The sequence below is a fragment of the Mytilus edulis genome, chromosome 10 (assembly GCF_963676685.1).
Source record: "Mytilus edulis chromosome 10, xbMytEdul2.2, whole genome shotgun sequence".
Taxonomy (NCBI): domain Eukaryota; kingdom Metazoa; phylum Mollusca; class Bivalvia; order Mytilida; family Mytilidae; genus Mytilus; species Mytilus edulis.
Genome location: NC_092353.1, coordinates 76,378,587 through 76,450,675, shown reverse-complemented (window position 1 = coordinate 76,450,675; position 72,089 = coordinate 76,378,587). Strand labels below are relative to the sequence as shown.

Genomic DNA, 72,089 nt, shown 5'->3' with positions numbered 1-72,089 from the left:
TACTTTAAATGGAAAGAAAAGTTACAAATAACATATCATATTAGTTTAAAAGGGTCTTAGGCCAAGTAAGACTGGAAAAAATTTAGGGTCAATTTAGGCCTTGCCACATATTTACATTAAAAAGTGCATGTTGAGGCTATAAGAAATAAAAATTTGTGTCTTTTTTATCATTTCTATACTCATGTGACATGATACAACAAATCTGAACACAAAAAGACTCTTGCAATTAACTTTTCTTACAAGCAGTATGGGCTGAAACAAAGATTTTTGCCTTTTTAGGGAAAAACTTGCATGCAATTTATTCTCAACAGGCTTATATTTAAACCACTTGCTATCCTACAGAAGAAAAGAAATATATTATGTGAAATGAAACAGGTACAATAGACATTGTAAAGTGCATTTGATACAAATTTAGTGAGGTCTCTAATATGGACATCAAATTTTATATACCAAGTTCCCCACTATTGACTGCATCCGAACAAGGCGTTAGACAAGGGTCATTTATACAACACATTTTGCACATTTTATCTGAGATAAATTTCTTTTCTGTAGATTCAGAGTTCATAAATAAGTAAAAGAAGCAGATAAAGGCATAGAAACACAAATATTGACACATTAAAACCTGTCAGATAGAAAGTCAGGATGCCATTTATGCATCAATATTGAAAAAGTTATAAAATGCCTATTTTGACAATAAAATGCCAAAATTGGTCGTTTTTGCAGAAATTCTATAAAATAAAAGTTTAAATCCTTTAGTTTCATGCTATTTGACAAGTTGACACCATCAAATCATTAAGGGAAGTTGCCAGAGTACAAATTCTATATTTACAGATTTCACCTCTTAGGTCCGAGAACACAATTAATTCGTAGTGCATTTCTTTTAGAACATAAATGAAAATAAAAAAAATCCCACCTGCGCTTTCTCAAAGAAACTTTTACAGTGTGTTGTACTACTTTTGGGACAAATTATATCAAATTTATAGAAAACTTCATCGCCTCTAACTCAAAATATGGACAATTTTATGTTTAGGGCGTCTTGAAATCTTTTGACAGCTTCCGAAGTGCTCATTTTCAACCTTTTTCAGCTGGACCAAATCACTACTTTCCTTTAAAATTCTGGACCCAAATTTTTTTACAGTGTAATTTCATCCCCCTCCTTGCAATTTGAGGCATTGAACATGGAGAAATAAATTTGGAAGGGGTATAAAAATTAATGGCAAGTAACCAACCCTCAACACTAGGGACTATATTTCTGGACAACGAAAATCAAGGGACGACAATGGTGATCTCGGACCTAATAGGGTAGAAAGAGTTGACAAATCTTACAAAAACTTGGTATGAACAAAGTTTAATGTATTATAACACTGCTTACAAAGTTTCATGTCAATAGGATGTATATTGTAGACATTAAATTAAGTTCTATACTCATCTTTGCGTGTAAAATTTTGACGTTAAAATTGAAAAATTTCAACTATCAACATTTGGGGCTTTGAAAATTAAAATATTGCAAAAAAATACTTTTTAAATGCCTTAATATATAACTTATCATGTACTAAAAGCAATAGAGTACTCATTTGATTTATCAGACTTGGCATAATTATTCAAAAGTCAAATTTATATGAGCCTGCCCCTAAAAATTTAGGTTTTTCAATGAAGGGGAGCCTTACATGAAGATGTAATATTTTCCAGCAATTTTAAATTTGTGAAGCTTTTTGGTTATAAATAATCCTTACATATGTATTTAAAGTACTTTAAATGGAAAGAAAAGTTACAAATAACATATCATATTAGTTTAAAAGGGTCTTAGGCCAAGTAAGACTGGAAAAAATTTAGGGTCAATTTAGGCCTTGCCACATATTTACATTAAAAAGTGCATGTTGAGGCTATAAGAAATAAAAATTTGTGTCTTTTTTATCATTTCTATACTCATGTGACATGATACAACAAATCTGAACACAAAAAGACTCTTGCAATTAACTTTTCTTACAAGCAGTATGGGCTGAAACAAAGATTTTTGCCTTTTTAGGGAAAAACTTGCATGCAATTTATTCTCAACAGGCTTATATTTAAACCACTTGCTATCCTACAGAAGAAAAGAAATATATTATGTGAAATGAAACAGGTACAATAGACATTGTAAAGTGCATTTGATACAAATTTAGTGAGGTCTCTAATATGGACATCAAATTTTATATACCAAGTTCCCCACTATTGACTGCATCCGAACAAGGCGTTAGACAAGGGTCATTTATACAACACATTTTGCACATTTTATCTGAGATAAATTTCTTTTCTGTAGATTCAGAGTTCATAAATAAGTAAAAGAAGCAGATAAAGGCATAGAAACACAAATATTGACACATTAAAACCTGTCAGATAGAAAGTCAGGATGCCATTTATGCATCAATATTGAAAAAGTTATAAAATGCCTATTTTGACAATAAAATGCCAAAATTGGTCGTTTTTGCAGAAATTCTATAAAATAAAAGTTTAAATCCTTTAGTTTCATGCTATTTGACAAGTTGACACCATCAAATCATTAAGGGAAGTTGCCAGAGTACAAATTCTATATTTACAGATTTCACCTCTTAGGTCCGAGAACACAATTAATTCGTAGTGCATTTCTTTTAGAACATAAATGAAAATAAAAAAAATCCCACCTGCGCTTTCTCAAAGAAACTTTTACAGTGTGTTGTACTACTTTTGGGACAAATTATATCAAATTTATAGAAAACTTCATCGCCTCTAACTCAAAATATGGACAATTTTATGTTTAGGGCGTCTTGAAATCTTTTGACAGCTTCCGAAGTGCTCATTTTCAACCTTTTTCAGCTGGACCAAATCACTACTTTCCTTTAAAATTCTGGACCCAAATTTTTTTACAGTGTAATTTCATCCCCCTCCTTGCAATTTGAGGCATTGAACATGGAGAAATAAATTTGGAAGGGGTATAAAAATTAATGGCAAGTAACCAACCCTCAACACTAGGGACTATATTTGTGGACAACGAAAATCAAGGGACGACAATGGTGATCTCGGACCTAATAGGGTAGAAAGAGTTGACAAATCTTACAAAAACTTGGTATGAACAAAGTTTAATGTATTATAACACTGCTTACAAAGTTTCATGTCAATAGGATGTATATTGTAGACATTAAATTAAGTTCTATACTCATCTTTGCGTGTAAAATTTTGACGTTAAAATTGAAAAATTTCAACTATCAACATTTGGGGCTTTGAAAATTAAAATATTGCAAAAAAATACTTTTTAAATGCCTTAATATATAACTTATCATGTACTAAAAGCAATAGAGTACTCATTTGATTTATCAGACTTGGCATAATTATTCAAAAGTCAAATTTATATGAGCCTGCCCCTAAAAATTTAGGTTTTTCAATGAAGGGGAGCCTTACATGAAGATGTAATATTTTCCAGCAATTTTAAATTTGTGAAGCTTTTTGGTTATAAATAATCCTTACATATGTATTTAAAGTACTTTAAATGGAAAGAAAAGTTACAAATAACATATCATATTAGTTTAAAAGGGTCTTAGGCCAAGTAAGACTGGAAAAAATTTAGGGTCAATTTAGGCCTTGCCACATATTTACATTAAAAAGTGCATGTTGAGGCTATAAGAAATAAAAATTTGTGTCTTTTTTATCATTTCTATACTCATGTGACATGATACAACAAATCTGAACACAAAAAGACTCTTGCAATTAACTTTTCTTACAAGCAGTATGGGCTGAAACAAAGATTTTTGCCTTTTTAGGGAAAAACTTGCATGCAATTTATTCTCAACAGGCTTATATTTAAACCACTTGCTATCCTACAGAAGAAAAGAAATATATTATGTGAAATGAAACAGGTACAATAGACATTGTAAAGTGCATTTGATACAAATTTAGTGAGGTCTCTAATATGGACATCAAATTTTATATACCAAGTTCCCCACTATTGACTGCATCCGAACAAGGCGTTAGACAAGGGTCATTTATACAACACATTTTGCACATTTTATCTGAGATAAATTTCTTTTCTGTAGATTCAGAGTTCATAAATAAGTAAAAGAAGCAGATAAAGGCATAGAAACACAAATATTGACACATTAAAACCTGTCAGATAGAAAGTCAGGATGCCATTTATGCATCAATATTGAAAAAGTTATAAAATGCCTATTTTGACAATAAAATGCCAAAATTGGTCGTTTTTGCAGAAATTCTATAAAATAAAAGTTTAAATCCTTTAGTTTCATGCTATTTGACAAGTTGACACCATCAAATCATTAAGGGAAGTTGCCAGAGTACAAATTCTATATTTACAGATTTCACCTCTTAGGTCCGAGAACACAATTAATTCGTAGTGCATTTCTTTTAGAACATAAATGAAAATAAAAAAAATCCCACCTGCGCTTTCTCAAAGAAACTTTTACAGTGTGTTGTACTACTTTTGGGACAAATTATATCAAATTTATAGAAAACTTCATCGCCTCTAACTCAAAATATGGACAATTTTATGTTTAGGGCGTCTTGAAATCTTTTGACAGCTTCCGAAGTGCTCATTTTCAACCTTTTTCAGCTGGACCAAATCACTACTTTCCTTTAAAATTCTGGACCCAAATTTTTTTACAGTGTAATTTCATCCCCCTCCTTGCAATTTGAGGCATTGAACATGGAGAAATAAATTTGGAAGGGGTATAAAAATTAATGGCAAGTAACCAACCCTCAACACTAGGGACTATATTTCTGGACAACGAAAATCAAGGGACGACAATGGTGATCGGACCCAATGGGTATTCAACGCAGCAAGAAAATCTCGCACCGGAGGTCACGGTGTGTACCTGTACAGTGAAAATGGACGTCATACTAATCTCCGAAACTAAAATTAAAAAAAAACTTCAAAGCAAGAGGCTCCAGACTTGGGACACTGTCCGGCGCAAACATGTGGTGGGGTCAAACATGTTCATTGAGATCTCAAACCTCTCCCTGAGGGCCCTCATGGGGTTTTTGATTATGTGATTACTTGGCCGTTTTTTTAATGATTATTTGATTATTAAGCCAAATATTTCATGATTATTTGATTACCTAGGACTGTATTTTTAGTTTATGATTATTTGATTATTAAAGATAAGCAAATATTTAATGATTATGTGATTATATTGGCAAAAAAATGGTGATTATGTGATTACTAGGACCCCCCCCCCCCCCCATGAGGGGCCTCCTCCCTATACCTCTAGCCAATATATAATACATAAACACACAGCAATACGCACAGTTTAACTCTGTTTTAAAGAAGTCCGAGTCCGATGTCAGAATAAATAACAACATTAAACTCTTTAAATAAGCGACTTTTCCCGATTTGTCACTCCACTAAACATATAACAATAGGTAGGTTTTACATTTATGTATCGTTCAAAGAGAGGTAACTGTAGTCTTATATACTACATTTGAACACTTTTAAGAATACAATTTTCAGCTCTGGCCTAAGGGCAGAGGACTTCCTGATAGGGGACGAAACCCCTTTAAACTAATGCATTATTATGAGAAAAAAACTCACAATTTCTGTCATTAAAAATTCATGAATAGCAACATTCTTGGTGGGTTGGAGAACAAAACTTTGCTTCATTTGAGATTATTTCAGCTTCCCAGTTGTGACGTTTCCATTTCTATGTAGCAACACTTCAGTAGAGCATGCATATGGAGTAGATAGCTCCCTGTTGATACGATATTTCAGAACTTGTATTTCCAATCATGATTTCCTTGAATGAGGTCGCTCCTTACGAGGCTGTAATAAAGTTTCAAGTGATGAGGTTGAAAGCATCCCTTTGAAAATTCTAAGATTGCTATTACGAGTTGGTTGATTATTTCACAGTTTGTTTTCAACTGATGAGTTTGAATCCCTTTTTGTATTTTTCGCCTATCTTTTCAATGATTTGGATTTTATTATGTCGATATCATTGTGTTAATTTGAAATCTATAATGGTCGTTTGTTTTACAGAAAACGAGTTACTTTAAAAATACGTTTAAAAGGAGATTTGAAACAATTCCCGTTTGAATGGTTTTACACTAGTCATTTTTGGGCCCTTTATAGCTTGCTGTTCGGTGTGAGCCAATTAAAACTTTATTACGTGTAGGCATTACATTTGTTAATGTTATGCACTTCTTTTACGCTTGCTTTGAAGATATTAAAAGTACTATAGTGTTATCCTAATCCATGATAAAAAGGGTATTTATAATGACCTGAAATAATTATATTTCTTAAAAATACATTTTGTATAAAAAAAAAAGAAGATGTGGTATGATTGCCATTGAGACAACTCTCCGCAAGAGACTAACTGAACCAAAAATAAACAACTTATCGTCATCGTACGGCCTTCAACAATGAGCATAGCCCATACAACATAGGCTATAAAAGGCCCCGAAATGAACAATGTTTAAACAATTCAAACGGGAAATTAAACTACCAACCTAACATCATTTGAGCTGCCCTGATATCACATTACTACAACCCACAACTAATCATTGTTACATAACATTTATTGGAGTTCAACTGGTTTCGAATAAATTCATAAATTATTTAAAAACAGGATGCGTTGATAATGGCCAATATAAAGAAAGGATAGTATTCAAAGAACGTGTCATTTATTTATTAGGTACAAAATCAATAATGTATATTTTAAGTAAACTCTTGAAGTAATATTATCAATGGTACTTCACTTACAATGCATTACATGCCGAGTATTACATGCTGAGTATGTTGTTATTGTATAAACATACTATTTTGAAAGTTTTATGAATTACAATTTCTTTAATAAAGATTTCAATCTTTTAAGGTTAATGTACTTTGTAATTTGTCGTTAAATTGTCAATATATATGATACATAAATTATTATCGTACAAGTGTTATAGCACCGGGAAACATTAAAATAATTTAATCTATATTTTTACTTCTATCTCTACCACCGATCTTGAATTCTTTCAATATATGTGGGATTTTTTAATAGCTCAATCATATAGTTCTCCAAGCTTTGCATAAAACTATCATTACATTGGCAGTCATGAATCACTCTTAAATAAAAATCACCATTAAAAGCGAAGAAAATACGTACGCTATTTATGTTGTACCGAGCATTACAATATTTAGAAATTTTTCATATTAAATTCAATATTATCCCCAAAATAAGAAGATGGATACATGATTTTAGTTAAGACAAAAATACAAAAATAGTTGAGTCAGTTATGACATGCTTTGAGTTCAATTGTTGTTGGTTTTATTAACAACTTTGGATATATACATGTAAATTATAGCCTTTTTGATTTTTCGCACAGTTGTATACTAGAGAAAATACCTCTAAACATCCGACTCTGCTTTTGAATCATTATAGTGCATTGGACTGAATACGAATCTAAATTAGCAAAAAAAAATTATGTTCATATATCATACTTGAAAATAAGACTGAAACTTTTATTAAATTCTAGCGGTCACTTTTATTATATGCGCATAGATCTCATAAAAATTTCTGTAACAATACCACCACACTTTTAAAAAAAAGTCATAATAATCTTTTTACCATCCGTTTGATAGTTATATATGCACCCATCTTTATATTTTTTCTTTATTGTGTTATTATGAGTCAGCAGATTTCTAAATCAAGATGGAGAATGTTTTGATAGACGATTGTATTCCGTAATGAGTTCCTGTTCTTCGACTGTCTTCCGGTTCCGGCGTATTGATTTTGTCGCTTCTAGTTGTTCTCCTACCCAATGAATATTGTCCATGGAAGACACACTATGAGAAGGAGAAGAACTGTCACTATTCTGACTGTGTTTTCGGGATAAGCCTCGTTTTCGTGGAGTACTTGGAGAGGTAGGAGGTAATGTGGTCAAACTACGAGTCATGCCACCAGAGAGTTTATCTTTCATTACCTTTTTAGCCATATTCATTGGTTTGTTATTTAACTGACCAGTTTTTGTATTTATATGTAAGTCTTCAAATTCTTTCGATACTCTTCTTCCTCTGTTTCTGGCATATCTCATTCCTGTAGAATCAAGAAAACAATATAGTTAACGTTGAAAGGTTAGATTTACTGGACCAAAAGTAGTATTTTTCTTGTTGATTTTGAGTGTAGTATTTTATTTTAATTCAGTCTTTTGTGCTTTAGCTGGAGTTCATTGTTTGACCGTCTTTAGATTTTCTGTATTTTTTTTTGTGTGTAAAGTTGATAGTCTTGTCGTTGTTTTTCGGGTTTTGATTTGCCATGGCAGTGAACGTTTGTTTTCGGCTGACGAGTTTGAATATTCATTTTGTATCTTTCGCCTCTCTTTTGACAACCTGGTTTCTGTCCATTATACAGAAATTGTATCTTTTAAACCCATGTCTTCAAGTTTCATTGTAAATGGTACAGAAGAAACAAATTGTGTTGGAAAAGTGATACAGGGTAATACGTGATTTTATGAAAAAAGGAATACTAGCTAGTTTTGAATGGTCATTTTTATAGTCAATGTGCATCAGAATGAAATTTGCAAGTCAACAACAAATTCTGTAACTGTACGTATATGTGCTTTAAAACAAAATCGTTACTTTCTTGCAAGATTCGGCTGTTCTGTATAGGTTTTTTGTGTTGTACTTTTATTTAAAGTAAAGTGGGGAATGGTTAACCCATTAATTATACTAGATTCCACAAAACATCCACCGATATATATGTGCTCTTAAAGATTACCTTCTTCTTCAAAGCTTCTGCCATTCTTCCTAGGAGTCTTTGGACTACCTAAAGGTCTAATTGTGATTGGATAAGGTTCTGTAGGTATCCTGATTTCATGAACATGTGGTTCTTCTGGTACACTATGACTGTGTTCCCTGTCTGAGAAAATTAATGCGTGATGATAACGGTACAACAATAATATTAATATTCGTCAGAGGGAAATTTCTGAATGGAAGGATAATCGTTTAATCAGTTCTTAATGAACACCATTCAACTACAATCTTATCATCGATTCCATACTGACATCATTTTTTAATCTGTAATGCAGAAACTCAAAGCAGCAGCGACTCAATATGTTTACAAATTGACATTCATTATGTTGTTTTATGTAATAGTGGTAAATTTAAACTTTTTGTACTTTTATCGGTTCGAAAATGGTTAATATTTGGAGACGGTACACCAGGCAATGTTTCCACGAAATTTCTAGAGATGTTGCATATATGTATACATGTGTACATGTACATTAAAACATCGCGATTCATATTTTATTTAACGAACAAAACAATACACTTTGTAGAATTATGAACTAACACAAATGTATGTTACTATAATAATTCTGACATGTAAATCTTATATGTATTTAGTAGCATGACTTTTTGTATATTTGCTTAAGCTACTTATAAGCTTTTAAAACGTGTTAATGTTTAAACTTACAAAACTAATGTGTACACTTAATATTTAATGAGGCAGTCATAGTTTGCTCAAATGCTTCCAAAATCAGAAACCATTCGACTTGTTGACTTTTTATAATTTGCATAAGCTTCTTTGTTTGTTTTCCTGTATGAGAAGCTTAAAGTTTGAATTCTTTGTTAAGAAACAAACTTTGAGTATCCTTTTCAAAACAATATACACATATACAATATAGGTTAACTACTATGTGTTTTCTATTTTATTTTATTGTTCTCTTGTCTCTTTTCTTTTCATTGAAAGTTAATGCGTGTATAAACTTTTGAATTTCTTGATTTTCTTGTGTATAAAATATCAAATAAACTAGAACACACCCGCGAGTATTTAGAGCGTGGTTGAAAGTATGTAAACTGTTGTAGGATGAATTTTTGTAAAATATTTTATGTGTGGAGAATTTTAGAAAATGTATCAAACTGAGTCATTATAGGCACTTGGAGACAGGACAATTATTTTAAGCCCTCTCCCTTTTTTCCAAAATCCGTTATTTTTATTGCTTTCTGTTTTTCATGATTTTCGAGTTTCTGTATACTATGAACATACATAAAATACATAAAGTGTATTTGGTTCCAAGTTTCTTCTCCACGGCGATCACTGCTATATTATATACAGAGTTTCTATATATTATAGGATTATAATCATAGTATACATGCAGAATAACGAGCGAAAATAATTGTCCTGTACCCGAATAATTATGCATTATGTTTAAGAGGGGAACTGTAAAGGGGGACGAAAGAACGCGAATCAAAATTGCCATTTCACAATTAAAAAATTTCTTGTACGTTGATCTTTTTATCGATTTTACGAAACACGATGAATAACGAACCTTTTTAATTGCTGCACGTGAAATAAAAATGAACAAAACACTTTGCACGAAAATAACCCTTCATCCCTTATTTTTTTTTAAAGTTTAAAATCGGAAGTCTTGGCCGGTTATGACTTAAAAGTCAGTCTGATGACAGAAACAATATCCGGACGCCTTTTTCTTCATTTTTCTCCCAAAATAACCCAAACTGAATAATTATAAAGATGGATGACAAATGCGACTTTGCATGGTACATATAGAACACAGAGGCATGATGATTAATTTGTTGTGGAAGGGAGAGAAGCGACACACAAAATGAGGTCTTCTCGTTTAATAGTATAGATACAAAGATGCAAACCTCCAATACACAGAACACTAAAACACCATACAAATAGGAATAACTAAATCAGGCGTTTTATAAAATATAAACCAAGTGAAAAAAACAGGTTCCTTTAAAAAAAACAGTCTTAATGGCTGAGGGCAGGGGACCCTTAGTTAGTTTTACTTGTATATATATATATAGAGATATGTGTGTGTTCAACTCAGTTAGTTTATTGTTGTTGTTACTTTTGTTTATGTCACAAGTATAATGTTACTTAAATATGACAAATAAAGATATTATTATAAAAAATACATTTGATTCAGTAAAACCGAAACACCGACATGTGACTAAAAATCCCAAAATTAAAACAAAACAGGGGATTAGAAGAAGTCATTCAATATTACTATATAAATGAACCGACGAATGTACAGCAAGGGGAAGACCAAGTTATATCTCGTGATGTTAACTATAAATACAATCCAGTCAAAACCGTATTATCAATTATCTAATAACATTAATTTTCCTCTTCAAATAAGGAAGAAATACTTCAACATGAATAGACAATAATCACGAAACATTTTAAGTTGATAAAAACTAATCATTATCAGCTTTCTAAAATCCATGTTCAATGATTATTACCCTGTAAATCTTAGTGTTACTAAATTAGGACACGTTTAAATTGATTCATGACAATTTATTGTTTATAGTATTTACAAATGAAAATGGCATTGTCCTGTTTCATTGATTAGGGAAGTTCACATTTTTTGTGACAATGCAGCAATTGTGAATTGAATTAAAGTATACATATTTGTTTTTATCAAATTTAAGAATTATATGTTACGGCGATGGATTCAGAACTTTCAAAAAGGGGTCAATCCATTTGTTAAGTCACAAATAAGAAAAATGTTCTACAACACACATTATCCACACTTTAACTGTAAATTTAAAGAGAGGCCTATCACCTTGTCCTTTCAAATAAATTTTCCCCTTTGTTTTTAGTGATGATAAATAATTTCACCTGCACGGCTTTCATTCACATATAGTTTCCAATCTAGTCAATTCTAATATAAAATTTAAAAAATCTAACTTCATGTGTTACTTTTACAGATAAATAAGGTCAGAATATGTACATTAACTAGACGTTTTTCTTTCCTGAAGACATACCTATTATAATATTATAATATTGTCGAGTTTTCATTATGTTTGATCATGTTTGTTTTGTATTTGCCATAACCTAAATTGGTTTTTGTCTGTTTTGCAAATAAAGAATTATTATATTATTTGTTTGTTTCAAAAGATTAATTGAAGTTAATTTTTGTTTAAAAAAAACCAACATCAGGAACATGTGTTCTACATAAGTGTGTTTTTAATTTGTTGGATTGATAAACTCGGTCGAAAATTGCATCTTTTCTCGACATACCATCTTTAAAATGTTTAAAAAAAAAAAGATAAATTTACAGACGTAGTAACGTTTTTCTCCATGTGTTTTGATTAATTATATCGGAAATTCTCAGAAAGATACAGTCTAATTACTTTGGTTTAGTCGGCCCTGAATCTAAAACATTCCAGCTGATGTAATGAAACAGCGCTAGCACAGCCTTATTGAATTCAAAGTTCTTAATTAGGCATCAGTAACGGTTTAGGGTTATTTTCGTGCGTAATCTTTGCAATTCCGTTTTTTGTGCAAATTTGTAAAAAAGCAACGTGTACATTTATCTTTTGTTTTGATTTTCAAACTGCGCGGAAAATTCTTTACAGTATCTTCACATTCTCCTTGCATTCTCCTTCTCTCTCTCTTCTGACAAGTTTCTTTTAGAGGAAATTTATCTATTGTTTAAAACTTGTACCTCAAAATCTGTATACTAAGGATCGAAGAATCAATTATACTTGTAAAAGATTAGGATACAATGAACGTTTGTGTCTTTAAAAGAAGATTGTAATCGTCTTGAAATTGATACTTCACTGCATGAATATATCTCGTGTCATTTGTTAAGTACGGATCCCATTAAAAGATAAATAAAAGATAAAATATAATCGAAAAGGCAAAGAGGGTCAGAAAGGATGGTCAATCAATTCGTTTATACAATTTATCTACTACTGTCTTTTTCTTTACAAATAATTTGTAATATACACTTTTAAATTAAAGTCTCTACAAAGTTCTATGTAAAGGGCGGACGAAAGATACATGCAGAGGGACAGTCAAACTCGTAAATCGAAAATAAACTGACAACGCCATGGCTAAAAATGACAAAGACAAACAGACAAACAATAGTACACATGACACAACATAGAAAACTAAAGAATAAGCAAAATGTATATTATAAGTGTGTGCTCAATTTATTACGAAACAAATATGACAAGTCAAAAACCTAGCCCCAGTTTATTCTTTGATAGCAGACATTCCAATTAGGTAGTCAATAGTTAAAAAGGAAATGATTATTTGCATTTACTACATTACACTCATTTAGCATTGCAACACTATACAAAATCAATTTTAGTTCCACAACAAATGACCCAAATTAAACGTCACTTAATTTCACTTACAGTTTAACTAATATTTGTTTTCCGCCAATTAAATTTAAAACTGTATCCGAAAATTTTCATTAAATGTTAATACTTTTGATTTCGAAACTGAAAAATAACCCTCAAAAGTATAAGTGCCAATTAGAATTGATTTTGAGAAATTTATTAGATTATTTTTATTTACACATGTCATATTAGTAAACATATTTTGATAAAATTTATGAGTATGCAAGAGATAAAACCCCTTGATTTCATTTCTGAAATGTGTAATTTTGACTGCATTTGATTGTCCATAGTGATATAAGATAATTTATCTAAAGATATGATTGAAACATTTTTTCGTCAAGTGAGAATCTCCATAGCCTCCTTCAAAAATGAAAATCTTTGAAAGCAATAATTGTATTGATAAAAACTTTTCTATTAGAATCTATGGACAAGGAAACTTTGTTGTGAATTTGTCATCTGTATTTGTTTAATCTTGAACAACAAAATATGACGTATGTAAGGCCAATATTACGTGTACATCAAAGATTATTGCCACAAAAATCATGATTAGAGAGGAAAAAAAGTACCAGCTGATACAAGAAAATCAAAGAGTCAATTGAAAAGAAGTAAACATGTTTGAAAAACAATTTTGAAAAAGAGACAAGAGAGAAAAAAGAATGTAAGAAAATAAGTAATGAAAACCCAACTTCACATCAAAACACAGAAAAGAAAAAAAGAAACAGTCACCAAAATTAAAAGTGTGCAACCATATACCAAGCGTGTGAGCGCCAATAAATATCTTTAGAGCTTCGCCTTCTATTAGTACGTTTAGCTGGAATAATAATTTGATCCAATCCAAATTATTCCTGAAGTTATCCTTCCACGTGTAGATAGTAATTGTTGCCCTAAACACGTGTGGTACAAAAAAAAAAGAGGAAACTTTTCAAAGCATGAATTTATTGTTTCTTTACATCATACTATGTTGAAATAGTTCAAATCAAATAATAAATATTAAAAGCCTTCATTTATTTATTTTGTTTGAGTGTGTGTTTGATTAATTAGGGAAACTCGGAAAATGACAAGAAACAAGAAATTGGTAATCTAGTTTTAGGTTTATAAATGCAGAGAACAGATAAGCAGTCACTGCGTGCCTTATTTTTATGAATCAAACACAAAATCCAATGTATTGATGATCAATTGTATATTCAATAGTTTTGGAAAAGAAGGAAATAACCGTTTATTGAAAATTATAGTTTCTGTGTAGATCTCCGTTTTTTCAATATTATTAGCAGGTAACTAGCGGATCCGTTGCCAATTTTTCTGAGTAGTCTTTGTTAGTTTACCATTTATTAATTAAAACGGTTAAACAACTGTATATAAAATTAACAAATTAATTCAATGTTGTCAAACGTTAATTTGATTGCAAGTTTACGTTTACTTTATAATGTTTTAACTGTATTCAAACATTTTAATACGATGGTCATGAGTTTTCTTAAAACTGACTACATTGGTAGAACTTTGTGCAACTCAAACAACAACAAAATAGCTTGATTGGCATAGTCAACATGGATAAATTTGATAAAAATCATACTAGTTTTGGCCAATTTGAACATCAAAACATAAAAAAACGTTTAGAAACACCAACCTTTAATGCTGGTTTGTTCTAATAAAAGTAATCAAAGATATCAAGCTTGAAAAAAACACTTTGAAGTATGTGGCAATAAACATAAAAACTGTTTTAGATGACAACAGAGGCAAATAGTTTACATGGGCTGGCGTTTCTTAGCCACCACTGTCTGTATGTCAGTAGTTTGAATCATTACATAAATGTATTCTCAAACATTAAAATTATTTTAAGTAGCCTACACGGAAAAGTAGTAAAGTATTTAACACGAATCTGTCAGTTGCAAAATAAATTACACATGCATAACTTCTTTTCTTAAATAATACATGTAATTATGAGTTCTTTACATAACACCGAAAATATGAATTACAATAAAAAGATTAATGTACGCGTGCAAAATGTTTCATTAATGACTGAGGCTCTGTAATCGAATGACATCTTTATGTAGTAAAAATAAAAAAGAATATGTGGTATGATTGACACAATGAGACAACTCTCGACAAGAGACCAAATGACACATACATTAAAAACTAATAGGTCACTGTACGGCCTTCACTATTGAGCAAAGCCCATATACCGCATAGTCGGCTATAAAAGGTCCGAAATGACAAATTTGAAGCAATCAAACGAGAAAACTAAGTAAGTCAGTATTTCTTTTGTTAGAATCTGAAACAAATGCCAGACCCAGACCAAACAAATATTCCTGACACTCCTGAACAAATCTGAAGATTATAATACGAGTTGCTCAATCCATATATGCGCTGAATGATTTATGACAGCTACAAGAGTTTGTAGAAAATTTGAAAAATGAAGTACAGGTATCATTCAACTGTAGGATTGTACTGAAAATAAATTAACTTAATAAGTATTTGTGAAAATTTATATCTCAAGATTTATAGCGTATTTTATTTACAAACGTCGGTATAGTTGTCGCCTTTTGTTTACATATTTGGGTAAAATTTACAGGTTACGGTTGGATATAAATGAAAAATAAAATTCAAATTGATCTTCAATACATAGCAAATTAACTAATAAATCCTTGATGTCTTCACGATCAAAGTTATATGTCATTTGGAACTTGACTATTTACACATATTGCAACGCATAATTTAGAAAATTGTCGTTTCAGTAAAAACAATCCTGCTTTGCTATCCTTGTATGTGACTTATTATAAAATATGGCAAAACACAGGACCAAAGCTTCAATAACAGGATAGGTGCAGTAAGGGGTGCAGAAGCTAATAAAAAATTTGGTTTTAAAAGTTTATTCAAGATTTTAGTATGAAAAAGAACATATGTGATATAGTCAATGATGCAGCAGCCCGCTATACATATAATAAAAAAACTAGCCCGACCGTGCGAGGGCTGTATGGCAAGTCAAGGTCGTTAAACACTTCCATCTTCATGAAGAAAACTAGGTTTCCAAAGCAAGAATTCGCCAAAGAAGTATGTAGGCAACCTTTTGTGGTGCTGGATTTCTGATCAACCAAACAAAATTCAAATAGACATTTATAAATCAATATACAGTCTACAATACAGACAGGTGTCCAGACACCATGAACTGGGTAAAAACAAATTCTCAAATATCAGTCCCCCCCCTTTTTTTTTAAAGCACAAATACTGGCAAAGTTCTTGCATTACAGTATGACAGACAAGCGTGTTGTCGTGGAAACCTTTATGTGTCAGACGTTTTGTGATGCTTATACTTCTGACCAAACCTAATATATGCTCTTTTGTATACTGCAAGTCAAAACTGCAACCCTATGTCTCCCATTGTAACCGTCTACAATGATCCATATTATGCCGATGGCTTCATTGTTTTAACCACTTTTCGTTGAAATCATTAACACTATTTTCCATGGAATCTATGAATTTAAAAATCAAAAAAGGAAAAAAGAAAAAGGGAAAGAAAGAACATATTTTGTATAACAGGATGATAATTATATAAATACCTCTCAAGTCGTTTATGATGGAATACTTCTTTTTTTCTATTTTCATCTGTTTCAGTTGTTCTCTTAATTGTTTTTCTTCTCTGCTAAAACTGGCAGCTGCTATTCTTTTCTCTGTCTCAATACCAAGTGTTCGTTTCTGTAGCGAGCTCCTCCTCGCATAATTCTTTACTTTAGCTTCTTTATAACTTTTCGAACTCTCCTTCAAATAACGTTCGACATCGTTATCTTGCATATTTGTAATTGGAATAGATTGCGGATCAATCAACTTGTTTAAGTTATGTATGAAATATCCGTCTACAATTAATTTTGCTTGATTCTTTTAGTTACTTTCTTTTGATAAATAAAACTGTTTCCAATACCAAGTCAATTAATACTGAAAATTGTTATGAACTCCGGGTATTTAAATAAGTTATCTATTATTTCGATGTAAACTTTAAATTTACGTACTAACTTAAGAATTACCGGGTACAATATTGACAAAGGAGAATACTTTCAATATTAACCTTGGATAAATTATTGGTACATGGTCATAGAACAAAAGGTTCTTTGTGGTTCGTGGTTTCATCTTACTTCTATAAGTACCTTGTTTTCCTACTGTGCAAACAGTCTCGTGGAACCGTTGAGTGTTTTAATAATTAGACAATTCTTTGTTAATATAAATTACGTATAAAAAACGTTTTAACTTCAATAGTTTTGTTTTTATTTTTTAAATTGTGACAAAATATTGTGGTTATGTTTTCCTTACGTGACGTCACGTTCAGACTCTTTAGACGTGTATGATTCACTTACACATTTCAAAAGAGACAAGTCATTCTACTCATTTCAAAATTGAAAAAAAAACAGTTCTTAATAATAATTGTTGAAAATAACAAAAATATCTTCTTTACATCAAAATCTATAATAACAGATCCCTGAACCACATAATTATTTTCTGTACTATCTTAAAAAAAAACTTATCAGAGGCGGATTCAAGGGGGGTTGACAGCATAAACCTTTCTTTGATTTAGAAAAGGTCTCGATTGAGCTTTAAACTTATTTATCATGAAAAGTAGGATGATTATCAAATAAATGCATAAGTCCAGTGACAAATATTTCATGCATATTCAGGACGAATCAAGTATACAATAAAGAACATGTAGTTTTTAAGAACCAAACTTCTATGTACATTTTATTTCTTTCTGTGTATTCAAGATTGACCGAGTATTTTTTTTCTGTTTTACTGATAATGTTGAAAGGTTATAAAATTGACCAGCCGCAGCGTAAATCTATACGATACCAATTCATAATAATCAGTTGGTTCTTTCTTCTGTCTTAGTATATCATATAATAAGTGCGATATCAAATAATAATTCCCTTAAATAGACTTTTGTTATTATATATAAAAAGCAGATGTGGTATGATTGACAATGAGACAATTCTCCTCAACAGACCAAATGACTCAGAAATTAAAAAACTTTAGGTCATCGTACTACCTTCAACAATTAGCCCATACCGCATAGTCAGCTATAAAAAGCCCCGAAATGAAAAATGTAAAAGAATTCAAACAAATAAAAATGCCCTTATTTATGTACGAAATAAGGAACCAAAAAAACAGCAACAAACGACAACCACAGAATCACAGGTTTCTGACTCGGATGCAGGATAAGACAGAATGTTGCAGAGCTACTAGTTAGATGGCGCTAAACCCTCTCCTTAACCTAGAACAGAGGTGCAACAAGAGCATAGACGTATAACATTGAAGACAGAAATAACAACAACACCATTTTATCTGCTTTATACCGCCCGTTTTTAGCTCACCTGGCCTAAAAGGCCATGTGAGCTTTTCTTATCACTTGGCGTCCGTCGTCGTCGACGTCGTCGTCGTCGTCTGTCGTCGTTAACAATTTTTCAAACATCTTCTCCTCTGAAACTACTGAATGGATTTGAATGAAACTTAGCATGATTGTTCCTTAGAGTATCCTGCACAAAGTGTGCGCTTCGATTTTTGATCCGTCAAAAAACATGGCCGCCGTTACCTAAAATAGAACATAGGGGTCAAATGCAGTTTTTGGCTTATATCTCGAAAACGAAAGCATTTAGAGCAAATCTGACAGGGGTAAAAATGTTCATTAGGTCAAGATCTATCAGCCCTGAAATTTTCAGATGGAACAAACACACCATTGTTGGGTTGCTGCCACTTAATTGGTAATTTTAAGGAAATTTTGCAGTTTTTGGTCATTATCTTGAATATTATTATAGATAAAGATAAACTGTAAACAGCAAAAATGATCAGCAAAGTAAGATGTACAAATAAGTTAATATGACCAAAATTGTCAATTGACCCCTTAAGGGGTTATTGTCCTTTAATGGCAATTTTTCACAATTTGTTCATCATATTTGCTAACTTTAAAAAATCTTCTCCTCTGAAACTACTGAATGGATTTGAATGAAACTTAGCATGATTGTTCCTTAGAGTATCCTGCACAAAGTGTGCGCTTCGATTTTTGATCCGTCAAAAAACATGGCCGCCGTTACCTAAAATAGAACATAGGGGTCAAATGCAGTTTTTGGCTTATATCTCGAAAACGAAAGCATTTAGAGCAAATCTGACATGGGGTAAAAATGTTCATTAGGTCAAGATCTATCAGCCCTGAAATTTTCAGATGAATCAAACAAACCATTGTTGGGTTGCTGCCACTTAATTGGTAATTTTAAGGAAATTTTGCAGTTTTTGGTCATTATCTTGAATATTATTATAGATAAAGATAAACTGTAAACAGCAAAAATGATCAGCAAAGTAAGATGTACAAATAAGTTAATATGACCAAAATTGTCAATTGACCCCTTAAGGGGTTATTGTCCTTTAATGGCAATTTTTCACAATTTGTTCATCATATTTGCTAACTTTAAAAAATCTCTCCTCTGAAACTACTGAATGGATTTGAATGAAACTTAGCATGATTGTTCTTTAGATTATCCTGCACAAAGTGTGTGCTTAGATTTTTGATCCGTCAAAAAACATGGCCACCGTTACTTAAAATAGAACATAGGGGTCAAATGCAGTTTTTGGCTTATATCTCAAAAACGAAAGCATTTAGAGCAAATCTGACATGGGGTAAAAATGTTCATTAGGTCAAGATCTATCAGCCCTGAAATTTTCAGATGAATCAAACAAACCATTGTTGGGTTGCTGCCACTTAATTGGTAATTTTAAGGAAATTTTGCAGTTTTTGGTCATTATCTTGAATATTATTATAGATAAAGATAAACTGTAAACAGCAAAAATGATCAGCAAAGTAAGATGTACAAATAAGTTAATATGACCAAAATTGTCAATTGACCCCTTAAGGGGTAATTGTCCTTTAATGGCAATTTTTCACAATTTGTTCATCATATTTGCTAACTTTAAAAAATCTTCTCCTCTGAAACTACTGAATGGATTTGAATGAAACTTAGCATGATTGTTCCTTAGAGTATCCTGCACAAAGTGTGCGCTTCGATTTTTGATCCGTCAAAAAACATGGCCGCCGTTACCTAAAATAGAACATAGGGGTCAAATGCAGTTTTTGGCTTATATCTCGAAAACGAAAGCATTTAGAGCAAATCTGACATGGGGTAAAAATGTTCATTAGGTCAAGATCTATCAGCCCTGAAATTTTCAGATGAATCAAACAAACCATTGTTGGGTTGCTGCCACTTAATTGGTAATTTTAAGGAAATTTTGCAGTTTTTGGTCATTATCTTGAATATTATTATAGATAAAGATAAACTGTAAACAGCAAAAATGATCAGCAAAGTAAGATCTACAAATAAGTTAATATGACCAAAATTGTCAATTGACCCCTTAAGGGGTTATTGTCCTTTAATGGCAATTTTTCACAATTTGTTCATCATATTTGCTAACTTTAAAAAATCTTCTCCTCTGAAACTACTAAATGGATTTGAATGAAACTTAGCATGATTGTTCCTTAGAGTATCCTGCACAAAGTGTGCGCTTCGATTTTTGATCCGTCAAAAAACATGGCCGCCGTTACCTAAAATAGAACATAGGGGTCAAATGCAGTTTTTGGCTTATATCTCGAAAACGAAAGCATTTAGAGCAAATCTGACATGGGGTAAAAATGTTCATTAGGTCAAGATCTATCAGCCCTGAAATTTTCAGATGAATCAAACAAACCATTGTTGGGTTGCTGCCACTTAATTGGTAATTTTAAGGAAATTTTGCAGTTTTTGGTCATTATCTTGAATATTATTATAGATAAAGATAAACTGTAAACAGCAAAAATGATCAGCAAAGTAAGATGTACAAATAAGTTAATATGACCAAAATTGTCAATTGACCCCTTAAGGGGTTATTGTCCTTTAATGGCAATTTTTCACAATTTGTTCATCATATTTGCTAACTTTAAAAAATCTCTCCTCTGAAACTACTGAATGGATTTGAATGAAACTGAGCATGATTGTTCTTTAGATTATCCTGCACAAAGTGTGTGCTTAGATTTTTGATCCGTCAAAAAACATGGCCACCGTTACTTAAAATAGAACATAGGGGTCAAATGCAGTTTTTGGCTTATATCTCAAAAACGAAAGCATTTAGAGCAAATCTGACATGGGGTAAAAATGTTCATTAGGTCAAGATCTATCAGCCCTGAAATTTTCAGATGAATCAAACAAACCATTGTTGGGTTGCTGCCACTTAATTGGTAATTTTAAGGAAATTTTGCAGTTTTTGGTCATTATCTTGAATATTATTATAGATAAAGATAAACTGTAAACAGCAAAAATGATCAGCAAAGTAAGATGTACAAATAAGTTAATATGACCAAAATTGTCAATTGACCCCTTAAGGGGTAATTGTCCTTTAATGGCAATTTTTCACAATTTGTTCATCATATTTGCTAACTTTAAAAAATCTTCTCCTCTGAAACTACTGAATGGATTTGAATGAAACTTAGCATGATTGTTCCTTAGAGTATCCTGCACAAAGTGTGCGCTTCGATTTTTGATCCGTCAAAAAACATGGCCGCCGTTACCTAAAATAGAACATAGGGGTCAAATGCAGTTTTTGGCTTATATCTCGAAAACGAAAGCATTTAGAGCAAATCTGACATGGGGTAAAAATGTTCATTAGGTCAAGATCTATCAGCCCTGAAATTTTCAGATGAATCAAACAAACCATTGTTGGGTTGCTGCCACTTAATTGGTAATTTTAAGGAAATTTTGCAGTTTTTGGTCATTATCTTGAATATTATTATAGATAAAGATAAACTGTAAACAGCAAAAATGATCAGCAAAGTAAGATCTACAAATAAGTTAATATGACCAAAATTGTCAATTGACCCCTTAAGGGGTTATTGTCCTTTAATGGCAATTTTTCACAATTTGTTCATCATATTTGCTAACTTTAAAAAATCTTCTCCTCTGAAACTACTAAATGGATTTGAATGAAACTTAGCATGATTGTTCCTTAGAGTATCCTGCACAAAGTGTGCGCTTCGATTTTTGATCCGTCAAAAAACATGGCCGCCGTTACCTAAAATAGAACATAGGGGTCAAATGCAGTTTTTGGCTTATATCTCGAAAACGAAAGCATTTAGAGCAAATCTGACATGGGGTAAAAATGTTCATTAGGTCAAGATCTATCAGCCCTGAAATTTTCAGATGAATCAAACAAACCATTGTTGGGTTGCTGCCACTTAATTGGTAATTTTAAGGAAATTTTGCAGTTTTTGGTCATTATCTTGAATATTATTATAGATAAAGATAAACTGTAAACAGCAAAAATGATCAGCAAAGTAAGATGTACAAATAAGTTTATATGACCAAAATTGTCAATTGATCCCTTAAGGGGTTATTGTCCTTTAATGGCAATTTTTCACAATTTGTTCATCATATTTGCTAACTTTAAAAAATCTTCTCCTCTGAAACTACTGAATGGATTTGAATGAAACTTAGCATGATTGTTCTTTAGATTATCCTGCACAAAGTGTGTGCTTAGATTTTTGATCCGTCAAAAAACATGGCCACCGTTACTTAAAATAGAACATAGGGGTCAAATGCAGTTTTTGGCTTATATCTCAAAAACGAAAGCATTTAGAGCAAATCTGACATGGGATAAAAATGTTCATTAGGTCAAGATCTATCAGCCCTGAAATTTTCAGATGAATCAAACAAACCATTGTTGGGTTGCTGCCACTTAATTGGTAATTTTAAGGAAATTTTGCAGTTTTTGGTCATTATCTTGAATATTATTATAGATAAAGATAAACTGTAAACAGCAAAAATGATCAGCAAAGTAAGATGTACAAATAAGTTTTATATGACCAAAATTGTCAATTGATCCCTTAAGGGGTTATTGTCCTTTAATGGCAATTTTTCACAATTTGTTCATCATATTTGCTAACTTTAAAAAATCTTCTCCTCTGAAACTACTGAATGGATTTGAATGAAACTTAGCATGATTGTTCTTTAGATTATCCTGCACAAAGTGTGTGCTTAGATTTTTGATCTGTCAAAAAACATGGCCACCGTTACTTAAAATAGAACATAGGGGTCAAATGCAGTTTTTGGCTTATATCTCAAAAACGAAAGCATTTAGAGCAAATCTGACATGGGGTAAAAATGTTCATTAGGTCAAGATCTATCAGCCCTGAAATTTTCAGATGAATCAAACAAACCATTGTTGGGTTGCTGCCACTTAATTGGTAATTTTAAGGAAATTTTGCAGTTTTTGGTCATTATCTTGAATATTATTATAGATAAAGATAAACTGTAAACAGCAAAAATGATCAGCAAAGTAAGATCTACAAATAAGTTAATATGACCAAAATTGTCAATTGACCCCTTAAGGGGTTATTGTCCTTTAATGGCAATTTTTCACAATTTGTTCATCATATTTGCTAACTTTAAAAAATCTTCTCCTCTGAAACTACTAAATGGATTTGAATGAAACTTAGCATGATTGTTCCTTAGAGTATCCTGCACAAAGTGTGCGCTTCGATTTTTGATCCGTCAAAAAACATGGCCGCCGTTACCTAAAATAGAACATAGGGGTCAAATGCAGTTTTTGGCTTATATCTCGAAAACGAAAGCATTTAGAGCAAATCTGACATGGGGTAAAAATGTTCATTAGGTCAAGATCTATCAGCCCTGAAATTTTCAGATGAATCAAACAAACCATTGTTGGGTTGCTGCCACTTAATTGGTAATTTTAAGGAAATTTTGCAGTTTTTGGTCATTATCTTGAATATTATTATAGATAAAGATAAACTGTAAACAGCAAAAATGATCAGCAAAGTAAGATGTACAAATAAGTTTATATGACCAAAATTGTCAATTGATCCCTTAAGGGGTTATTGTCCTTTAATGGCAATTTTTCACAATTTGTTCATCATATTTGCTAACTTTAAAAAATCTTCTCCTCTGAAACTACTGAATGGATTTGAATGAAACTTAGCATGATTGTTCTTTAGATTATCCTGCACAAAGTGTGTGCTTAGATTTTTGATCCGTCAAAAAACATGGCCACCGTTACTTAAAATAGAACATAGGGGTCAAATGCAGTTTTTGGCTTATATCTCAAAAACGAAAGCATTTAGAGCAAATCTGACATGGGGTAAAAATGTTCATTAGGTCAAGATCTATCAGCCCTGAAATTTTCAGATGAATCAAACAAACCATTGTTGGGTTGCTGCCACTTAATTGGTAATTTTAAGGAAATTTTGCAGTTTTTGGTCATTATCTTGAATATTATTATAGATAAAGATAAACTGTAAACAGCAAAAATGATCAGCAAAGTAAGATGTACAAATAAGTTTATATGACCAAAATTGTCAATTGATCCCTTAAGGGGTTATTGTCCTTTAATGGCAATTTTTCACAATTTGTTCATCATATTTGCTAACTTTAAAAAATCTTCTCCTCTGAAACTACTGAATGGATTTGAATGAAACTTAGCATGATTGTTCTTTAGATTATCCTGCACAAAGTGTGTGCTTAGATTTTTGATCTGTCAAAAAACATGGCCACCGTTACTTAAAATAGAACATAGGGGTCAAATGCAGTTTTTGGCTTATATCTCAAAAACGAAAGCATTTAGAGCAAATCTGACATGGGGTAAAAATGTTCATTAGGTCAAGATCTATCAGCCCTGAAATTTTCAGATGAATCAAACAAACCATTGTTGGGTTGCTGCCACTTAATTGGTAATTTTAAGGAAATTTTGCAGTTTTTGGTCATTATCTTGAATATTATTATAGATAAAGATAAACTGTAAACAGCAAAAATGATCAGCAAAGTAAGATCTACAAATAAGTCAATTTGACCAAAATTGTCAATTGACCTCTTAAGGAGTTATTGCCCTTTAAAAACTTTTTTCACAATTTGTTCATCATGTTGACTCTTCTCCTTTGAAACTGCTGTATCAATTTCAGCCAAACTTAGGCTAAATGAGTTTCAGAGTTTCAGAGTATCTAGTATAAATTTTATATTTCATTTCCTTGTATGTCAAGAAACATAGCTCCTATGGCTAAAATAGAACATAGGAGAAATTGATTTTTTTTTTGGCTTTTGAAGAGAATAGGACGATTTCAAGAATATTTAAATAAATTGAAAAGCGAAAATAATCATTGATGAGAGATTAAACCAAAAAAATTCAGGTGAGCGATTCAGGCTCTTGAGAGCCTCTTGTTTGATTACTCGCGTAAATTTAGAACTTTGGTGGATAGCACTGAATCATACCACGGCTCATTATTTTATATTAAAATACTGAATGAATCTCGCCACTGTACTTCCATTTCAAGAGGAACTTTCATTTACGATATTTCATATATTGAGAAAAAACACGTTTCTGTCAAATAAAGTCAATCTGTTTGTTTTAACATATCAAACTAACACTGAGAACCACCTTTTCCTTATATAGAATAATACTATGTACTACATTGTAGGTTTCACGGTTTCATAAAATAAAATCAAGTTGACATTCTATGGACAAAACAAATAATGCTATCGACCTTTGCGATGGAATGTACAAGAAGTGTGCTCTCGTCCGGTATTTAAACATGAGGAGTTTTATTCTAAACATTTACAAATACGGAGAAAGAGAAAGTGACGTCAAGATGGTAACTGAATCAGATCAAGATAGTCAGAAGAAACAATTAGGTCAAAGTACCAGTCTAAAATAAATATCAAATGGACAGAGATCCTTACATAAACTTATTAGTTTTCAAACTCCTCAAAGCTCGTTTTTGGTTTATTTGAAAAAATGAATTGCCCCTCTCTCTTTTTAAAACTTTCTAAAAAAAAAAAGGTCGTCAAGCCCCCTTTTTTGGATTGCATGGCAGTATCTTTTTAAAGTTATATAAATCCGTTATGAGCTGTTGGGTTTTAAAAATATATCAAGTTAGGACGAGGTGCCTGCAACCTTGTTTTGATATGATAAAAAACTCTTGAAAATGTTTAAAGATGACCTTTTGTGAACTAGTAATATTTTTTTATTACAGAAATGTTTTTTATTTGATTAAGGGTAAGGAATTGACGTCACATAGAATGTGAGATCGTATTAACCTTCATAGTATAAACAAAACGATCGGTGACTGGTAAATTGATTGGAAGCAAAAAGACAGTAAATATTATTGCATAACCGTCTACTTCCAAATGACTACAAGGCCACTATTGGTAATTAGCTGCTCAGCAATAAGGATGAAAATAATATTACGTGCAAATGTTAAAATGTCAACAATTTTATTTTTTCTAATCCTAAAATGAAAATGTTGCAAAATATGCGTCACATGCTTTATTATAAATTGTATGAAAAGTCTTAAAGAGTTTCAAATAACTTATTTTTCAGGACACATTTATCAACATGTGAAAATTGTTATTTGATATTGAAAACATTCTGGAAATAAAGGACACTATGCACAATATTACTTCACGCATATGAAAGAAAACCAAAACAAAAGCAAAGGAACATCTCTTACATTATTATACTGCATTTAAAAGTACAAATGTGGTGACCAACTTGTCACAAAAACTCCACCCTTTCTATAAGTTCAAGACATCCTTATAGTTAGCAACTTGTTGGAATTATTTGCTAGATGTCAACTTTGCTGTTCACGTGCATTGAAAAATACACCTGAGTGGTGATTACATATGTACATGTACATGTCGAAGATTATTCCAATAAATCTAGCACAGTTATTGTTTTCGGTTGGCGGTGAGGGATGTATAAATTTCAAGTCACGTCTGGTCAAAATATTGACGGAGACAGCAAAGAAACGTCAAAAATAATCAAATAAACAGTGTAGAGCTGGCATGTCAGTTAACTGCTAGTAGTCTATTGTTATTTATGTATTATTGTCATTTTGTTTAGTTTCTTTGGTCACATCTTCTGACATCAGACTCGGACTTCTCTTGAACTGAATTTTAATGTGCGTATTTTTATGCGATTACTTCTCTACATTGGTTAGAGGTATAGGGGGAGGGTTGAGATCTCACAAACATGTTTAACCCCGCCGCATTTTTGCGCCTGTCCCAAGTCAGGAGCCTCTGGCCTTTGTTAGTCTTGTATTATTTTAATTTTAGTTTCTTGTGTAAAATTTGGAAATTAGTATGGCGTTCATTATCACTGGACTAGTATATATTTGTTTAGGGGCCAGCTGGAGGACGCCTCCGGGTGCGGGAATTTCTCGCTACATTGAAGACCTGTTGGTGACCCTCTGCTGTTGTTTTTTATTTGGTCGGGTTGTTGTCTCTTTGACACATTCCCCATTTCCATTCTCAATTTTATAGTGTAATCTAGATGGAAAAATATATTCTTAAGTAATAAGCAGGTGTCTATATATAAAAAATTTCTAACTCTAAAGGGTTTTGAGATTGAAAAAAATAAATCCTGCCATTAAAACTTCAGGTAGCAAACATTGATTTTTCGATTATTTGACATTTTTGATCGCTGTTGTGGGACAATTTTGATCGTTTTACACGGAGCATCAACATTTTAAGGAAAACGTTTTGATGCATATATCTTTCTTATTATTTTATTGGTTCATATTTACATAAAGAATGTTTTATAGGTACCAAAACTTGAAGCAGAAACGTTATATAGTAACATAAAAGTTCATCAAAGGTTCCATCAAGCAACTTGTTATTTTGCAAATGTCGAAGCGCCGCTTGACAGTCTCCCGAATGACCAAATTAATAGAAAACCGTACAGTTCCGTTCCCACACTCTAAAGGGTCCAGAGATTGAAAAAAAAATCCTACCATTAACATACTAATTCTGCAATTAACGAGAGAAAAAAAAAAACCATAAGAATATTACAAGCTAGGTTCTTGACTTGGAACAGCCGCATAAAAATACACTTTTGAGCAGACTTTTGCCAAAAGAAGACAGTGCTATGGACATTGATTTTTTACATTTAATAATACATTTGAAATAAACACTTTTAATGTTATACAAGAAGCTACAAAGGGAAACAATCAAAATCAAATACACAAGTCGAAGAAAAAAGCCAAGACCATGCATATTAAATAAAAAAAAAACCCATGCAAATAGTGATCGGACAAAACTGTCAATCGGAAATTGAAAGAAAACCAAGAACCTTTCTGGAATGAGAATTGGAACAAGAGGGAATGGTGATTTGATATGCCATTCCTTAAAGTTTTTCTTCATAAAAAAGGTCAGTATTTAGATCTTTAAATGCATAAAGTAGAAACTATAAAAACAATATACATGTAAACACTTTTCTTTTTTTCTGACGTCAAAACATAAAAAATATATTCAAATTAAAACATGAAGTACTCAGGATCTGTCGAAAGGGTCACGAAGAATAAATTTATAAAGACTGAAGTTTAATTAGTATGAAAAAACTAAAAAGTGCAATCGTTTTATTTCGAAAAAGCTACTGTAAAAATCCAGGGATGTTTAAAAAATCAACCGTTACATTTATTCAACTTCACGATCAAACACTTGCAATGCCCAATTACATGTAAGTACATCTAAACTTCAATTTATCATCTATATAATAAGAAGCATTATTAACACTCTTAACAGTATGCAGGTTTCCTTTATTTTTGTCACCCTTATATATGATAGCTTGAGACTTAAAATATACAAATTTGGTATTATTTACAAAATCAAATGATGCAAAAACCATCAAAATGTTTTCCATATGAGCATTCTATGTTCACGAACCGTACTTACAGACTTAAGTCTATTAGTAAGTAGTTTGTAACAGTTTGTTTTTAAAATGTATGTTTTGTTGTAACACCACGGTCCCAGGTGAAAGGAAGGTTCAGCGTCTGCAAACATGTGTATATGTATTGTATATGTGCTTGGCCCAAATTGGTAGCTTGTCAAGCGTTGGTTGTCGTTTGTTGCTGTATATCTTATTTATTTTTCGGTTATTGTTTTGTACATGAATCAAGCTATTAGTTTTCTTGTTTTTCTTGTTTTACGGTATTCATCGCGTAGCCGTTTAAAGAAACATATGTCATATTTTGACCTCATGTATATACATACATTACATTTCATCTGTCTTTTAAACTATTGCATCTGCAGTAAATATTGCCAATATAATAAGATGTCATATGGGCAATTCCAGAAAGCCCTCGTCCTGAGTATGCATCAGTCATGTTGTTATGAAAATACTGGTTATTTTATAAACCGTCATTATTCTAAGGAGACTCTTAAGATTCTTCTATTACAATACACTTGTTGACATACAAATTAATTGTTTTAGTATCACAAGTTATCAATTAGCTAAGTACACACTGGTACAGTACATTATGATCAATGTACAAGTGTAACACTTAATTATAAAGCAAAAAATAATTTAGATTTGATGTAATCTCATTGATCACTGATTTTAAAAATTACATTTGGCATTATAAATATATACTCAATTGAAATTTAGGTCAATATTAGATCTGCAAGTTTCTTCTCCTTTTTCTTGTTTAAGGTAGCACAATACAAAGATTTTTCATCCCCAATCAGACATCTTTAAACTGATGTAATTCCACTCATCTTTCTTCAAATTTTATAAATAAGGTACCAAAAGAAAGGAGAAGGATTAATCTTTCAAATTGTGATAATTTCATTATGACATAATTATTACATAATTAATTGTTATGTAATTAGTTACCATTCTGTGATGTCCATACTTGAATAAATTTAGCTTCTTTGTTCTTCATAGCATCCTAAATTTTTTTATAGATTCTTGCACAACACAGTTTGACCTCCAAAACTGTGTCTCAGATTTTTCCTATTGTATTTCATTCTCTCATAAATCTTCAATGAATTTTGCAACATCAATTCATTAGAGACCACTAAGTTCAATTGGGTATAAAATTTGTTCTAGTGATGTTTTTGGAAATCTGAGACACAGTTTTGGAGGTCAAGCTGTGTTGTACAAGAATCTATAAAATATTTTGGGATGCTATGAAAAACAAAGACGCTAAATTCATTCAAGTGTGGACATCACAATATAGCGACTAATTACATAATAATTAATTATGTAATAATTATGTCATAATGAAATTATCACAATTTGAAAGACTAATCTTTCTTCTTTCTTTTGGTACCTCATTTATAAAATATAAAGAAGGATGAAATGAATTACATCAGTTTAAAGTTGTCTGATTGGGAGTGAAAAAATCTTTGTATTGTGCTACCTTAATTGTGGGGTTTTCGTCATTTGTCATAGTACAATGCAGCATGGGTTGAAAACCCCTTCGAATAAAGAACAAAATTTTTTTACCGAGAAATCTCATATTTTACGCTATTCGGAATATATATTCGTATAATTGTTTAGCCTAGCTGGCCTAGTGGTTTAGAGCGTTGAAAAAAGTGTAGGATTTGCAGTTATGATGCCTCAAAAGATTGGTCTGGATCCCGTTTGTTAGAGCAAACGGAGGATTTCAGAAGAAGTATAAGCTGTTGTATTGCATGCAGCCCAGTTAGACCCTAGATTACCCGATTGAGATCGCGGTGGTAAATTCAAATATTAAGACTCTCACAACAGAGCGTTCTTGGTGATTGTAAATTAAAAAAAAAGCTTCGGATACAAATACAATTATGAAGTGTCATTTTTTTTAGACGTACGTATATACGTATATGTGATAACAATTTTGCATATGTAATCATGGTAATTATGTATATATTTAACTTATTTCGCAAAACAAGATAAATATCTAGTTCCATATCTTATACATGCAGATAAATGACTGTTATTTAATCATCACTATATATATTATAATCACGGGACCTATTTGATAAGTATATAAATATTAGAAAAACTATCAGATTATATGGATAAAAACCATGCAGGGAAAGGAATTTAAACGTGTCAACACAATGACGAAAATTAAATGCTCCACTAGCAAAAAGGTGAGAAAAAGATAATTTAATATAGGATCGAGCTTCGGTAGCGAGTCGTCAGTTCGATTTCGGCAACTTTTGTCAAGATTATATTGCGGTACACATTTTCTTTTTGTAAGCAGATATCCATCCATGCAAATTCAAATTTCCCAGTTCTAGACAAGTTTAGGAAGAATTAATAAGAAATAAGCACTAGGGTTCGTGAAAGTCGCAATGAATATTACGAGTCTTGGAAAATAATAGGGGACTGGACTGCGATTTGATAAATTGAACACAATGAATAGTCAATTGTGTCAATGCAGTTTTATGAAGTCGTGATGACGATATAAATTCAGAGAGAAGACATCAGCTTTATTGTAAGAATCCTTGTTTCAACGGCAACTCTCTATAGATGATCAAACTGAGCTCCTCCGTATGTTTCTGACACACTTGTAAGGAGTGTAGCCTGGAGGTTTGTCAAAAGTGGCTGGAGGTTTGTCGAAAATGTCTGGCGGTTTGTCGAAAGTGCCTGGAGGTTTGTCGAAAGTGCCTGGAGGTTTGTCGAAAGTGTCTGGAGTTTTGTTGAAAGTGCCTGGAGGTTTGTCGAAAGTGCCTGGAGGTTTGTCGAAAGTGCCTGGAGGTTTGTCGAATGTGCCTGGAGGTTTGTCGAAAGTGCCAAGAGGTTTGTCGAAAGTGCCTGGAGTTTTGTTGAAACTGTCTGGAGGTTTGTCGAGAGTGTCTGGAGGTTTGTCGACAGTGCTGGAGGTTTGGTGAAAGTGCCTTGAGTTTTGTTGAAAGTGCCTGGAGTTTTGTTGAAAGTGCTGGAGGTTTGTCGAAAGTGCTGGAGGTTTGTCGAAAGTGCCTAGAGGTTTGTCGAAAGTGTCTGGAGTTTTGTTGAAAGTGCCTGGAGGTTTGTCGAATGTGCCTGGAGGTTTGTCGAAAGTGCCTATAGGTTTGTCGAAATGCCTGGAGTTTTGTTGAAAGTGTCTGGTGGTTTGTCGTGAGTGTACATGTCTGGAGGTTTGTCGAAAGTGCCTTGAGTTTTGTTGAAAGTGCCTGGAGTTTTTTTGAAAGTGTCTGGAGGTTTGTCGAAAGTGTCTGGAGGTTTGTAGAAAGTGTCTGGATGTTTGGCGGAAGTGTCTGGAGGTTTGTCGAAAGTGTCTGGAGGTTTGTGGAAAGTGCTGGAGGTTTGTCGAAAGTGCCTGGAGTTTTGTTGAAAGTGCTGGAGGTTTCTCGAAAGTGCTGGAGGTTTGGCGAAAGTGCCTGGAGTTTTGTTGAAAGTGTCTGAAGGCTTGTCGATTGACACGTGTGACAATGGACAGCCATATATGAAAGACAAATTCTGATATTAGATCAAATCAAAGATATGACATGGATATACACGTAGGTGCATATATATGTTGCTGGTTATTTTTAAACAACAGTAGAAACATGTTAATCATATTTTTTCCCATTCGGATATCAATAAAAAGAAACATACAATTTTGATTCTTGAAAAAAAGGAAAAAAGATATTTTTAGATATGAAAAGAAATATACTTGTCGTAGATTTTTGAAAAATACAACATGCCTATCTGCAGCATATATAAAAAGAATGGATTTAAAACTTTTCATTTTTTTAATCAAAAAAAAAAAAGCGAAAACATCATGAACATGGTAAAGTAGTTTGCCGATGATTAATTTGTTCAACAAATCAAGAACAAAAACAATAAACTATTTCTCCATTTTCATTATTTTGCACCGTCTGTTAATGGTTCAATTACTGTCAAAAGTATGAATGATTTCGTAAAAAATATAATTGCGAATGTTATATATATAACTTAGTTTTGACCTTTAAAACAGAAAGATCATATAAGTAAAATTATTCCAGACGCTATTTTTAGTATTTTAAGTATTTTCTTTCTATCTATATACATAGATTACATTTCGGTTTTTCCTGTTGATTTATTTTTAGATTTTACTACACTATGTTAAACCTCCTCATGATAATAATAGATCTATATATGTCTATCAAATACAAATTCGCTATATGAAAACATCGCTAAAATTATTTAAGAATGAATTCTTCTTTCAATGTGTATATTTATTGGGGTGGTCTAAAAATGTAAAAGCTTTGACCGAAGTAAATATATATTGGTCTAAGATGTACGAACCTAGGTCAAACGATTTTCCACCATATTGTTTGTTTATATGGCCGTGAATGTACTGATTTTGTGTCATGGATCATGGATACCCCTACCTTGTTTTTCTTTATAAAGAAGAAATGAAACAGACTTATATTTTCCTTGTTTGCGATAAGTAGTATCACTGCAACTATAATATAAGGGGGTGGCCATATTCGGGGGAAAAGAGCATCGATCTTGAAATTTCTGGTCTGGAAAAAAATGAAAAATAAAATTTGCTCAAGAAAAAGATGAAAATGCTATTTTTACCAAGAAAATGCAGGACAATGCAGAGAATAGTTGTATGTATACAAGAATTTAAATAATAAGCCATCGATACCCCCTCGAAAATCCAGTGATCTTAGTGATAAGAATTATTTAATTAAATAAAAAAGCCTGAAAGCTTCCCAGAGAAATATCCTGCTGCGTTAAACTTAAATCGATTTTAAAAAACTGCCAGCCCTTCTTAGTCTTCTTCCTCATGCAGACTTTAAAAATCGCCAGTCTTAATTCATGAGGGTTTTACGGGTTGGGGCTTAACATAATAGAGAATAATTAGGCAAAAAATAATAGAATAAAGAATAAAGAATAGCGAGTAACTAAAACATACAGAATCAAAGCTGAATAATACTTAACTAAGATTTGGATAAATTTTGGAGTAGGGAAGACAAACTAGAACTATATCAAAACTTGATTTCTTCTCTACAGTATTTACTGGCATACAATTTGACAGTACAAAGACATATTTGATGCTCAGTTTTTTATCAAAAATTTTAAGTCCGCTAACGGAAAATTCTGAAGTATCATCTAGGTCGATGCGAAGGTGGCCATTTTCCTCTATCCAATTTTACATTTACACATCATAGTTCTTTTTATAATCTTTTTCTTGATAATTATTTATATATATATAAATTCTAAAATACTATTGATCTATATTTATCGTGTCGTTTAAATTTAGAAAGGACAAACATTGTAATTATCATATCATAAATGTACTCTAAATCTGGTTGAAGATGAACAACATTTTATAACTAGTTGTCCAGCATACAAAAATGATAGGGAGATATTTTTTAAGGAGATAAACCGTATTTGTCCTAATTTTATACATCTTTCAAATGAGGCAAAATTTGTTTGGTTATTTACTAATGAAAATTTGTCTGTACTTAAATATTTAGGGAGCTATATTATTACATGTCTAGATGTTAGACGAAATGTTAATTAATGTATGTAATAACAATGATAATTGTAATGATTTTATGGTTCTGATCCTGCCTGGAATTAAATGTATATGATTTTATAGAATGAAGATAATAACATCTGTCTGAACTTTTTTAATGTTTCATTTTAGTTAATAAAAAAAAATGTTTTTCTGTTACAAATAATGATGTATTGTTTTATGTGTACATGGTATGCTGCCCATCAAAGGTCCTTGATTGGAATAATAAATATTCTTATTCTTATTCTTATTCTTATTCTTATTCTTATTCTTATTCTTATTCTTATTAGAATGCTAGTATAGTTTGATTGGTGATTGCTTTACGCGGCATTAGCACTAAAACTTAAGGCTATATTGCAGCAAGTATAGACTTGCTACAATTCCCTTTCTTTCCTTTCTTTCTTACTTATTTATATGTTTATTGATAAGTGCCAGCCTACTGATTGCCCTTGGAGATGTCAGTATAATGGTAATCTCCTAGTTATAGCAGTAAAATTGTTAAAGGGGCAAAATTGAAAGAAAAAAACATAATTAGGAAGGGACATGTAGCAAGTCTACAGCAAGTATTGCAAACAATAAACACACAAAATATTAGCACACAAACAAACATAGTAATATAATAAATATGTTTGCTTATAGAACTTATCAGAAAAACATCTGTTTCCTATGCTTATGATTTTTTTTAATGTCTTTATAACTTATAATTATTATTTTTCCATTTTAAAACCACCAATAAGTCACACGTGTTCATGCACTAGACATATTTTCCGTTTCTGTCCGACACACTCTTCTTTTACGGAGGAACAAGAAAAACACCCGTCTTCAATATGTCCAAAACTAGTAGTCATGATTATCATTGAACCTTAGGGTCACTATAAAAATAAAGAACAAATTCATTGCAATGTAAAAATTTGTATTGCATATGATACCACTATATTTCAATATTCGTTTAAATCTTAGCACAATAAGATGTTTTAAAAAATTGGTAATATTTTTATATTATCATAAATAAATATGCATAAAAATATTGTAATTGGCCTAAGCAATTTAGACCTACAATACGACTTATAAATGCTGACAAATGGATAAATAGACAGGTGGACAGATGAACAAGCGGAGAAGATAATAATAAGAGATTCAATTCAATTTTCTTCTTATGTACATTTCAGAACATAGCTGAGGAATTCTTAGAATCATAAATTCATTTAAAATTCCTGTGTGATAAAAACTTAAAATGGAAACATTGATTATCCAAAAACATTAATTTAGTTTACCAATTTCATTCATTGAAAAATATCATTGTCACAGACTTCATTTGTTTCTTCTTCACCTAATAGTATATGTTAATGAAATTTCACTGAACAATACTTGAACTTTCAAGCATTTACATCCCTCTACTTTTGAAAATAATTTGTCATTTGTATTTAAAAGTATTAAAAATAATAAAATTGAGGATGGAAATGGGGAATGTGTAAAAGTGACAACAACCCGACCAAAGAGCAGAAAACAGACGACAGCCACCAATTCAATGGGTCTTCAACACCGCGAGAAAATCTTGGCCGGCCGCACCCGGAGGCGTGCTTGAGCTGGCCCCTTAACAAAAATGTGAACTAGGTCGGTGATAATGGATGTCAGACTAAACCGAAATAAATATAAATGAACTAAAATATTAAAATTCATCCAAGAATAACAAAGGTCAGAGGCTCCTGCTTTGGGAAAGGTGCAAAAGTGCGACGGTTTTAAACATGTTTTGTGAGATCTCAACCCTCCCCCTATACCGTTAGCAATGTAGAAACTAGACGTGTCAAAGCGACACGAATGGCCCCGTCCCAAAAAGTTGAAAAATCTGCAATTTCAATATCAACACACGAGGGGGAGGACAGGGGGGTACCCTTCTCCCTTCTCCCACCCTCTTCTCCTTTCTCCTACCCCCATTCTCCTTTCTCCCAATAGAATAAAACATCTCCTTTTTGAGATATTTTTTCTTGAAATATTAAAAAAAAATTTAAAAGGAGAGATATTTTATTTTTTCTCCTTTCTCCAACTTTTTCTCCTTTCTCCCAGCCTTCCTCTCCTTTCTCCTACCCCCTTTCTCCTTTCTCCCACCCCCTTTCTCCTTTCTCCTACCCCCTTTCTCCCTGTCTCCCTTACCCCTGTCCTCCCCCTCACACATGTGGACACAAACATGATGGTAGTCTCACATATCAAAAATCAGCTCAAAAATCGGGAGGCGTATAGAAAAACAAAGGGTATAACTGTGCAAAGTCCAAAGCCCGTAATTTCAGCAAGAATTAGCGGAGCGAAAACGAAACTTAAACTTAACCTGTAACTCATCATGGTTAACTCGCATACCAAAAATCAGCCCATGCAATATCTGAAGGCGTTTAAAAAAAACCTCCGTATAATGGTTTCTTGCGGAATTTCTGAATTTCGGACAAGGGTAAAACTATATGGCACCGACAACTTCGTTGCGGGGCCATACAAATACTATGCACACAGCAATACTGATCTCAGTCATAAAGAGTACGATGTCAGAATAGGTAACAAGAGTAGGACAATTATCTTTTATACTTTTTTACATTATTGGCAATTTAAGATCTCAGTGTCCTCATGCTCCTAAAATAGTAAGTGTGACCTTTGAAATACAGCAGGATAAACTTTTGTGTGTGTGTGTGTGGGGGGGGGGGGGGGGGGGGGGAGAGGTCATATTCAACTTTTGAAAAAAGCATAAAGGCTATGGGAAATGTTTTCGGATCTTATAACAATTTTACTATCAATGTTCACTGCCTACAGCTTGAGTTTCTTGCATCCAATGTATAACATATTTATGTTGACGTTTAACGCGAAATATTTTTTCGTGAACTTACTAGATTTAAAACACATGGTCATAGTATTTTTAAAAAGAGTAGATGAATAGCCAGAATCTCGTTGGTTTGTTCAAAAGTTTCTTAAAGTTGGAAGAAAATTTGGGAAATCGAGTAATCTTAATAATACAGTATTTAATTACAAATTAAAATAATTCAAGAAATATTGTGTGGAATAAAACAGGCCGCATAAGGTAACGGTTTTGCTCATTGTTGAAGGTTGTACGGGTACCTTTAGATGCTAATACCAACGTTGTTTTTACAGTTGAGTTGTCTCATAGGCAATCATTCCGCAACTCCTTAATATTAAATAATTCAAGAAATCTTATGTGGAATCAAATCGGCCGCAGGGGAAAACAGTAAACGAGGTCTGGCAAGACGATACAAACTGCCGGCATTTTTGATATCGGCAAGTAGGTGTTCTTCTGGTAACAGAAGTAACAAAAGTTCCTCTAAGGAAAATTAGAGTGAACGAGGAGCACGACCCCACACTGACGCTAGGCCATAACTCGAATAACGCTTCCTCGGTACTCGGAGAATAAAATTCAAAACTGGTAACAGTGATGAACCGGCCGCTCTGGCTCGAGAATCAACCAATCAAAATGTTGGATTTCATGTTTCGAGCATGATTTTTGTGCTCCGAGCACTGAGCAAAGTTTTATGACTTCAACTCGCTGAGAATTTGTACTCGACATCGGAACTCTCGAAGATGACGGTCCAGGAATGGCTACTGTCACAGGGTCCAACTCCGCACGGTCACTTGTATCGGATGGAGATAAAAAAGGGGGAGGTTTGAATTCTTACAATGCTAGTTTTAACACTGTTCTATATTTTCCCCTTTTTTTAATTTGGTGTTTCTTGTAATTCTTGATTAGTTTAATTGTCAAAACTGGCAAGGTTTTCGGATAACTAATATTGGGGATTTTAAAATATCAATTTATTTTAAGAAATACATATTTGTTTCCTAGTGGTTGAATTTAAGCATTTTGACTATTCAAATTTATACGCAATGGATAAACGCATGTTTATACCCGTAGTAAAACAAGAAATGATAGTTAATAAGTCCCAATTTCACCCCGAGGATTTTTCAGACATAACAACAGAACAAAATGACAAAGAAAACATATACAATCAAAACTGGTTTCTATTTAAAAAAATGATTTTTTTTGTTTTGTTTTAAAAATCAATTTGTGCAAGACTTGCATTATCTAAAAATTTTAAAATACTTTTATTGGCTTTTAAAATCATTATAAACTAAACATGCTAAATTTTCTATTGTACCGAAAGCAAAAGAGATCCTTTTAAAAAATTGTCCTATGCACTGTACACCGAAAACAACACAAAATAAGAGATCCTTTTAAAAAATTGTCCTATGCACTGTACCGAAAACAACACAAAATAAGAGATCCTTTTAAAATATTGCCTAAATATGTACACATGTACTACGACTTAACATGAAGTGCTTGGTACATGTTCTAAGATGCACGTCATAGATATCAAAACAGTTATTTCTTTTACAAAACAATCAATATATACCTAAATTTTCAAATTTCTTGATTTTGCCCACTTTATAGAATTTGCCAAAAAAAGGGAAGTGTAATTCTGCATGTTCTGACGCTTTTGAAACAAAACTGAAGCTATAGATTGAAAATTCTGATCGTTATTGTTTATTTGGCCGATATTTCCCAAAGGCAAAGCTAGGGCATCTTTTTATGGTTTATTTTTAGATTGAGAATTTCCCAGGTAAAACCTATTTATAAATACTAACATGATATAAATATCAATCTTCTTGTATTATTTGTTCACTATAACTATCTCAAGCAGAATGGTAAGATATTAATTATTGCTGATTTGATGACTTTTTCCTTAATTCTAATGCAGATCTATATTTAGTAAAGTTATTAATACAAAATGAAGATTTTAAATACATAAATGCATATATGGTCATACATCCATATTTAACACTGAATTTTATATTATATTCTCAACTCGTGTTTATATAATTATATTTTGTATTGTAATACTTTGCATGTTCTGATGTGCATGTCTGCAATCAACGTAACAATTTTGCATAAAATTCAGCATCACATGCGTTTTGTCCTATTTTTGTCTCTGATTGTCTCTCTAATAACTCTGATGCATCAATCTATTGGTCATGGTTTAGTTGAAGATATAATTTCATTTTAATAATGACTTTAAAGTATTTCTTTGTATCTATTTTAGGTTACCATGGCATCTTCTAACATACTCTCCGAAAATCTCTTGCGTTACAGCACGTATTCCAATTTCCCTGGATCATGTCCTGTATACGCTTCTCGTTTGTCGTCTGCAGGATTCAGTTATGGAGGAAAAGGCGACATTGTTACGTGTTCAGCTTGTGGACTAAAAGAAGGCAATTGGAACGGAATAGAAGCTCCACTTTTGGTTCATGCACGAAAATCTCCTTCTTGTCCACTCATACAAAGTTTGCGTAAGACGGATAGCTATGACGATATGAAATCTGGTTCAAAATGTAGCGAAGATGTGGAACAGTTCGAGGCACCAACGTCAGACAAAGGTGAAAAATCAGCCAACCCTGGAAACTTTTTACTAAAATTGGAACCAAAACCTTCAACCAAAGACCTGTCAACTAAAAATGAGGAGACAAATCACCAACACAACACCGAAAGCATATCAGCTTTCAGTTCAGGTTATGGGTCTTACGATCGTATTGATGGTTTAGACAGCAACAGTTCCACAGAGAGTGGTAATTTCGTACATATGTCACCCTCTCCAAACAGCCTGCCTTCTTCATCATCCATGATACCGTACACTAACCCGAGATATCCAAACAACACCATAATGTCCGAGAGATTGAAGACCTTCAACAACTGGCCATCTCATTATCCACAGTCTTCTGAAAACTTAGCAAAAGCGGGATTTTTCTATACAGGTACATGCTTTTCCATGTCTATATCAAAGATTATTTCATTGCATTCGTGTATCAATTTTAAAATGTTTCATTACTGGTAATTTTCGAACTAAATCTTGTTTATAAAGTGTTTTTAGTTTTGCATGTTTGGAGTTGAGAAAATTAAAATTATCTACGATTTTCTGGGTTTATTGCATGGAATAATGTTTGCGTTATTTTTTTGTTTCTTTTCACTAAATTCGTGACTAAACATACTAGTCTACTTATTCAATAGTTCATTTTGCCAATAAAAATCCTTAATTGTTTGTGATTCATATCCTTATGAAAAGTTCTGATTAAAAACTTCAAGTATGTAGGTTGTTCACGGAAATATTGATTATAATAGTTGATTTGCACTAAATCCGGAACCGAAACCTGGGTGTTACATAGGTTTCTATATTTAAAAATTCCTGGCCTACATATTTGATTTAAGGGTATTTTATGAAAATATGATTAACTTATCTTATTTCAATGGGCATTGAAGAACTGTCCGTGTTTATATGTAATTGGAATTTGAAGCTATTAAAAGGCAACAACCAGTTGAAAAAAGAGGGTTGATTTTTTAGTAAATACATTTAGTAAATACATTGATTGGTTTTAAATTTTGTTAATAGAAGAGAAAAAATAGGAAGACAATTCATTCATTAAAAAAAATATATGTTTTGATTTGTTTAGAAGAAATACATTTTTTGTTTCAAGTCCCCTTCTCTCAAAGTAAAAAAATATAAACAGACGGATGGTGCCCGCTATGATTTATATTTATGTTGACAATAAGAACAAAATTTATTAATTTGAGGAATAATGATTCAATTTTAGTTCAAATTGATGAAATGTGTTTGCGCTTGCTCAATAAATAGTAATCATTGTTTTTAATTTTTTGGTTCAAAGTTGCACTGATTTCATCAATATTTTCGATATTATATTAGGATAACAAATTCAAATGTCACTTGTTCCTGTCTTTTCTGATGTATCTACAAGAAAATACACAAATATTTGTGAACTATCTTTTACTATAGTTCTGGTGTATCTATAAGAACATACATACATACTTATAAACTATCTTTTATCATTGTCAATGATTATAGTTATCTAATTATGCAATAATTATTTTAGGTATCAACGATCTAGTCCGATGCTATCACTGTGGCGGTGGTTTGACAAGCTGGGAGGCAGAAGATAACGCATGGGTCGAACACGCCCATTGGTTTCCACAATGTACATACTTACGTCAAAATAAAGGTGACGAATTTATCCAACTCGTCCAAAGTATGGTTGGTGAACTGACGGAAGAATCAAATCATCAGGTATAAACTTTATTTACATGTGAAGTAAGGTTTTGTCTACCCGTTTTTTTTTTATTATATTAGAAACGTGGTCATATCAAAAAGATAGGTTGATCGTTCTTAGCTTAGCATGCAGTGGCAAATATTTCATCCACTTTCAGAATAAAAACAATTTAACCAAAACAAAAATCAAAATATAGAAATTGTTTGCAAATTGGTGTACATGAAGGACAGGAATAAAGGAAAAAGATCGTATGTTGGATAAAGCCATAGATTTTGGATAAACTATAGTTGAATAAATACTGATGAAACCATTGTTGAATTTTATATTTAAAAATCTCGTGCATTACAACGAAACAACATGCCAAAACATAAACAAACAGAAGAATAACAATGTATAAACGAATAATACTTCAATTCAAACTTTATACTTATAGATTTATATTTATTTTTTTTAGCAGGAAAATACCGGTGATGCACTCGGCGTCGGCGCTACCTGTAGCAATTATAATACACACGAAACAGAAACTGACATTGAAGGACTTATATCTGTAAGAAGTGTGAAAGAAATGGGTTACACTATGGAAATTATAAGACCAGCTTACAAAGAGGCCGTACATCAACACAGTAAGTGAAAAACCTTAACTACTTAAACTATACGAAAGGTTTCACTAAAGAAAAGGAATATTTACCCTTCCGGAGCATATGATTGAACTTTTGATTTTGGTCGAAATAGGATATTTACAACTTTTTGGGGTGTTCTTGATTTAATTTACGCAACTCTCGTTTTTGATGTATCTGTTATATTTTCTTTGGTTCACATATTTACACTGTTCGATTGGTATACTCTTTTTTTTTTTTAACTGTATTAATAAAATGGCCCGCAAAAGTTTACATTATTATCAAAGTTTAACCCCAAATCGAATTGGACTAACAGTTTATTATATTTATTTTTAGAAACAACCGCCATTTCTGCAGTACAACTTATGGAAAAGGTACTTGAAATAGAAGAACGTTCATCAAATACTACCCAGGCACAACCAATTGAAGGTGCAAGTGCAAGCATTTCAACTACAGAGATACCAAACCAAAGTATTCAAAATCCTGAAACAGCATCAGAGGTTCCAAAACCAGTACTAACCTCAGCAGAAAACCAAATCCCATGTGTTCAGTACGAAACAACAACAGGCGAATGCAAAGGTAAGCATGGTTTAGCTCACTCAGTACAGTTTTATTCATAATCACATTTTAATCCCTTTTAATCGAAAAAAATAATAAACTGCCCAGTAATCAGTAAATAAACTAATTCATATTAGGCGCTAAGCAAGAAGGTAATCAATCAATCTGGGTAATAAGGTCGATTCTAAGTTAAAACAAGATAGAAATGGAACTTTTAAGTTGTATGGTTATAACTTTTGGCCTATTATTGACTAACTCCCCATTTTGCCTCAATGCAATGTAGTTGATGTATACTTGAACTTATTTGATTTTCTTTTAAAGGTTCTACAAGTGGGGATGTTAACAACAAAGATTTACTTCTGTGTAAAGTCTGTTTGGAAGAAGATGTCAGCATAGTTTTCCTTCCATGTGGTCATCTGGCGACGTGTGGTCAATGTGCTCCGGCCATGAAGCGATGTCCAATATGTAGGACACATGTACGTGGATCTGTGAAAACTTATCTATCCTGATAATGTATCAACACATAGAGGCACCCCAAAGCCTCTCTAAATAATTAAATCTCGCTTGGGCTACTCCAGACAGAAAAGAGGCGTCGCAGTGACTCAAGACAATATACAGACGCTTCGGTTACTCCACACAAAACAGATGTGACGTCATTGATTGAAGTGTAAATGACAGCGGTCTTGTTGAACACTAGAGGAGGATTTGACATGAGGTGGAATCGAATAGAATAAAGATTTGACATGAGGTGGAATCGAATAGAATGTAGATTTGGCTTGAGGTGGAATAGAAACGAAGGAGTTAGATTGGCATACTTCGGCATTGATTTTGTTTGGCTTCTGGTCACTGTTATACTGGTCATATATAGTCATCCAAAGTAGATATAATAAGTAGATACGTTTCCATAAAAAGAAACAAAATTAAGATTCAAAACAGTTTCCATTATGTAAAGCAAAGAACTTATGAAACTTTAAAAAATGATATTTTGAAAATTTATTTCAAAAAAATTTAAACAGTATTGCACTATGTGTAGCAAAAAAGTGTATCTACTGTGTAGAATTAATATTATTTGTTGAATACATAAAAACAAATCTAAAACGTTATTAAGTCAAGTAATTACAATGTATCTACAATGTAGAAAAAAAATGTATCTACAATGTAGAAAGTATATTATTTGTTGATTACAGAAATTTAAATACAAATTTTAAAAGTATTTTAGCCATCTTATTTTTATTTTGTTTGTAACATCATAAGCCGATTTCACATTTGTATGGTAACTGTATTTTTAAAATTAATCAGCAGAATTAAGAGTTGCAGTATTTTCAATACATATGTAAATTCGGTCAAGTGGACAACACACGAAACAACGAAAAATATAAAACAATAAAATTGACAATGGAAACTGTAGAGACAACAACCCATCCAAAGAGAAAAACAGTCAAAAGCCGCCAATGGGTCGTTTATAATACACCGAGAAAATTCCGCACTCAGGAGTCCGGCTCCAGCTAGACCTTATCAAAAATGTGAACTAGTAAAACGAAAATTAACGTCACACTAAACTTCAAAACATATAAATGAACCAAAATTTAAAAAAAACATGCAAGACTTACACATTTCCTACTAACCTCTCACTTGGGACAGGCGCAAAAATGCAACGAATGTTAAACATGTTTTGTGAGATCTCAACCCTACCCTATGCCTCTAATCTAACTAATGCAGAGTAAACAAACACACAGAATACGCACAGTAAACCTCAGTTAAAAGAGTCCGATGTCAGAATAGGTTACAAAATCTTAACGTTTAAATGTCTTTATTCATAGTGATACTCTTCTACAGGTTCTTTTTTACTAGATGCATGTAAATCATATCCATAATTCTCACATGAATTCCCATTAATAAATACATCTCTGGCGTATTTATATGACGAAGTTTATTTCTTTATTTCGATTAACCTTGTTAGTCTGACAAAGAAAGGGCCATGGTACACAGATAAATTATTTTAGATAGGAACAGTGTGTCCAAAACTAGCAAATTTGTGATTTCAAAACTTAATTGGCCTTTGATATCTATTACATCGATCACGTTCATGTCTAACCTTACAAAGCAGTAGTAATCGTAACCATATAAAATTGTAAATATGTACATGAATAAATCGATCTAATCGATCAAAGGTTATTAAATACACCAGTGAGATAATATATTGAACTGTAGAAAATTTACTGGTCTATCTAAAAATAGCTGTTTAGAAATTCCATAGTTGTTTTGCTATTTTTAGATTAATCATGAAAAAATACCACCAGCTATTTATATAAACATGTGCGCAAGCAGAGAGTAAACAAGTCAATAAAATTATTATTAGAACAAACGTTGGTATCTAAATAAAAGCGAAATTTTACATTTGCGTCGAGAGCCGATATCCAGGGAGCTACTATTTGATTTTAATGGGGGGAAAAGCGTGTGTGTGTGTGGGGGGGGGGGGGGGTCTAGAATGTAAATGTTTGCCCTCCATTTTTGTAATCTCCGTCTTTGCTTTATATTTTACATTCTAATCTGTCCTGCCTTTATATTTTCTACTCTTTTCGGCCATGCCTTTTTTTATTAGTTTATCCTGATTTTTTAACATAAATTGTCATCCAGCCTTTATTCTGTGCTTTTTCTTCTTAGTGGGTATTATTTAATTAAGCTGAGGTATTAAGTTAATGTTTCCCCTTTTTGTGTTGATAACGTCCGTAAGGAATATCTTTGTTCAAAATTTTGACAATGCAAATTCAACAGACTCCGTGAAAAGAAATGAAGGATTTTGGTGTTTAAAAGAGAAAAACCAACACAGATCTCAACAAAAGAACTTAAAACCTTCACCCAAAGTTTAATCCTAATTCTGGTTATTTCATCAATTTCATTTGGACCCATTTAAATGTAACGTACACACTCTCTACTACAAAATATATAAATTTAAGAGCATATGCAACTAGAAGACTAAAGCATTTGGCAATTGATCAAATAACAAACGAGACTGCATGTTAGTTTATTTCAAGTTGCTTCCAACGATTTTGGTCTGAAAGTAATTCAATGTAAATAGCACACATACATCCATTGTTATCGTTACAATTGATCAAGTTAATTAATACCTCGGGTGAGCGTCCTTCAGAACAATATAAAATGTGGAAATTTTTGGAAGGAGTTAAACCGCCGGACAAAATAATTAAAATAAGTGAAAATCAAAAGGAAGATCGAAATAAAGTATATGAAATTGACAAAAGGAAACGCAAATATACCAAAAATCATGGGAAAAAGATCTTGAATGGTTGAATTATATTTATATAAGTGTTTGTCAAATAAATGTAATTTTTGCAGGACCAATAGATTTGGAGCCGGACCAGTAGAGTTTTTAGTCTACTGGTCCGGCTGGCTAGTACACAAAAAAGCTTAAATTCGACCCCTGAAACTAACAATCGTTAAAGATCTCATTGAACGTCATGGCTACAATGATAGGGTGACATTCAATGTCTATTATTAAACTACATTAATTTAAAACATTAGTATTTTTTTTAAATTTTTTTATAGCTTGCTGTTCGGTGTGAGCCAATGCTCCGTGATGAAAACCGTACCTTGAACTATTATGGTTTACTTTTATAAATTGTGACTATATGTTATTGTAGTCCGCAATATCTACCAAGATACCCAGACGATAAAACACAACATCAGTCATGATTTTTTTCATTAGTTGGTATTGACTTTAATGGTTTAAATTTGCCTGTAATGGTGTACTTTTTTAGATTGTGACATGGATGGAAAGTTGTCTCACACTACATCTTCCTATAGCTACTCATAAAAACTGATGGTCAGTTAATTTTGTAGTTTTCGACTATATATGCATATTTTAGATTTTTATCCTTCAGGTATTTGATCATATATTATTGAAAAGCATTCATGATAAAATATCCAATTCCCTATACATATGTATAACGACATCTTGGTGTAAATATACACGACTGTATATTTTAGCATGTTGGGGGGACCCGGGTGAATGTTTATCCTTTATAGATTATTTTAATTATTAATACAATGTATTACTTTTCTATTTTTTTGGATATCATAGAGATAATAATTGTTGAACGTACCACCTCAACTATATCCGCGAATTTAGAAAACTTTGAAATTTATTTCGAACCTTCTTTAGCTTTATACTCACGTTACGTCCCTTTTGTTATTCAGCTTTCAAAGCAAATCTGAAAATTATAATTCGTACAGAACGATATAGCCTTAACCTCGTTTTATTGTAAACATAGAACTTACTAAGCAAACATTTACAGGTAAAATCAATTGAGATTGTTAAAACTGTGAAATGTTCTAATAATAGCATCGGTTATTGCTGTGAAAAAATCTAAATATAGCATATAAAATACCGCTTGAGTTTTTTTTTCTCAATTTAAATTTAGATATTTGGGATTTTATAGTTTATTTTCCTTAAATCTAAATACATATGGGGACGTAATCTATGAACTGAAATTCGGTGAAATAGTGTGATAGGTCAACTTTCTCATTGAAATGACCGACATTTTAACAGAACTTACATCATAGAGCTGTAAATAGAAAAAAATAAAAACCGGACATTTTAATGCTTGACATAATGCTAGGTTTCAGCTAACCGGCTATCATATGAAAATGACATTCACTGCATACATAGCAATTGCTAGGGGAAAATAACAATTTCAGATAACAAAAAATAACCAACATTATAAATAAATTCACATAGAAATATGGATGTTAAAATTATAATCATTCAGTAATTTAATATTTGTCTCTTAAACATAATGCTCCTTAATCATGTTAATCTCACACCCACTTCAAGAATAAAGGACAGTTATACCTGAAAGATATGTGATTATATGATTACCATTTAATATACATTATATAAATATAGGAAGATGTGGTATTAATGCCAATGAGGCAACTCTCCATCCAAGTCATAATTTATAGAATTAAACCATGATAGGTCTATGTAACCATTAAAGCCAATAACAACTAATGAAAAAAATCATGACTGATGTTGTGTCTTTATCGTCTGGGTATCTTGGTAGATATTGAGGACTACAATAACATATTCTTGCAGCGTACGTTGGATCAGCATTCTGTTTCCCTTTCATATTGCTCCGACCTAGTGGTATAGGTTGGTACGGAGTGTCTGGTCGTTCTTGTAATGCCAAAACATCATGTATCCAAGACTAATATATCAACCAGTACACATCTAACATCAAATGGATTTAGTGTAAAGCCGTCATTAACAGTCAGAGAAAAACATGACCTTGTGCAATGTCAAGATATTAGTATCGACTAATTGTAGTAGCCTGAAATAACATTATGTGTAATAATTACTATAGTTTTAATTTATTGATAACAAAATCAATATTTACGCAAATAAAAACAATCGCCAGATTTAATTACAGTTTTGAAAAGGTAATATCAATTAAAGTCATATAAAACCAGTGAGTGGTGAAAAATAATGATTATCCAATTCTTGAACCAATGCATGTATATATCATAAACTTAGTCCTTATCCAATTCTTGAACCAATGCATGTATATATATATATATATATATATCATAAACTTAGTCCTCTGTGCACGATTTTATCATGTTTTACGCAAATATATCGTATAATCGTCAATTTTTTTCTCTCGGTCTTTTATGATTTTAAAACAAATATGGCTGCTCATTAAATGCCGTGTTTTGAAGTTTTATAGTAAATAAATAACAAAAAGCATGGGTATTGAGCACGTGTTTAACATGTACAATCAGATAATTGTTTATTTTAATGACAGATTCATGCGTATTGCGATCACCGGATTTGTATGAGGAGGGCAACGCTCAGGTCACTATGCATACGGAAAATATGTCGGGGGATTGCTTCCTGGAAGCAAGCAATTAAAAATAAGTAAACTTCTTCTAAATGTGGACAAATTAAAGAACTTTCCTAAGAAAAAAAGTATATGTACATAAGTTGTATAATGAAAACTATCCATTTAGTTATAAAAAACATATGCATATCTTTTTTTAATTTGAGGTTTATGACTTTAAAAGGACATCTTTTTACTTTCAGATTGAAACATTGCAATGTAATTTAAAGGCAAACACCATTGAAAAAGGACGTATTAGATCAGTTTGAAATGAACAACAGGTTATCCTGTCCTTGCAATAGCAGGACGTGGAGTGGACATCAAATAATTTTTATTTGGAAGCAGTCTATTTCTGGGACGTATATTGTGTGTGTGAGAACGTTTCCTCTTATTGTTAAATAATTGTCAAAAAGCAACGACGGACAAGCCAATCATTAATAAGTTTAGAAAAAGACAGCTAGCACAAACTAAATGACATTTTTCCTCTAAGTTATACGTGTCTTTAAGCGATAGTAAACTCACAGAAGCGTACATTGCATTGTGGTTCATTGTGAGAATTGGTTAATTCCCTAGAGACATGTTAATATTTTGTGTTTTTTAGGAAATTACTTTGCAAATGTACATTTATTCTGAAGTCCGAAATATTGTGGTCTCGTCCTGCTAAAAATAGCATTTATATTGACCCGGAATCACAAACAAAAAGGTAATTTAACTGAAGCATAATAAATAATAATAATAATAATAATAATAATAATAATAATAATAATAATAATAATAATAATAATAATAATAATAATAATAATAATAATAATAATAATAATAATAATAATTATAATGATTTATTTTATTATAGTGTCACATATTTGATCAGACATATATATATACACAATTTCATAAACAACACAAAATAAAAAGATCAAATATCCAGCATTATGTAGACTTATGAGACACTTATGTACAAACATTTCTAAAATCAAAAAGTTAAAAGACTTCATTAAACAAGTCATTGTAGTCTAAATGTTCAAAAATTCAAATTCTAAAAATTTAAAAAAAGATTTAAAAAGATAAAGATAATAAGTATGCGTGTCGACATTCCATGCCCCAGTCGCAAGGGCGACACCTTTCAATTTCATTATGTGCAGTGAACCACAAAATATGGTTCAAACCTAAAATTAAATCCTGGTATCTATGATGAGTTTATTTGGCATATATAACTAAAAAGGTTCACTTCAAAATAAAATATGTTTACCATGTTTCAAGTTGATGTACATTTTGTAAACCAAAACTTCAATCTTCCTTAAAAACGAAACTTTAACCAAACTGTGGTCAGACGGACGTACGGAAGGAATACCACAAGAACAGACCCTACAGTATAATACCATCTACAATCGAAGCTTGAACACAAACCATGTATTATGCCCTCTGCTATCGTAGGTAAGGCATAACACCAGTATTGAAGATTAAGCACTATTCATTAGAAAATGATTGATTGCTGTGTTTGTTGAACATTGCCTGGTAACTACAACCCTTTTATTCATATGTTTTTGCATGTATCTATCTTTTCTGTCGGTTATTCACACAACACTTTGTGACATATTTTTGCGCATTAAAAGAGAGCATGGTCTAAATTCTGTAGATGTAGGAATATCTATGAAAAACAGTTAATGGTGAAGTTGAAATCACCCTTCGCAAATTTTACGGACGCCATCACGAGTTGGTTGACAATTATGGAAATATAGATTCCTACACTGCAACAAGTGTATTACGATATTTCTCCACTCGAGACAGTTAAATTTTATTATTTAAAGCGCGAGGCTTGCCGCGAGCTTTTTAAATAATTAAAATTTAACTGACGAGAGTGGAGAAATATCGTAATACACGAGTTATAGTGTCGGAATCTGCTTCTCTGATGACTTTTATCTGCGACGTCATCAAGCAAGGTCGCCTTTTGTCATGATGTCACAATAGGAAAATTCAGAAGAAAGCAAAACATTTTGACGTCATAATCAAATTTCGACTAATCATTTGCCGAGAACAGATTTTTCACTAGTGAGGAGAAATATTTTTCTCACACCGGTCAGGAAATGTGAAAATAGTACAAAATTAGAGAATAACCGTTCCACAGATGATATCGGATATGTTTCTTACGTCGTAACTACAATCACCTTCCCTTTTCATGAATGCATCTTCGCTAGCCAAGGGTTACGATCCACTCCCGTTCTCTCCACCCTTGGCAGATTAAGCCAACATTTGTGAAAACAATGTTGCGCCATCTATCGGAAGACTATAGTCATGCCCATTCCGAATACATTATTCTTGACCAGTGGTAGCACTTGAACTCTTCAATTTGGAGGGAAAAACACGGTAGCGTCTAGATTCTACACACTGGGTAAAGCCGGAAACGAAAATATACGTCAACATTCATGCATTTGTGCATGAAACATACACAGGAACTTCTATAAGATGATTAAAAACATTCAAGTTGTCACTAAACACTATAGTCGTATGTTTAGGGATGTAAAGACTTGTTGCACAATAAACACGTGGCAATTGTTTACAAACACCTTCTACATTTACATGTGATCATGTGTGATCATGTTATAGACGCTTTGTGATTGGATGCAGCGAGTTTCGACTGCAACCAATAAAAATCCTTATCCTGTGTCTTTGAAATTTTATCTCAATCCGCCAGGGGTTGAGATAGCGGGAGTAGATCATAACCCTTGGCTAGCGAATATGCATGAATGTGACATACCGAATTAGACTATTTACGTGTGTAAGGGGTTTTCTCCTAAAAACCTGTTCGCCTTTTGTTTGTTTGTCACCTTTTTATTAATGACATTAAACACATGTAACCTGTTAATTTGCCACTGTTCTCTACAAATATTGGCAATACAAATTCGGGTTTATAGATGTTCTGAAGCTTTGAACGACTATTGTGACAGAACAGACACACCCACATGTGTATGTCCTTTCAATCATACGGCTTTATTCGATAAACTTACAGGACAGGTGCTATCTTCATTCATGTAAAAATTAGGGAACTTCTAGTTGGTACAATCGACAACATGATTGGAATATAATAGTTCTGAATAAATTTCAAGCTGTAAAAGAGGGACGAAAGATACCAAAGGGACAGGCAAACTCATAAATCGAAAATAAACTGACATCGCCATGGCTATAAAAATGAAAAAGACAAACAGACAAACAAACGTACACATGACACAACATAGAAAACTAAAGAATAAACAACACGAACCCCACCAAAAGCTAGGGGTGATCTCAGGTGCTCCGGAAGGGTAAGCAGATCCTGCTCCACATGTGGCACCCGTCCTGTTGGTAACGAGATAACTAATCTGGTAAATAGTCTAATTCGGTAGGTCACATTTATGAAAGGGAAGGGGATTGTAGTTACGACATATTAAGGAACATATTCGATATCATTTGTGAAACGGTTATTCCATAACGGTCAATCAACTCGTGATGGCGTCCGTAAAATTTACGAAGAGATTATTTCAACTTCACCATTTGGAACTCTTGATTTAATAGCTTCCTTGTGAACAACAACCCTCTATCAAGAAAGTCATGATAGGAAATGCAAACACGGGAATATCGTATCATTTGGGAGATATATACACCGTATGCAGGTGCTGTTGGAATGTTGCTACTTAGAAATGGAAAGTTCACAATTGGAAAGCTGAAATCATCTCTTTTGTTGTAAAGTTGCATGGAATGTTATATTTATTCTAATTTATCAAATATATATATATTCATAAATCGAAAATAAACTGACAACGGCATGGCTAAAAATGAAAAAGACAAACAAACAATAGTACACATGACACAACATAGAAAACTAAAGAATAAACAACACGAACCCACATTAATTTGTTGGGTTTTGATGTTGTGTTTGTTGTTGTCATCGGATTTTTTCAATTGTTTTAACGTTTGTAGTAGTAAATCGTATTTTTTCTGTTGTATTATTGTGTTGTATTGGGGGATAACTACTCACACAGTTCATTTGGTAGATTTAATTTTGGATCAACGATATTTACACTATATATTTGGTTTGCAGTTTGATCAGAAGAAACAACCACAAAGCTAGAAAATACAATTAGTTATCTAATTACTACTTCAATTAAATATTAATTAGTATTATAATTTTCACTGTTATTAATATAAATTAGATGAGTCATACAAATCGAATCTTGAATTTCATCCAAATTCTCTTAATTTTAGGAACACGTTTTAGAAATTTATATGTGAAGTCACGTTGGGCGTTGCATTGACTATGACTTAGAGGGCTGTGATTTTGTAATGTATTCGTTTTTTATTCTATAGCTAGTCACCACTTCAGTTTAATCATGTATAACTATTATATAGTCATTTTATATAATTTACTGTTTGCAAAACTATGTATTATTCTTGATAATAATGATGTTTTTGTCCCAGGCCGATAACCCTGGCCTCACAACTTTTTAGAACGTTTGGTCCTCGGCGATCTTCAACTTGGTAGTTGTTATGGCTTTTAAACATTTTACATCTGAACATAGTTTTGTGTGGACGTAGCGCGCTTCTGGTGTATAAAAATATTTTTTTTACCTGTTACCTTTGGATGGCTATTATTGTTTGTTTCTCTGTCCTATATTTTCTCCCATTAATCTGTTTATTTATTGCCCTGTCATGTATATTGTCATTTTAATGTTATAATTAACACTGCCATTAAAGGGGGAGGTTTGGCATGCCACAAAACCAGGTTCAACCTACCACTTTTCATAAAATGCCATGTACCAAGTCAGGAAAATGGCCATTGTTACACTATAGTTCGTTTCTGTGTGTGTTACGTTTCGGTGTTGTGTCTCTGTTGTGTCGTAGTTCTCTTATATTTGATACGTTTCCCTCAGTTTTAATTTGTAACCCGGATTTGCTTTTTCTCTATCGATTTATGAATTTTGAACAGCGGTATACTACTGCTACCTTTATTTTTCTATCAGTTCAATATAAATCATAAATTAGTCATGAAAAGTTTACTTCTGACCAGAATTCTTTTTGAAATTTCAATTTTGTTTTTTAGAAAAAGAATACAGTTACCAATGAGTGACGGAATTTGATGCGACTGTCATGTAAGTGAGAGGTTTAGCTAGCTATAAAACCAGGTTCAATCCGTCATTTTCTACATTTGAAAATGCTTGTACCAAATCAGTAATATGACAGTTGTTGTCCTTTCGTTTGATGTGTTTTGTCATTGGATTTTGCCATTTGATTAGGGACTTTCCGATTGAATTTTCCTCGGAATTCAGTATTTATGTGATTTTACTTTTTTCTCTTGAATTTTATAGGTCCCCTTGAATAAACTGCACAGAGAACAATTGCATTAATTAAATTTTCATAAATCAGTTTATTTAGGTAGGTGCAGATACATCTAGATCGCTTTTGTACATAATCTTAAATTCCGAAAATAATTTCACAGATAGATTGGTATTTTTTAAACCAATAATTTGCATTTCCAGGTGACAGGTTTTTTTTCGGGGAAAAAAATAAAAAAGGGCAATGATTTTATCAAAAGAAAGTTGAATGTTCAGGTGTGTTTGCGTTGACTATTCTGTTTTGAAAATGTATATTTGGTACATCATCTTGCTTTAGAATCATTTTTTTTTATATATAGATGTTTAGGCTACAGGTTGATTTTATGATATTATAAATTTACAATCCTTGTGGGTCCAGTGAAATACCCTTCTTACGAGTCATAACAACAGAGAAGGCAATTTAAAACAATAATGTTTTACCAAAATTTCTTGACGACAGACTCATAATAGTGGATCTAAAAAATGCATATTTTGAAGAAAAAAAACCCCAACTAATTTGTGTGTGTGTTATCTATGATTATAAGTATTCAATCTCCAAAATGTTAAGGCTGCTCTTCCTAGAACTTTTTGAATAATGGGGAAATGATTGTGACGAAGGAGAATCCTGACTGGCTGACAAACAAATAAATTGACCAATAAGAGATGATTCTGTGGAAAAATTTAATTTGGTTTGCAACAATCAGGATAAATGATGACTTACACATTTCAACAGGTCCATTACTTTAAACCCAAAAGCAGATTCCATTGAAACTTGGTATCATTCGAGTTAATTCTCAAAAGAAAAAAAACATCGTTCTTAAAAGGAGGTGTTGATAAAATAAATGATACATAGTTCCATATAGATATATAATTTGATTCTAATTTATTGAATAATTGATTAAGTTTATATAACATAGATAATGTAAGATTTCAATAATTGTCCATTACAACTTGAATATGCATAATTCGCTTCATTTTTCTTATTATATAATATTTCTATATTTTTAAATGCAGACTAGTTTTTAATTGTCTATCGTTCTTCCATTTCTGTTGAACTTATCCAAACAAATCTTGTCTAATGTCTCTTATTGATTTTCTTACTTCCGGAATAGAAAGCGCAACCCCGATAATAAAACCGGTCGCTATTCCAACTGTATAAAGACCAAAATAATATAATGCTGTTCCAGCAGCTCCAGTGACAAAAAATGTAAGAGCCTCCATGACGATTCTATTAAATGGCGACATTTTTCAAAAGATCTGCAATTTTCAATTAAATATTTAAACTAAATACTTATATATTAAATTTAATAGAATAACATTGAATAGTAAATTAAACCATTACTGTGCTTGGATTCAAACTTGGATCGGAATAAAACTCAAACTCGTCATGTATATGACCAGTTTTTTCCAAAACTGTGGTTTTTTTTGTTGTAACAATTGGTTCTTTTTTTCTTTTTGCTTTTGAATTTGGCGACGACTTAGACTACTTTAAAGTCTGCCGCAAATCTGTATGAAATAGTTGCATTTCAGTTAAGGGACAGGCGTATTAAAACATTATTTATAAAATAAACAAAAACATATTTCAGTGTCATTGAGTTCATTTAACATACATACAACTCACAAAGTAGTATTCTACATTTTGATGAAAATAGGGACACTTAAAAGGGTCGTTTGTTGAGCCACAATATTTGTCTGTAGGCTAGTATTGCGTGTAGAAAGTATCTTTAAAACTATATTGTGTCAGTATCCTTATGACAATTTGGTTTTCTTGTTTGTGTAAAACGTTTGTTCTAGACAACTTGATGCTTGTTAGTTGTGTTTATGTACTTGTTTCTAAGTACATAAATAGCACCACTTATTATACAAATCGAGTTGAATTGTACTAGTATATGAAGAATTAGAACGTTGTCATATTAGGTCAGATACCAAAGTTGCATGATTTCTTACTGAGTAAAGTAGAATTTAGCAAACCCAGGAAATAATCAACATTAAGATACAATTAAATGTTTTGATTATCTCATGGAACTAATTGTATTGGATGAAATGTATTAAATCTTTTCTTAATTAAACTGGTTTATCTTAAAAGAGGGACGAAAGATACTCATGAATCGAAAAAAAACTGACAACGCCATGGCTAAAAATGAAAAAGACAAACAGACAAACAATAGTACACATGACACAACATAGAAACTAAAGAATAAACAACACGAACCCCACCATAAACTACGGGTGATCTCAGGTGCTCCGGAAAGGTAAGAAGATCCTGTTCCACATGTGGCACCCGTCGTTTTGCTTATGAAATATCAAATCCGGTAAATAGTCTAATTCGGTAGTTCACATTCATGAAAGGGAAGGGGATTGCAGTTACGACATAAGGAACATATTCGATATCATTTATGAAACTTATGAAACTTATGAAATTAACCACATATTACCAATAGAAAGTGGTAAAAGGAAACAAAATCAGGGAGATAAAAGAATAGTCGGACGAACAATCCATGTGACTTAAAAGATCTTAGAATGTATTGCATTATGTAATGAAGTGTAAATTTTTCGATATAGAAAGAAAAAAGTTTACAATGAAACATACTTATAATGTAATTATTATCTACTACAATACTTTCCCAAACTAATTAAGGAATGATTAATTAGGTTTAGAAGAATATGAATTATTGAGATTTTGTTACATTTTTTATTCACTGCATGATAAAAGATATAAAACCACTTGTAGCCTTCAGTTAATAGAGATAGAAAAATGTTAACGGTCATGATACATATTCAAATCAATTTCTTTATATAATGATGAATTTACTTTAGTTAATTGTGTGTGTAGAGTTTTGGAGAATGTTAGAAAATTGATAAAAATTCTTAAAAGATTATCATTACCTCTATGAGCTTGGAAATACTACCGTGCCACCAGTAGTGACTTTGTTTTACCTATTTATTCAATATTAATATAAACATAGTGTGATATAAGTTAACCAAATGACACTTAAAATAACATTCGGGCATCAAAATATTGCCAAGTTTTTTTTCTGACAATAACTATTGAATGAGTCTTTGGTTATTAAGCAAATAACCAAAATTAATGAAAAAACCTCCGATTCGCCCCAATCCATCTAAAAAACATTGTTGGGTCCGCTATCGAAAAAACATGCTTCTTAACAACAAAATTATTTCATTTACCTGTGTAAAATGTGAGTCAGATTTTTCAAAAGTGATAATTTTCTAAATATTGTTTAACATTTCACAGTGGTATTATACTTTGCACGACTTTGCCCCCCGCAGAGCTATAGAAACAGTACATTAACGGGTGTTACACGGACTCTTTTTATATGATACACGGACTATATTTATTTGTTACACGGACACTTTTTATGAATACAACCACTCGTGCATGACCAGTGAGTTCATGGGCACTTTAAATTTCGATTAGATTTCAACTTTTTTGGTTCACCGACATATTTCCTGTCTTTAAAAAAATATATGTACGTTTGCATCAATTTTTTTTTAACAATTTCAGTAAAATACTATTCATACCAGTACACTAAGGGATAAGCCATTTAACTTTAAAAAAAAAGCGGGGTGATCGATGTATTTTCTTCAATATATAGACATGAATAGAATTTTTGGACAATGTTAAAAGTAAAGAAATGATGATACCGACGTTTATATTTCAATATAATAGACAAGAAATATGTAAATAAAAATCAAATCTTATCAAAAGATAAAATCCATATCAACTCACCAATGCACGATTGGTCCCTCGTATAATACATGTCCAAATAGGCAGCTAATCCGTACATGCCGTAATCGTGAAGAAAATCACATCAATTTTAGACGGTAAGCTGCGATTGGATCATAAAGTAACACGTGTTTAATTCCGATCAACACTTGCAGAGACGAAAATGAATTAAAACAAAATCAAAGTATATGCCTAAATATATTTAATAACAAGACAAAATCCCTTTTTTTATAACATTTCATTCACCAATGGAGTAGAAAATTCATTGTTTTGAAACTTTTATATTGTTATTGAATGTATATATAAGTTGAAATCATATAATTCATGGGCCATTTTAAAAAGGGGGTTTCGTACCTCGGACAAAAGGGTGGGGATCAAACTGTATTTCACCATTCAAATACATTAATTGTCCAATCTCCTGGACCCCCTCTCCCGCCTTTCCCTGAATCCGCCACTGAATATTAAATTTATGTATTTGATAGCAAACGTGCGGTTTTTACGATTTTTTTACAGGTGGAATAAGGGGGGAATGGTACATTCTGCATTTTTTCATAAAAATAAAGATCAAGCCTGTTTAATTAAAATAATTTAGCCCCTCCCCCCCCTTTTTCCCTCCTTTTCGTTTCCTCCATAAATTTCGAACTTTTCACTGAAATCTTTTTTTAATATATTACTTTTTTATGACTGACTTGCATTTTAAAAGTCTCAAATATGTACAAAACTCATCTTCTACTTGAAAAGGTTCTTTTTTTAATCAAATTATGAGTTTCTTACTTTTTGTTCTAGGAAATAATCTCGGCCAAAAGGATATGTAAAAAAATGTTTAAACTATAACTTACAGTTACTGCTTTATGACCATTTAATGTTCAGTCCTGCAAATTGTGCTACTATTTTCTTGAAACGTCGTACAAGTCAGATACAAAACAAAAAGGGAGAAGTTTGGTACCATTAAAACGTTTAATCCTGCTGCAAATATTTTACACAAGTAATGTTTCGGACCCTTTATAGTTTGCTGTTCGGTGTGAGCCCATGCTCCGTGTTGAAGGCCGTACCTTGACCTGTAATGGTTTACTTTTATAAATTATTACTTGGATTGAGAGTTGTCTCCTTGGCACTCATCACACATTTTCCTATATCTACTTTCTTCTTGCTTTATCGGATATCATCTTCCACTGATGGCCCAATGTTATTACCTTCAAAGTGAATAATACTCCTATACAAAATGTACAAACATACAACAAATTATTAGATATTTGTTACTTACGATTCCTGCTTCAATATTAACCGTCTACCAATACAAAAGACATACATGTAGTGACGAATGATTAAAAATCGATGAGACTTACCAAAATTTAGCTGATAAGCTTGTTGAGGGTAGAATTGGGGAAGTACACGACAAATGAAGGTGAATATTTTTGGTTTAGTAATACTTGTTTGACTTTATATAACTATTTTGATCTGAGCGTCACTGATGAGTCTTATGTAGACAAAAAGTGCCTCAGGCGTATCAAATTATAATCCTGATACTTTGATAACTATTAACTATGACGGTTGCTAAAGAAAAGGAACTAAACGATAGTTATCTAGGCTCACTTGACGCTAACGTTAGAAATTAACGCCTGATGATAATGGACATTTATACCTTGGGGCACTGGATGAAGATTGGATATTTGAACCGGTAGTCGATGATCGGCTGTTGAACCTAAGTAACCAATTTTTTTTAATTTATATAAATATTCCATTTTAATTATTGCACTTCTCACGTTGCATAAAATGAGGAAGAAATGACAGGGCGCTTTTGGGGTCATAATGAAAAAAAAAGAAATAGCCAAATTATCAATTAGAAAGGAAACCGACAAGTTAGCAAACAAAAAGAAAACCTGAAAAAACTGATTAGCATATAACTAAAAACTTGCAATGCGATAAAACTTCCTTTGGAATCTGATATTGCATTTAAACACAATGCATGAGGCATCAATATACAAAGTATGAAATGTGGGTTCGAATAGTTGTATAGGTCTTTCACCTTCTAAAATATAATGCTTTTGAGAAGTAAGCTAACGCCACCGCCGACGTAATTTATACACGATGTATAACGCACTATACTATCGTAGATGAGGCATACAATCAATACCGAAGCATAAGAACTACTCATTAGAGAATAATTGTTTGCTGTGTGGTTTGTTACATACATTGGCGTCCAACCAACACTCATATGTTTAGCATGTATGTATCTTTTCAGTCGGTCATTCACACCAAACTATATTATATATTTTTACTGTGCTTATTTGTTTGCTTAAAAAACCCATCTATAAATAAGGTCACATTACTATTTATTCACGGTACGTTGTGCAATACAAAAATGTAATTTATCGTCAAGTTTTAGGTAAATAATCACATAATAATCAAATTCAAAGTTTGATTATGTAAGATACATAACAATATGACAAGAAATGAGAACATGTTGTAAATCCTGTTTATTTAAGAATATCTTGGAAAAAAGTGAAATACAGAAGGTCGAACTAAAATGTGTGTTCAGAGTTTTTGTCGAGCCTGTAACTTTTGTTGCAGAAAGCTCGACATAGGGATAGTGATCTGGCCGCGGCGGCTACGTCGGCGGTGGCGTCAGCTTACTTCTCAAAAGCATTATATTTTAGAAGGTGAAAGACCTGAATGCTTCATACTTTGTATATTGATGCCTCATGTTACGAACTTTCCGTCAGTCAAATGTTAAATGTCCTGACCTCATTTTCATGGTTCAGTATTAAACTACTTGAAAAAAATTAAGATTTTTTAAAATGTTAAATTCTCTCTTATTATAAGTAATAGGATAACTAGTTTTGGTATGTGCGTACCTTGCAGGGTCCTCATGCCGGCATACAGTTTTCACTTGACCTCGACCGCATTTTCCTGGATCAGTGAACGAGGTTAAGTTTTGGTGGACAAGTCCATATCTCAGACACTATAAGCAATATGTCTAGTATATTCGGTGCATGGAACTAAGGACTGTAAGATGTACATGTCAGCTGACAGGTGTCATCAGACCTTGATCTCATTGTCATGGTTCAATGGTTATAGTTAAATTTTTGTGTTTTGATCTTTTTTTTCTTATACTATATGCAAAAGGTCTACTATATTTGGTGTATGGAATGATTGTAAGGTGTACATGTCTAGCTGGCAGGTGACATGTGAGCTTAACCACCTTTTCATTGTTCTGTGGTCAAAGTTTTCGAGTTTTGATATATTTTTCTAATACTATATGCAATAGGTCAACTTTGTCTGGTGTATGGAATATTTCATGATCTATATGTTAGTCGCACAGATTTTATTTCACCTTGACCTCATTTACACGGATCATTGCTAAGTGTTAAGTATTTCTGTTTTGGTCTGTTTTTATCAATTTATAAGCAATAAGTCAACTATATTTGTTGTATGGAATAATTATTAGCTCTACGTGTCAGACTGACATGGTTCATTTGATCTTGACCTCATTTTCATGGTTCATTGATCAATGTTTAGTTTTCTTGGTTAATTAAGTTTATGTGACAGTTGTAATAAAGCGTGTATATTTAGGACCATCAACATAATATCAATAATAAGTAAAGAAGGCGAGTGTGCACTCTTGTTCTACCTAAGAACTATCGCCTTTTATTTGTTTGGCTCATTCTATTATCTTAAACATGTTAAATGCAGGTTACAATCATATTTGCCACTCTCTTCCATTTTCGGTTGAGCGACAATGGTATTCAATTGTACATGCTTTCGAATAAAGATCAAATGGACATCTACATTTCCAACATAGGTTTTTACACCATTCGAAATATCTTTGAAATCAACAACAAAAGAAGGCGAAAGCGGACAAATTTGGTCGTTATTCGTAGATAATTTAAAAAAAAAAGAATATTTTGATCATGAATTTGCTTACCTTTTTACTAGGAATAAAATTTCAGGAAAAATTGTTTATTTCGTGTAGACACAGCAAAAAAAGCACCAACTGCTTTAAGCACGTATGTACTGGCATTATATCAAGAACAAGTGTTCCAAAAATGTCAATTTGCCATACTTGAAATGGTTCACTAGGCGTAGGATACGCTACTTTTCTCTTTCATTTTTAAATTGCTATCTTTACGTCACCGTTGCAAGATAAAAATGCACTATTAAAAAGTATCGAGTATTCTGAATTTCAATTTGTGTACCGAAAGGAGAGTCATGAGCAATTATTATAGTGCCTAACAAGATTTTGTGAGGTAGACGAAATTGACTTTAAAACGATCGTATTGACTTTTGATGTGCAGAAATAGGCAGATCGGACATATTTTGACTTTAGTTACTTACTTCTTAAGTTTGGGATTAATTGTAATCAACATATTCCAATGAGACTGAAAAATGCTTTTTTTTTATTATGATAAATAATAATTTTACCTGCCGTAGTCGTGCGTAAAATATATTTCGGTATTTCTCTTACGAAAATGACTTGTTTATTGGAACAAAACGTATTATTTGTAAACTTTCTCTTTACTCTTCACACTAGGCTTTTAAAAAATAACCTTTCAACTGTATATTCCGAAAATTTTGTGAAAATCGAATAAGTGGCAATTCTTACCTTTCATACCTTAACTTTCATTGATAAAACATAATATTGACTCGTCCAGTGTCCAGTTTGAAGGTCATTTTAGTTACCGTACACATTCATGCACGTTCTAATTAATCAATAGTCATGTATGAAAAGCATAAACAAGTTTGAAGGTAAACTAATAACAACTTAATCCAATCAAATTGCCTACGATTCAATAACAATGACCAGTCCACATCATAAAAATGTATAGGGGTAAACTGGGTAGGGAGAAAATGTCAGATATATTAAGTTCATTATTTTGCAATAACGAGTAAAAATTTGTTAACCAATAGATTTGTTATAATTTCATAAACATGTCGTTATGTATTGGTATAGTTTTTGGATCTTTCACTAGCGTATTTAAGGCTGTAGAAAGTTTGGCCTTCAAAAGTCAACATAATCATTGACTTTATAAAGAAAATTCGCCTTTTTAAAACATTAAATGTTTCACAAATAATACGCGACAACAAAGCAAAATCATTTCTTAAAACACTGCAAAAAAAATAATTCTGATTGATGCAGTAATATTGTCATAAATTGCACTGGAGTGAACAGTGGTACATCAAACGTCGAATTCCCTCACACAATGTTATCACACACTATAGGATTTTCGAAATAAGTTGGTTAGGTCTGATCTTTGTTTTATTTTCCGATTTTGATTTTCTATGGTGATACAACACGCATCATCAACTTAAATAAAAACACACTATCATAGTAAAAAAAAAACCCGGCGAGATTCCTTTTTTCGAATCCATTACAATGATTAGTTATGTGGTCAATATGATTGGCATTTAAGGAGGTGGGACATTGTTTGTAAGTACTCACCTGGTCTCTGATGTATTTGGTGATCATGACAGTTGTCAATCATGCTAGTATCATTACTCAATCACCTAATAAACATGTTAAAAAGCCTACACACCATTATACCTTAAAGATAAACATTTCGAAATAAACTGCTCCAAAAATGTACCAAAATTTTTCACAGTTTATATGTGCATATGTGCACAGACCCGAGAATTATAGGGAACTATATTTTAGTGTGTTTACATTTCATAGATTTGGTAGCTAACCTGTGCTTGTTGCTAGGGAGCTCAGTGCCTAGGAAAGATTTAGAACAAGCTCCAATCTTTCAAAAAAAGGAAAGTCCCTAATCAAATAACAAAATCAAAAGTTCATACATATCAAACGAATGGTTAACAACTGTCATATACCTGACTTGGCACTGACATTTTCTTATGTAGAAAATGGTGGATTGAACCTGGTTTAATAGCTAGATAAACCTTTTACTTATATGACAGTTGGATCAAATTTCCTTATATTGGCAACGATGCGTGAACAAAACAAATAGGTAAAAATATAAAAATAAGGGGGGGACAGCAGTCAACATTATGTTATCAATGTAATTACTACAAAACAAACAAATGTAACAAAGAAGCACAAAAAGGCATACATCAAATTTAACAACCTCATTTTGCTTTTTTATTATGCGATTTTATTTATACATATTGAATCCACCCATAAAGGATTAAAATATAAGGGTACTGGAACCAAATCCGTACCCTGACAGACACGAGGTAAGATTAATATTAACTTGGAAATAGAATCGCGCGTTTGATGTCGCACAGGTAAAAATAAAATAAGTTTGTCGTTCACTGTTTGACAGGACGTATCACCTTCTTAATATGCAATAATTTTTGTTAGATCACAATCTTTCCGTTGTAACTTTTTTGATGTTTTGAGGTATTTACTCCAACTTCAAAATCCCTCAAATTCTCAACAAGTTGTTCAATGTTCTGATAATGTCTAATATTTTTTTTTATTTTTAGGCTATTGTGTACATAAGAGTCCGACTCGTTCGTATTTGCATCTTATTGATCATTTCGCGGGTTAGGCTCGTCAGTTTTTCAATATATGAATCAAAATGTATGTTAGCTGCCATGGCTAATCCCTTTACGACAACGTGCATGTGATATCATCAAGGCGGACAACAGATTGTCCTCTGCTTGGCTTTCGATTGGAATATTTTAGGGATTTTTACATCTTGAGAGTTCATCGTCTATTTGCAATTGTTCAGCAGGCTGATATTTAATTTCAAATGTAAATTGCTGCAGAATGGCAAGCCAAATACTTATAAATAGCTACTTTGAATTGCTTCACGAACAATGGTGAGAGAGCTTGATGGTCGCACTCCACGATATATTATGTATAAATAGTCCCCACAGGATGTATGCTAGTTACCATTCCCAACAACTCTAAATGCGTAAGTTCATACGACTTCTGGCACCGTGATAAAGATTTGATAAAATATGATATTTGATTTTTCTTTTAATAGGGTACATTTGATAAAGCATGTGCCCACTGCTTTTGATGAAGTATCAACATCCATATAAACGATAGTTCGAAATGATTCAAGCGAAGCTTGTCAGCTTTACCAATATGAGTTTTAAGTTTTGAAAAATGCTGTATATTGTACAATTTTCCATTGAACTAATGAAATTTCTCCCGGATTTTGGCCACTGGACTGATTATTCCACTGACATTTGGTATAAACTTTTTGAACCAGTAAAATAATCCGATTGTGTGCCTAAGCTGTTTTGTTATTATGGGTTGGCGGTATATCGACAATGGCCTTCACTCGATCTTTTGGGGGTCTTATCCCATGTTTATAAATCTCATGTCGTAGAAAAATCACGTCACACTTGCAAAATGGTATCTTTTTTGTCCTAGTTGTAGTTCTGTGTATCGAAATCGTTTTCCTTTGATATGGTCTAAATGCTTTTCGAAGGTTTCAGAGATTATCAGTACGTTTTCTAAAAAGCACAGAAAAGTTCTGAATGTTAAACCACACACCATCTTCTCATTTAATTGCTTATATGTGTATAGTGCTTTCTTTACCGCCATCGTTTTTCCCTAAAAAGGTGAACATTGCAAAACATGTGTTGAAAGCGGTAAATCGTGACGATTCGGCGGATATGCCCATCTGAAAAATCTAGAAGACAAATATGTCGACGTTTTATAATTTGGTACTACTTTAGCAAAAGATTACATCACTTCCTGTATTAAGTTTGGGATCACATATTTAAAGTATGCTGTTTCCTTCTTAAACCACAAACGCACTCGCATTCAAACATAGGCGTACTCATGCATTCGAAAATGTTTCAATAATTTTATCGGAACTTTACGATTAACAGGAATAACATGTGAAAATTGACAATTGGCAAATTGAAAATGTCTTGCATATCCTACTGCAACGTTATTTGACAACTTCCCAAAGGTCAAATATTTTATAAATGGCTCAAGGTCTATCCTCTTACAAAATGTAGCTGTTTTAACAGAAACAGTTTAATGCTTACAACTAAAACCACTAAAATCTAAAGCAGTTATATTAACTCGTAATAATTCAGTGACGAGAATCAAAGTATGATATTATTTTGTAATCACATGTTTAAATAATTTTATTTTTAGCTCACCTGGCCCAAAGGGCCAAGTGAGCTTTTCTCATCACTTGGCGTCCGGCGTCCGTCGTCGTCCGTCGTCGTCCTGCGTTAACTTTTACAAAAATCTTCTCCTCTGAAACTACTGGGCCAAATTTAACTAAACTTGGCCACAATCATCATTGGTGATCCGGCCAACCAACCAAGATGGCCTCCATGGCTAAAAATAGAACATAGGGGTAAAATGCAGTTTTTGGCTTATAACTCAAAAACCAAAGCATTTAGAGCAAATCTGACAGGGTAATAATGTTCAACAGGTCAAGATCTATCTGCCCTCAAATTTTCAGATGAATCGGACATTTCGTTGTTGGGTTGCTGCCCCTGAAATGGTAATTTTAAGGAAATTTTGCTGTTTTTGGTTATTATCTTGAATATTATTATAGATAGAGATAAACTGTAAACAGCAATAATGTTCAGCAAAGTAAGATCTACAAATAAGTCAACATGATCAAAATGGTCAGTTGACCACTTTAGGAGTTATTGCCCTTTATAGTCAATTTTTTAACCATTTTTCGTAAATCTTAGTAATCTTTTAGAAAAATCTTCTCCTCTGAAACTACTGGGCCAAATTTAACCAAACTTGGCCATAATCATCATTGTGGTATCTAGATTTAAAAATGTGTCCGGTGACCCGGCCAATCAACCAAGATGGCCGCCATGGCTAAAAATAGAACATAGGGGTAAAATGCAGTTTTTGGCTTATAACTCAAAAAGCAAAGCATTTAGAGCAAATCTGACATAAATAAAATTTTTCATCAGGTCAATATCTGTCTGCCCTGAAATTTTCAGATGAATCGGACATTCCGTTGTTGGGTTGCTGCCCCTGAAATGGTAATTTTAAGGAAATTTTGCTGTTTTTGGTTATTATCTTGAATATTATTATAGATAGAGATAAACTATAAACAGCAATAATGTTCAGCAAAGTAAGATCTACAAATACGACAACATGACCAAAATGGTCAGTTGACCACTTTAGGAGTTATTGCCCTTTATAGTCAATTTGTTAACCATTTTTCGTAAATCTTAGTAATCTTTTAGAAAAATCTTCTCCTCTGAAACTACTGGGCCAAATTTAACCAAACTTAGCCATAATCATCATTGGGTATCTAGTTAAAAACATGTGTCCGGTAACTCGGCCAACAAACCAAGATGGCCACCTTGGCTAAAAATAGAACATGGGGGTAAAATGCAGTTTTTGGCTTATAACTCAAAAACCAAAGCATTAAGAGCAAATCTGAGAGGAAGTAAAATTGTTGATCAGGTCACGATCTATCTGCCCTGAAATTTTCAGATGAATCGGATAATCGGTTGTTAGGTTGCTGCCCCTGAATTGGTAATTTTGAGGAAATTTTGCTGTTTTTTTGTTATTATCTTGAATATTATTATAGATAGAGATAAACTGTAAACAGCAATAATGTACAGCAAAGTAAGAACTAAAAATAAGTCAGTCTGACCAAAATAGTCAATTGACCCCCTAAGGAGTTATTGCCCTTCATAGTCAATTTTTAACAATTTTCTTAAAATTTGAAGATTTTCAATAACATTTTCCGCAGAAAGTACTGTTATAGATAGAGATAATTGTAAGCAGCAAGAATGTTTAGTAAAGTAAGATCTACAAACACATCACCATCACCAAAACACAATTTTGTTATGAATCCATCTGTGTCCATTGTTTAATATTCACATGGACCAAGGTGAGCGACACAGGCTCTTTAGAGCCTCTAGTTTTGATGAATTGTGGCTTGAAGTTTGGATTCCGGTAATGCAGGTTTTATTGTTGTTTGCTAATGGAATATCCTATTCGCTTAATTGTCCAACATAAAGTTTATGACGATCAGATATCGAATCATAAAAGGATTTAGAAAAGACATTGACAGAGCTCTCTGTAACAACTAATTCTACGTTCGCCGAATAAAACAGTAATGTGCAGCAATTTATCCTTATTTGCATTTTCATTAAAATCGGCACTAATACTAGTATACTGAGTTAGCCCGGAATATTGTGACCAACCACCAGGCTGGTACTGTGTCGCTGTGCATAACTCTCCAGTTTTGTACATAATGAGGAATGTGGCAATTCTGATAACAAAGTTGGCATTGTTTGGAAGATTTAAGTAGACCAAAAACTGTTAAAGTTACAAGATCTTTGAACATGTCAAAATGAGACGTTTTTGTATAATTTGTGTTTATACTTTCAGATTTGTTTTTCTTTGCTTTGTATCGCCCTGTCCGTCATTCGTGTGGATGAGCGGGATGTTTGACTAGCTATTAAACCAGGTTGAAGTCACTATTCTTATCCTGTATCAAGTAAGGAATATGGCTGCTGTTGTCTACCGTTATGTTGTATGTATGTTTTCTTTTGGAGTTTAGTGTTTCTGTTGTTCCGTTGCTGTCCTCTTAATGTTAATGTGATTCATTCTATTTTAGTTTGAAACCCGGATTTTGTTTCGCTTAAAATATTTATGACTATTGAACATGTTGAACATTGGTAAACTACTGTTGCCTTTATTCATATCCATTATTCAAACACTCTATTCTATAACTGTTATATTTTGTCCTTTATGTCATGAATATCAGATCGGCGTGGCTCACTTAGAACGTCTCCGTGCTTACCCAGAACTAAGTCATTAAAAATGGCAACCTGATTTTTAAAATCTCAGATAATCGTGCTCTGGTTGGAATCATAACTCATCTTATTTTCATGCAATTTCTGCGGTGCACGTTTAAAAACATCTATAGAGTCTCCATGATGTCTATACATATAGTACACGCTTCCTACATTTTTGCATAAGGCATATTGTAAATCGACAGGTTAACAAAAAAGACATTTGTTCCAGCAATCTGTTTATTAAGTTCTCTTCTAACTCGTGGTCTAATATCATCTAAATCAAAATTCAATAGAAGACTTTTCAACTCGTTTAAGTCTGTATCATCCTTTTGGTGTGAAGGGGACCTATCTAGTTTTCTATCTATCGCACAATTAAAATCTCCTAAAAAAATATTATAATGATCTGTGCCATCATCTGAATACAAGTCATTTTTCAAGTTTTTCAGGTTTTCAAAAAAATGTTTCCTTTCAGAACCCTTATTTGGGATGTACAAATTAAATACATGTATATGGTAAACCGCAGTGTTAATTTTAAATTCACCAATTTGCATTCTACCTTTATCATCTATCATTGAGACATCAAAACTAAGCATAAAATCTTTATCTAATAAAATTCCCACACCTCTTGATTCGTTTGTACCACAATTCCAGAAACTTTCACCACCCCCGTATTCTTTCCATTTTATGCTCCAAAGCCAAGTTTGTTCCTGTGTACAATGTATTTCTTGTAAACAGACAAGATCTATGTTTTGTGAAACAATCCAATTCAAAACTAATGTACGTTTATTAACATTTCTTAATCCATTTACGTTTATTGATGCTATTTTTATACTCATTGTAGAAATTTGAAAAGGTAATTTTTTTTACTTCTGATGTAACGTTTAATGACACGTGATGATCTTTAATTTTGTTTCCAAACAAAAGACTTTTAACTTCATAAAGAGTAATTACCTTTACGTAGACTTTAACACATACATGTACACTATATACATTACATATCACATATATTGCGTTTACATAACCGTATTTGGTTAAACATAACAATCTATCATAAATATTAAATAATTCGACTTTATACTGCTCACCTTTCCTGAAACAGTTATTTTTATACATATGATATATGAAATAAAAACTACAGTCTACAATCAATAGAAACAGTATATAACACATATGATGTTTGAAAATAGTGGACATATACTAGTATACAAAATTTAAAAACTCAGGCATGCAATTTTTTTCAGATTTAGGTTTTTGATTTCTTATTAAAATAATACAGTTTGATTTGACATATTTTGTGTTAAGCTTTTTTTTGGGGTTCAGTATTGGACCGCTTGCTCATTCTATCCGCGGAGGTAGGTGTCGTTGTTCCGTCGCTTCTCTTACGTTTTGGGTTCATTGGTGTGTGTAGTTCCTGTACGCACGGTTTAGGAGAATGAAAGAAATCGTCAAGTTTTCTGTTAATATTTTGTGCACCTTCAGTGTTTATATGCACACCGCTGTTGTCGGCTTTGTCAAACATAGATCTGATGATTGTTCCATTTTTATAGAACAATTTCTCTAAATCAACATAATCTACATTGTCTTTGCGAGCGCACAATTTTCTTATAAACTTGTTACCGCTTGTTGCCGATAGGTTTTAATCTGTTTATTTGCGCACTGTTACCTTTACGTGGTATGATGCTACAAGGACCAACATGCGACTCTGGATATGCGGATTTCACTTGAGCCACTGCTTTTGTCGCAAGTAAATTTGTTTGGTCACTGTCATCCTTATGTTTACTTATATCATTTGTACCGAGACAAATAGCAACCTTATCCACTTTGAAACTATCTGTTTTCTGAACAGCAATGTCTATAATTTGTGTGAAATTTTCAAAATTTGCACCTGATTTTGAAGCATTTAATAAATTTTCATCGGTTTCGCCGAGTCTTGTACAATTGGACGCGCCTATAAGGACATTTAAAGTATCTGTGGTGTCATTTTTCCCACTTTCGGAAAGAGTGTCGTTATCACAAACTGAACGTGTATCTGAGTGTGCATCTAATTGGGTTTCTTGTCTACCCTCAATTATTTCCGGACCATGCTTACTATAACCTTGATTTTCCTGGTCTTGCTTAAAACGTTCACAGTCTCGTCTAGAATGCCCATTTATGTTGCAGTAAGAGCAATACGCTTCATTCGGACAAGCATTAGCTAAATGACCAATAGCAGCACAGTTATAGCACCTTCGCTCATTCATAATTTTTGGACGATCTTTACATTGATATGAGGAATGACCGATCAACTTACAATGAAAGCATGGTGTACGGTTATTGTCAGCAAATAGGCGAACTTCAAAGCGGCCTAGGCTAGTTCTGAGAGGAAGAACAGGATCGCAGTTCAATATATCAATGTACCGTGCCCAATTTTCTATTTCGGTCCCTTTTATATAACCTCTTTTGACAGAGCCGGGAACAATTTGACCAACTCGAATAATTTGTGCAACAATATAACGATCGTCAAGCTCGTACGGAGCATTTTTTATGGTAACATGTGTTATTGACTTTTCTACATCTAAAAAGTTAACTGACCTGTTCCTTAATGTTATACCATTTACTACCAACGTATCTTTTGACTCTACGTCTTTAAGAGACACAATACATTCTTTTTCTGTAATTTGTATAGATCCAACATTGTTTATATGTATTTGTTTACTTATTTCCGTTAAAACTTCATCGTGTTTTATCCCTTTGAAACCTTTGGTGTAAAAATGAATGGATAATTGTCTGCTTACCATCGACATTTTTCAGTGAGTTGAAATCAGGATGTCACAACAGGACACATAAACAAAATAAATTATGCATATACTGTGCAAAATGTCATTATCTTTGTTTTCTAAATCCTTTTGAAGAACAAATATATGAAAATCTTGAAAAAGATGGCATCAGAAATATCCAATATAAGGAGTTTAAATCAATTTTCCGCTGCACAAAAACTCACACGTCCATTTACAAAGGGACATCACTCATCCTTTCATAAATCCATGCGAACTTTGATATCTAAAGTAATAGTGAAAGAACAACGTTCTAATTCTTCATATATAATACAATTCAATTCGATTTGTATGATATGTTGTGCAATTTATAGGTAGTTAGAAACAATTATATGAACACAACTAACAGGCATCTGGTTATCTAGAACAAACGTTCTACACAAACAAGAAACAAAATTTGTCATACCGATACTGACACAATATTGTTTTAAAGATACTTTCTAGATGTAATACAATCCTAGAAACAAATATTATGGCTCAACAAATTGCCTTCTTTAGTGTCCAAAATCTAGAATACTACTTTGAGAGTTCTGTGTATGTTAAATGAACTCGTTGATACTGAAATATTATTTTGTTTTGTTTCATAAATTATATTTTGATATGCTTGTCCCTTAAATAAGTTCCATAATCATACATATCTGCAGCAGACAGTAGACTAAGTCGTCGTCAAATTCAAAAGCAAAATGAAAGAAAAAATGAAATCAATTGTTCTAACAAAAAAACGCAGTTACTGGCAAAAGTTCTTGATTCACAGGACGCGTTTTATTCCGATTGATTTACTGTTTGAATCCACGCTTAGTAATGGTTACATTTACTTTTGAATGTTTTTCTATATAATTTCATATATTTGTATTTATTATTGATATTTTTAATTGTTTCTTTCATAGCAGATCTTTTAAAAAAAATGTGGTCAAAATCAGAATTCGTCCGGGT

The 72,089-nt window shown here is 32.3% G+C and overlaps 2 protein-coding genes across 4 annotated transcripts; one reads left to right on the top strand and one right to left on the bottom strand.

Moving 5' to 3' along the window:
- Positions 1-6,625: 6,625 nt before the first annotated feature.
- On the bottom strand, positions 6,626-17,127 carry LOC139492543 (uncharacterized). Its single transcript, XM_071280704.1, has 3 exons — positions 16,657-17,127; positions 8,721-8,861; positions 6,626-8,039 (listed from the first exon to the last, which is right to left on the bottom strand). Exons 1-3 carry the CDS (start codon positions 16,886-16,888, stop codon positions 7,651-7,653), a joined length of 762 nt encoding a protein of 253 aa, XP_071136805.1. The 5' UTR covers positions 16,889-17,127; the 3' UTR covers positions 6,626-7,650.
- A 13,774-nt stretch (positions 17,128-30,901) lies between these two features.
- On the top strand, positions 30,902-49,282 carry LOC139491872 (putative inhibitor of apoptosis). 3 transcript variants are annotated; one of them, XR_011656659.1, is made up of 7 exons: positions 30,947-31,017; positions 39,452-40,160; positions 41,292-41,482; positions 41,920-42,088; positions 42,419-42,661; positions 42,962-43,530; positions 48,741-49,282. XR_011656659.1 is itself a non-coding variant. In XM_071279788.1 (6 exons), the coding sequence occupies exons 1-6, from the start codon at positions 30,952-30,954 to the stop codon at positions 43,147-43,149; spliced, it is 1,566 nt and encodes a 521-aa protein (XP_071135889.1). In that variant the 5' UTR covers positions 30,902-30,951; the 3' UTR covers positions 43,150-43,867. The 3 variants fall into 3 exon arrangements, 1 of the variants encoding a protein (XP_071135889.1); XR_011656660.1 differs by lacking the exon at positions 30,947-31,017 and adding an exon at positions 38,981-39,056; XM_071279788.1 differs by lacking the exon at positions 48,741-49,282 and having other exon boundaries at positions 30,902-31,017; positions 42,962-43,867.
- The last annotated feature ends 22,807 nt before the right edge of the window (positions 49,283-72,089 follow it).

Excerpts from the sequence above, each read along its gene's own strand:
- LOC139492543 (XM_071280704.1), bottom strand. The coding sequence starts at position 16,888 with ATGCAAGATAACGATGTCGAACGTTATTTGAAGGAGAGTTCGAAAAGT. Across the intron at positions 8,862-16,656 it reads CATCATAAACGACTTGAGAG|ACAGGGAACACAGTCATAGT; the intron begins GTATTTATATAA and ends TAATTTTCTCAG. Across the intron at positions 8,040-8,720 it reads CAGAAGCTTTGAAGAAGAAG|GAATGAGATATGCCAGAAAC; the intron begins GTAATCTTTAAG and ends TTGATTCTACAG.
- LOC139491872 (XM_071279788.1), top strand. The coding sequence starts at position 30,952 with ATGCAGGGAAAGGAATTTAAACGTGTCAACACAATGACGAAAATTAAA. Across the intron at positions 41,483-41,919 it reads CGGAAGAATCAAATCATCAG|CAGGAAAATACCGGTGATGC; the intron begins GTATAAACTTTA and ends TATTTTTTTTAG. Across the intron at positions 42,662-42,961 it reads AACAACAGGCGAATGCAAAG|GTTCTACAAGTGGGGATGTT; the intron begins GTAAGCATGGTT and ends TTTCTTTTAAAG.